At 40.3% G+C, this 72089-nt stretch overlaps 2 protein-coding genes across 2 annotated transcripts; both read left to right on the top strand.

Annotated features, from left to right (window-relative positions):
• The first annotated feature begins 35713 nt into the window (after nt 1-35713).
• Nucleotides 35714-47183, top strand: LOC104250706 (arylsulfatase D). The gene is made up of 10 exons (XM_059819997.1): nt 35714-35739; nt 36294-36443; nt 37441-37562; nt 39038-39160; nt 42294-42717; nt 43457-43593; nt 44844-44978; nt 45619-45781; nt 46076-46197; nt 46813-47183. Exons 1-10 carry the CDS (start codon nt 35714-35716, stop codon nt 47181-47183), a joined length of 1773 nt encoding a protein of 590 aa, XP_059675980.1.
• Nucleotides 47184-59608: 12425 nt separating this feature from the next.
• Nucleotides 59609-70034, top strand: LOC104256829 (arylsulfatase D). The gene is made up of 10 exons (XM_009811384.2): nt 59609-59630; nt 60591-60678; nt 61939-62060; nt 62974-63096; nt 64603-65026; nt 65948-66084; nt 66289-66423; nt 68265-68427; nt 69090-69211; nt 69667-70034. The coding sequence occupies exons 1-10, from the start codon at nt 59609-59611 to the stop codon at nt 70032-70034; spliced, it is 1704 nt and encodes a 567-aa protein (XP_009809686.2).
• The last annotated feature ends 2055 nt before the right edge of the window (nt 70035-72089 follow it).

Raw genomic sequence — 72089 nt, 5'->3', positions numbered from 1 at the left:
TTATAGGGTATGTTTTTTCATCAGGCCTTCTTCGTGTTTGTTGTAGAGTCGAGCAGTGATCCAAGAGCAATCTCATGCAGATAAAATTGTTTTATGAGGTAACAACACAGCATGATTGTTTTACTACCCCTCCACCTACAAATTAGGATATAGGATTAAATGACATTTTAAGATTGGGTAGGATGATAAGTGAAGAAGAATAGTGAGCTGTCTTGAGAAGAATTATAAATATATTGTCATACCTCCTGACACCCCTTGCTTAATCATAATAAATAATGATCTATTGAACCCCCTTCAAAAAAGGGTTATGATTTGGAAATAAAATGCACATTTGAAATATTTTAGCCTCAAAAGCGGGACTCTGAAAATGGTTTCATCAGACCTGCTATCTGTAATTCCAGGAGTATGTGGAAAAACACATCTCTGACATTGCTGAAGCTGGGCACATGGCAAGGTGTCTCTGATTTCACCAAAATAATGCCATGTGGCTCTCAGGCAGTGATGGCTGCGAACTCTCAGTTCTAGGCTGAAGCTGTCCTCCTAATTGTTTGCAGAAGACGCTGACATGTTAGACAAGTAAGAAGTGCTTGTGAATACACACTGGAATGTCGGCTTCAATGTGTTAACAACAGTTAACAACCTTCCATGCACAATGTAATCTTATGTCATTTATGTACTTTTGTGTAATGTATTCATGCAGTTTTGTTCAACTTCTTAATTTACTCACGAGTCTTTGCAAGAAGCAGCAAGAACCAACCATGGCTTCATGCACATTCTCTTAGGAAAATGAACTCCCTGGTTAGCAAGTGCAAGATTTTGGAGGAGTGTGGTCCCTCGCAGTCCAGGAAGTCTGTCTCTGAGCATTATAAGAACGAAAAAGAGAGATGAGGAAAAAGTCATTTTTAAGCTTAACGAACAAACTAATGATTTCACTTTTTAAAAGTAATTAGCTGCTGATTGAGGAGTTGTTTAATAATGTTCCAAGAGCAAAGAAATGTAAAGATACCCCAAGGGTGTCTTTGTCTTTGGGGTATCTTGCCCCTTCTTTGGCCCTTCTGTGTCCATAGAATGACCGGTAACAAAAGATTAATTCAGTGCAGAAAGAACAGAAGGGAAGACCCCAAGAATCTCTCCAGTTCCCCAAAATCATCCAATTGAGGGTAGCATCTCACATTGCTATATGCATAAAACAGCAGTGATTACTTTGGAACTTAACTGTGCATTCTTGTCGCTAAATTAGAATATGAAATCTTAGGGTTTGTATTCCCCTACTTAAAAAGGTGGAGATGCTCTTTAAGCAAAAGAAGAAGCCTCACTGCAGGTAAGCCCTGCACCACTGGTTCCCATCTAAGGTGCTACTAACCTCACCAGCCTGAGGCTGCTGACATGAAAAGTGGGACCTGAGCCAGCAACACAGCCAAGTGATGGCTGCAGAGCCTAAGGAGTGACAGGAGTGACCTGGGGACCAGGGAGGAAAAGGGGTTGCATGTGAGGCTGGGAGGGGGAGAAAGCCACAGCAGTGAGACCTAACATGGGAAGCACTGTATTTTAGCCTAAAGTACGTATTGATTTAGAGGCTAAAAAACAAAATAGTTAACAGCAGATGTGTACATCTTATAAAAGAACAGTGTACCATGTTGCATTTTTACTGACCTCTTGTTTCCTTTATTAGGAATACCCTCAGACAGAAAATCACAGCTGCCCTCCAAATTTAAAAGAGCAAACCACCAGACTAAGGATGACAAATTACTTTCACTGCAGGAGTACCAGGGTTTTTAAGCCCATGTCCCATTCTGTGGGGGATCTTTAATAATATTTAATTTACCTTGACTATTTTGCAAATGAAGCCAGCTACAGGATCTGATGGCTTCTGCTTGCCCTTCTACATGGAAGGCCAGCAACAGTCATTGTAACATTTCATTTTGCCCTGAGCTGGTTTTGTTTGTGGCACAAATGTGGAAAGTGACCTAGTATGACACTGCTCATCAAAACATTTTCACACTCTGCAGGCCACAAATCTATTGATGTTTCTGAGTTTTGTCAATGATTGCTGTGGAAGTAAAGAATGTCCATATAATTTTATCTGACATGTAAAATGCACTATGTTTTCCAAATCTGTCATCGCAGCACTGAAATCCATCCTTGACACTAATTTGTACAAATGGCAGGCCACTTGAGGAGGAAAATATTTTTTTCTGGAAAGCACTGCAGTTTGGTTTTATAGGAGACAAATCTTTGAAGGGTTTTTTGCCAGTCATTAAGCTATGGCTATCAGCTAAATCTGTTTCCCCTGTGAACAAAACTCTCACCACAGTGTAGGTTTTTCCTCCTGGAAGTGCTTTGTTTAAATACAAATGAATGCAAACAGTGATCACATTTCTTTAAAATGGAGGAGAAGCTCATGAAGATTGACGGGGAAGAGGGCTGGCTTTCAAGAATTTTGAAGTTTCAAACAACTTTTTTAGAAGCATAAAACTTGGCTTTTTTGTTTTTCTTTTAATAGAGTTTTGGGGTAAAAATGCAGTGCTCTATTCAGAGTATTCAGAAATAAACAAGCGGTTAAAGACAAAGCCAACCTGAAACCTGGATACCTTTTGTATTTTTTTAAATGTCAGCCCATGCCATGATTCATTTCCTTAGAAAGGGAATCGAGTGAAAATTAATGCTTTACATGTAGAATATAACAAAGAAAACACGGTAGCTTGAATAATTTTTGAGGCATCACATAATTCCAGGGATGCCAAGCATTCTCCACTCTCATTGATTTCAAAACCTCATGGCATCAGGCCCTGAGTATTTTAAAATGGGTCCTAAGCTACCCAGTAGTCTCATGTCCTTTCCTAATGAAAACCCAACTCACTTATAAACCAACTTAGTGCCAAGGTTATCAAAATCTGAAGGAGTTCCAAAATGGAAGGAAATGTGTTTTCTGTCATCCACACCAAGCTTTTGAGTGGCAGTTCTCACAGCCTTGACCATGAAAATAGTTGGAAAATCTTATTTCTGTAACTCCATTATCTTTAACTCAGACACCAGGCACACAAAGTGAGTTCATACAGTGAGCACCTCAGCACTGATTCTGACGTAAAGACTATTTTACTGTAACTATATAGTCATGCTGGACTGGAAAACAGGCCAGATAATAACTAAAATTTTGAATCTTTCTCCCTGACACAAGCACATACTTTAGGCTCCAGAATATCAAACCTTTGTTCCTAATATAGTTTAAAAGACAAGCTGTCCCACCTATATCTTTTCATTTTGTTCATAAACAGAAGTATTCCATAGCTGGGTTATATGTGCAATTATCTTTTAATTCTGTATTAAGATCATCCTTCATTAGCTGCAAACAGCGATGTTACTGATACTGCCATACACAAAAAGTAACATTTTTCCAAGAGCTGTGCCTGTTGTTAGGCTCTTCCTGTTTGACTGGGATAACACCAGGCACGGTCACCAGAAATCCTAGATCTCTCACTCCTTGCAAACTGCTCGAGTACTTCCTCAGTTTGTTGCAAAACCTTCTGCTTTTCATCTTGCTCTTACATCACAAAGTCAATAGGAAAAAGGTTTGAAGAGCAGGCAGCGTTGTTTCATCTTCAAAGACTCAGGAGGCTCTTTTTTTTGAGAACTCCAAAACCCCATTATGAGACACTGGACTCCTGCTGGCACGGCGGGTCTGCTTAGGTCAAACATGAAGGGACCGTGCTTGGCTGACAAAGCCAAGTAATAATAATGGTAAAATTATTTGTTTATATTCATATTACTTGTTTAATGTGTTTATTTGTGTACAGTTCTGCAAGTTGGATGGTAGTTATCTGTACTGAGGCTGAATCCCAACATCTCCTCTCTGTTTTCTAGCTTATAACTTCCCCAAAGAAGTTCTTTTTTGACCTAATTTTTTACACAAGTGTCAGTCCAAGGATACTTAGAAAGCAGAAGGATAATCACTTTTAAAATCCCCAAGCATTGCATTCTTCTTCTGTATACAAGAAATTGTTAAGGCATGTTATAAGAGGCTGCTGCCTTTGGCAGTGCTGGAGCCTGGGAACCCCTGTCCTGCCTGGGGATCCAGGGTCTCTGCCTAGGCTGACGAAGACAGCTGCTTCTTTCCCCTTTGCAGGTTCAACCAGTAGTGAAGCTGAGCATGTATCCCAGAGACACACACATGAACCCATAGACACCTTCAGAGTCACAAACACATCTCACAGATCCCCCGAATACCAGCACGGCTCCTCCGCCCCACTGGTGTCCCTGCCCGGACCCAAGGCCTCTTGCTTGCCAGTAGGTCCAGCATGGAGTTCACGCTGATTGACACACGTACACCCCACGCACACTCAGTTTGGGGGAGATATGGACACTCACCCCCCTAGAAGCCGGTACCAGGCACACAGGCTGTGACCGCGGCCCCACTCCAGCCACCGGCATGGAGCCCATCACTCACCTCATTCACCTGGTCCCCCTCTAGTTGGTTTTCGGGACACACACTGTTCCTGCCCCACAAGCTGAGTCCCCCACCCACTCTGGTTGGTGCCCCTGAGACCCCACAACATCCAGCTGCTGACACCACCAGCCTGGGGCACCTGCACCCCTGTCTGACTCCAGTGCCTGGCCCCAAATCCACTCACACCCTCCCAGCAGCCGGCACCTCATCCCTACAGCACTCACACCTGCATGCAACAGCAAGTAAGGAGGTGCAAGGAGAGCTACAACAGGATTTAAGGAGAAGACAGGCCAGGTTCAGGGGGGTGAGATGCAGGCCTGGGTCGGACAAGAGTGCTGACCTGCCATGGTCTGCACACAGCCAGACCCTCTTATACACAACCCTGTCCACCTCTTACCCCTTTGCTCCTCCCCATCCCTTACGCACTCCCTTGTCAGTTTTGCACAGCCCCACTGACACCCTACCCACCCAAATATCTGGGACACCCAGCTTTGCATCCTTAGCAGTGGCAAAGCCTGCAATTTCTGGATGGCCCATCAGTCAGTGTGACCAAAGAGGTTTGTTTCTTCCCACTGTGTGATGGTGTGCTCCCCCCCGCCCCCGACGTGACCTTTCCCATAACACTGCTCAAGCGATAACCGCCAGTGGTGGTCATGATGGATGCGTCTGGTCATGATGGATGCATTCGGCTCAAAGTGGATTCGGGGAAGATAGATAACACCACAACAGCCAAGCTCTTATTTATAGCAATGTGTCCACCTAACCACAGTGCTAGTCAATGTCCAACTCAAGCCAAACTTGGAAGAAACTAAAATCTGTGGTCGGTATGCATATATGACTATGAGTCAATCATCTTACCCCCATAAATAGTGAGTAGCCCAAGAGCCCTTTGATCTTTCCTGCACGGCAGTGGGCTGCACAACAGGATCTCACCTTGAGTAGGGATGCCTCTTAAGGTTACTCCTTGAGGTCAAGAAATCCCTTGCCGCAACAGATTCTCGGTGAGTGACTAATTGCACCCTGAAACTTTGAAACCTTAGCTAAGTGATAGAAAGGATTGATTGTGTGTATATAATCCTTTAGACGTAAACCATCGACCAAGTCTGGGACTAAGTCTGGATCCAGCCACACCTAGACTCCTCTCTGAGAAGGAGTTTAGAACACAAAGGGGTCCTGTCTGAACCTCATGACTGAACGGGAGGGTCTCCCTGACAGTTTTGTCTGCCCTGTCCTCTGTGCAGTAAATAATCAAGTGTACCTTGCCGTCGAACGTTGTTAAACCATTGCGGCATTTACCATTGAACTTTGTTAACTCACTGTTTTATATCAATAAAGTATATTGTCGCTTCTCTCTTAAAAGTGAAGTGCACTCTCTATCACCCTCCCATCCGCAACAGCCCAGCAGCTGGATAAGGCAGCTGAAGGTGTTTCTCCATTCCAACTGCAGCCCCAACAGTTTCTTCATTTGTCTACCTTAGAAGTTCCTTTATTTCTCTTGTAAGGAAAACCCCATAAAACTCTGCTAAATAAGATCCATGCCCTGGCATTCATAGGCAAACTGACCGGTAGCTCACAGGCACTGGAGCAGATGGTTGAAAGCTGGAGGTGCAGTAATCCACACTAAGCCTTTTCAGTCCTGAGACCTCACAACATAGCCGTGCTACCCCCCAAGTTCCTCTGCCTTTAAGAAATTTCTTTTGAAGGAAATTATAGTGATGAAAGCTCTAAAATTTGCTTTTATCAGCAAGCACTTAGAGGTGTATTTCAGCTAAAAGGTGCGAACTTTTTTCTTCTAATCTTCACCTCAAAAACATCAACTAGTTGCACATTCTTTTCCATAGTTATTTCAACAGTAGGAGCCACTTGTTTTGCAAAAGTTTAACACATACATTACAAAAATGTACTGTAGATCATTTCCAGACTATATATGTTTCTCAGTGCCACATATCCTTTTCATTCCAGATGAAGTATACATTCACATCTTTAAAAAGAATTAGTGAAGAGAAATGAAAATTAATATACTATGCCAATTACTGGTAAGAAAATGAAACTAATTGGACAGTCAAAAGCCACAATGTTGCAAAGTCCTTTAATACCAATTAGCTGTAGGAATAATCAGTATGCTGCTTCTAGGAAAAATCTATTTGCAAACAGCCATTGCAAATTAAACTAAGCTTTAGGACACATATTTAACATTGTATTACAAAAATTCCCTTTTTCTGGCAATAAGTGGGTAACAAATCCAGAATCTTTCATATTAATGAGTCTAATTTAGGTCAACTGACTAGTCACAAAAAAGGTAACTGGTCACAAACCTAAAATTAGTTTATTAAATCCTTCCAGTGCTCTGTTTCAACCTTGTTATTCATTTTCTGCTTTTAATTTATATACTGTTTTTTCTTTCTTCCTTTTTAATAAAGAAATTTCCAAGCAATTTGCTGGGCATGACCAAAGAACGAAATACAGTCCCTGATTCAAAAGCCTTACAATCAACAAAGGTTTATCTAATATTCATTCATCATATTGCATTCATTTTTCTCTGCTCTCCAGAAAAGAAACATAGCATCTCGACAGAGTAATTTGAAATGATCTAAAGGAGGTAGGAGGAAAGTGTCAGAAATAAATTATTTTCTTCATTATCAGATAATCATCTCTGTCTTGGATGTTAATCTTGTTCATGAAGAATTCCAGTGTGAAGGACAGAAGCTTGCATATAGTGTAACCTAATTTTAAAATAACACACACTGAACTCAAACTGGGTATAATCAAAGAACTTAAAAAAAAAAAAAAATCCTTCCTCTTCTACACACAGAATTAAACAAATATTTCAAAGATTTTCAAACCAGGAAAGGCTCTCTCTCTCCTTCTTTTCACCATTTTTCCTCCCTTCACTCTCATATTAGTCACCTGCCAAAAAAGGATTTATTCAGGATGTAGAATAGGTAAATTTAAAACCTTGTTCTTCCTAAAGGGATTTCTTGGAAATTGATGTCTCCATGTTCGACTTCACTTTTGTGAGTAAAAAAATTAACAATGTAGCATTGGACAATTCTGTGAAAGCAAACTGGTCAAATCAAACCTGTTTCACTGCATTTTTGCCTTTGGCTTCTAGTCCTGTGTGAAATACTGTAAACACTTCTTTTCTTGGGACATTCACACACTTCCATTATCAGTCCTACAATGCCAGAAGTGGAAAAATATTGTAATTTGGTTCTGAAAATAAGATTAATAAGATCTATAAAGAAGGAGGTTGTTAGTTTGTATGTACCACTCTTTTTTGTATTTGCAGGTAGAATAGACCTTGGGATCTCTAAATTTCCTTGGAGTAAGAAGGTCATTTACACTCACTGGAGATCTGGCCTTTGGATTTTGTTTTCCACAGGAGTGCAATAAATAGTATAGCACCATTGAGAAAAATAAAGATCAAACCTGTAGTCTTCCTAGCTTACTGGAAGTGATAATAATAAATCTTCAGTGTATTATATAATATTATAATATTATAATATTATAATATGTATTATAGTACTATAGTAACATAGTAAAATCCTATGGTCCCCTATATGAAGGTGGGAAACACGTTAATGGAACTGGAAGATAAAGAAGTGACTGGTTGACCGGAGAGTTCCACAACCAGTGACTGTACCTATGGTATTAGATATGGTATTAGACATGGTATTAGATAAATTAAGTTTTTTGTTTTGAAAGATACTGAGATGCTCAGCATGAACCACTTCCTATCAAGTAATAAAAGATACTGTATACCCCAGAGCTGCTGAAGAAGATGTTCAGTATGCCTTTTAAGCTGATTTACTGTTTCTGCTCTGGAAAATATTACTTGGAAAACCCAATCTCTAGACAGTTTGGAAACACAAGAATATTGGAAGGGAGGCAGAGGATCAGATCAGCCCTATGCGCTGAGTATGTGCTAGAGTTTAATCATGCTCTGATGTTTTGCCTCTGTTAACTGCAAGCAGCTGACTCTTCGGCAGCTCTTCTTTGGAAAGGCTTTTTAATGCTACAGCACCAGCAACAGAGTTGTTCATCATGACCAAAACAGCAATAGCAAAAATTTCACTAATGGTGACAAAGGAAACAAGCACGGATCCTCTGTGCTGGTTGAGGAAAAAGGAGGGGAAGTAAGTTTGCTGTCACCTCTGTATAATTCGGTCAGAAAGTGACTTATCTCTAGCTTTACCTCCTGCACCTCTGTTTTAAATTATAAAGTTTTTTAAAACTAATTTCAGTGTAATACTACATTGGCAGTGTCATAACACAGCTAGGATTTAGTCAGCTTTTCCATTGTAAGGATCTATTTTCAGATGTCTAAACTATAACTTAGTGGGGGGAAAAAACTTTCTGGGGCATAAAGGGATAAAACTCGACTTACAAAATCTTCGGTCCAGGAGAGCCTATTTTTTCCTAACTATTTCTTAAATGTAGAGACAGAAAAAATGAGTTTAAAAACTAGATATAGGGTCAATTTCTTATTGCACTGTCTCAACTGTGTTAACTCCTCCTGTCAAGCAAAAGCAATAGATTTTGGTATGATCAATAAGCATGGTTACTTGGCATATAAAGCATTTTTAATGTATTTTGGGCTCAGGTTTTTGAGGTAATGGAATTAGGGCTTCCCAGAGAGCTGGACTGGGATCTTATCCAACACATTCAGATTCATTAGCCATGATTTTGTGTCCCAAGGTAACTCTTTGGAAGAAAACAAATACATCTGGATTTCACATATAGTGTAATGGAAAGCTGCAAAAGGAAATGCTAAAGTAACAGTTTCATTGCTAATGCAATAGACCCAAAGCCTAACCAAAGTCAAATAGAGTCTAACGCAACTTGGGGAGTTTAGGTAAAAACCAGACTGTCCACAATATATTACAGTGAAGAGCTTATTCTTCTTCTTTGAAATAATGCTACAGGTTATGAGATAGTAAGAACCATATAGCCTTTTCCAGACAGAGAAGGTGTGTATCTTTTCTTTAAAAATAGCTTGAGATGCTGTCTTTTTTTTTTCCCCATAGAACCACAGAGGAATCAAATGGAGTGAAAAATGCTTATTTCTTATCCAGAATTTCTTTACTCTAAGTTGAAAGTCAAAGTCTACAACCAACAAAACAGTTAGTAGCATCTCTGTGTGAAAAGGCCATGAAGTTATGCAGCCACATATGAAATACAAGCTTTTCAAAGAATGATTCATAATTATCCAAATCTACAAAGTTTTTTGAGCAGACCTCGGAAGAAAAATAAATATGTCTATTTCTCTTTAGTGCCATTTTAGAAATGTGTGGCCTCTAAAGTCTGTCTCCAAAGGATGCAATTTGAAGTAATTTTCCTTTAAATTAGCAGTGGTAAAATAGTCTTTTAATTCTTAGGGGGAAAAAAATATCACTCTCTTTCACTGTATAGTATTTATTGGCATACAGCTATGGTAGTCAAAGTCTTCAGTTGCCTTGGAGCAGTGGTAACACATTCCATTTTTAATTTGGTGGATCTATAGCCAGTATAGAGTCCAGCAATAACAGCTGCTACACAGGTGTGATAGGCGAGGAGCCTGCCCAGAGTTAGCCATCTCACTGACACCTGTGTCTTACAGGAGCAGGACTGATTTGGGCCTGACAGAGGAGATGCCTTCCCAGGACCTAGCAAAACCAGCACCCAGGCTCCCCGGGGTTTGGCAGGAAATGTGCCATAGCCCCTAGGCATTTATACACATGTCAATGTGTGAGATCCACAAGGTCTGCCGCACACACTCTTGTGTTTTGGATCTTTTCACTCCAAATAGGCAATATAACCTAATTCCTCATCTTTGCCTGGCCACAGATCTATCGTACAAGTGCGTGGGTAAAGAACAATTCAGCATACTCAAGCAAACACAAGGTTAAACTCTCATTATAAAGTTGGAAATGGCTTAGAAAAAGAACATAAATTCTCCAAAAACCAGCTAGATTTATTTATGAAAATCTCATTTTTGGCTGTGTACCTTTCACTTCGGATATTTAAGAAATGCTTCAGCTGTTAGATCTGCAGAAACAGCTTATAGGGCAACATCCCCTTTCTGTTCAACAGACTTGAAACTTTTCAATTTCTAGATCAAAAGTTATCTTCCAGATGCAGAGACTTAGTGCCATCCCTTCACACTGCAACTTGCACAATCATTTTTCTGATCCATTGTCTCTCCTTTTCACTGTAACACAACATCTGCAACTATGACTGATACCGCCGCTGCATCAGTTTCTACATCAGCTGTTTATCAGTATCAGAGACCAGCCAAGGCTGTGATTGGATTGTTTGTAGTCTCATTTTACACAAGTACCAGTGAGCACAGGCATTCTTTATCCCATCTATTATTATATTTGCATTAATCTGCATTATATTAATATAGCAAAGCTATATTATAATATAGCTTAATATAGCAAGCTTCACTACCTGTATCCATGGTATTTAATAAAGTGAAATAAATTTCTGATGCTTCTTTGTAGTTTGTAGTCTATTTTTTACTGTACTGGTTTGTCTATTGTGTAAAAAAAGCCTCTTGTTTTTCGTTGCTTCTTCTTTTACACAGTCTTCAAAGTGAGTTCTTAATGCTGAAAAGTAAAACTTTTTAAATAGTTAATAAAAAAATAATAATTAAATAAATGAAGGAGTCAAGTCATGTATCACAGAATCACAGAATATTTGAGTTGGAAGGGACCTTTAATGATCATCTGGTCTGACCACTGTGCCCCCACCTCACCATGGGCAGGGACATCTTTCACTACATCAGGTGGGTCAAAGCCTTGTCCAACCTCACCTTCAACACTTCCAGTGATGAGGCATCCACAACTTCTCTGGGCAACCTGTTCCAGTTTCTCACCATCCTCATCATAAAAAATATCTTCCTTATATAGAATCTAAAACTACCCTCTTTCAGTTTAAAACTGTTGCCCCTTGTCCTGTCACTACAGGTCTTGGTAAAAAGTCTCTCTCCATCTTTCTTGAAGGCCCCCTTTATATAGTGAAAGGCTGCAGTAAGGTCTTGCCGGAGCCTTCTCCAGGATGAACAATCCAAACTCTCTTAGCCTTTCTTCACAGGAGAGGTGTTCCAGCCTTCTGATCATTTTCATGGCCATCCTCTGGACCTGCTCCAACAGCTCCATCTTTCTTGTGCTGGGGACCCCAGAGCTGGATGCAGTACTCCAGGTGGGGTCTCATGAGAGCGGAGCAGAGGGGGAGAATCACCTCCCTTGACCGGCTGGCCAACCTTCTTCTGATGCAGCCCGGGACGTGATTGGATCTCTGGGCTGCAAGCACACATTGCTAGCTCATGTCCAATTTTTCATCCACCAATATCCTCAAGTCCTTCTCCACAGGGCTGCTCTCAGTTCATTCATCCCCCAGCCTGTATTGATATTGGTGATTGCCCTGACCCAGGTGCAGGACCTTGCACTTGGCCTTGTTGAACCTCATGAGGTGCTCACAGGCCCACTCCTCAAGCCTGTCAGGGTCATGCTCCGTTATTTTATTGCTTCTTATCTGAGTTGCAGATACTTCACTGATCATCATGGGTACAGCATTCACTGGGCACTCTTAAAATAAAACAGAACGATGATTCCCCTCCCTCATCCTGTGCTCTAATTTCACTGGCATCAGATAGTGCTAAAGCACATAAAACAGCAGGGAAAGACAAACCACCATAAATGTATCAGTTCTCAAAATCACAGCATTTCTCTGTTGAGTATGATTTTTCCTCAGTCACAAGAGGTTACTAATTTGCTCCAGTACTGCGATGAACAACTGTAGCCTTCTTTAGGTAGCATGTAACATCCTTCAGCGATAGTCCATCTGCACGCAGAGGGGCTTCCTCTTGTTTGGGTTGAGGCCGACTCTTACTCTCCAGGCCCAGGCACAGGCTTTCAGAGCTCACTGTTTCCCTGCAGCAACTCTTCTACAACAGCAATACTATCTCCCAAACAAAGTAAAACCGACAGCAGGGAGAGAGAGCATTTTTTACAAGTGAAATCCTTTAGTCATTCTCTGTATGCTTCTGGAAGAGGTTCTTCTTCTTACTTTGTTTTGGAGAGACAAAGAAAAGAGGAAAAATGGTGCTAATGCTCTGTGCCTAAAAGCACATTAAGAATTGTTAAGCTGATTTTAAATCCATGGGAATGTGTGAGAATCTGCAATTAACTGTGCATTTTTAGAGGTATTGAAAACCTTTTTTTTCTGGCCAGTTACATACATTTGTAAAAACTAAAGGCAGAAAATGCAAATGCATTTTGTCATGTGCCCTTCAGCAAAGGAAGATCCACAAAGAGCTCCTTTAGGTACCTCTTGTGGCAGCTGTCAGTTGGTCTCATGGCAAAAGAGTTTCCTTCTCTTATTACATGCTGCAAAAACAGGACACTCTGCAGATAGATAAATCTTCTCCCTTAAGCTTTTCATTACTTATTCTTCCTTCAGTGGCATGTGCTCAGACATACACTAGAGAAACTAATGTAACTTTTTGCTTCTAGACAGTATTCACAACTGACTTAATTTTTTAGCTCTGATTTTTTAATAGCTCTGAACACAACTATAAAATGTATGATAGTCTTAATAATATATTAGCTAACTATGCACATGAGAATGGAAAGAACTTGCTAGGTCCTAGAGTCTGATTCTCTGTCTTTATGGGCAGATATGTCATATAATTTAAAAAAAAAAAAAAATCTAAATATATCTTTAAAGTACTTACAGGTTTCATTACTGTGGGAAGGTTGTTCCAGAAGATACCCTCCTAAAGCCAGCTTGTAAGCATTTGGTCCTGGGACACTATTGTCCTTAAATTAGAAATTCTTTTTCACTGTTTACCTACCCGAAATACAGAGAAAATTTATGAATGATGCCACTCTTTATTTCATTACCTTTTTTGTAAGTTCTAGAAATTAAACTGACCTAGTAAAGGATACACCTCCTATCACTTATAATTTTCAGACAATTTGTAGATGGGAAGAAAAATGGTCTCTTCTGGACAGAGGAAACACAAAGTGCTGGTCTATTGTACATAGCATTATAGCATACAGTGTTGAAGTCTAACAAACAAATAACCATAGAACAGTCCAGGTTCAGAGGGGATGCTCCTTTGCTCTCCATGGATGCTTCTCATGGAACCCCTCGCAGCTGGGCTCTGAGTGTATTGAAGCTGGTTCTTCTAAAATCCAGGAGCTTTGTCCTACTACTGGTCTTCAGTGTGCTCAGAAGGATCTTAAACCCCTCAATGTTGTAATCATTGTATCCAAGGCTAACATTGGTGGTTATGTTGCCAAGTAAGCCTTCCCAGTTTTTGAGTAGTAAATCAAACAATGTGTTATTCCTTGTCAGCACTTCCAGCATCTGTAGCAGGGAGCAGTCCTCAACACGTTCTAGGAACCTGATGGACTACTTGTGCAACACAATGTTATTTTCCCAACAGGTGTCTGGTTAGGGTAATTGAAGTCACCCATGAGGACCAGGTTCTGTCAGCCCAAGACTTCCTTGAACAGCCACTATAAGGTTTCATCAGCCTCGTCATCCTGATCCTGAACAAAAATATTTTCATTTAAAACTTCAACCACACTTTAATATGGACAAAAGTTACTCAGATATAAGCATTTTCAGTTCTGAATAAATACTAAAATTACCTATCTCCCACTTTCATTATGTTCAGATATCTTGCAGAGAAACAGAAAACAGTGGCTTGTAGAACTTATGTTTGTGTTTTTCTATACTTGCACAGAGATTCTGCATATGTCTAACTGCTATATGAAATAACTTACTGTAAACTTGAGATGTTTGATGTTTTGACTCTAGAGTTACTCATCATTTCATATATTGTTTTAAGAGCTTAAGCAAAACTCTGGTGTAGAAATAATTAATTACAGGAATCTAAATGAAAAAAAAAAAAACCTAGAGAAGTGCATAGAGACACTAACTGTAAGTTCAAATAATGAATGTTTATCTAGTTATTTAATAACATAGATGATTTTAATTCTCCTTAGGTGATCAATCTTGATTAGGTAATCTACCTTGATTATCATAAAATCTTTTTTGTACATCAACATTGTACAGATTAGGACTATGTGTTTCCTTTTAAGAAGCAAATTACAGATGGGTTAAAGCAGCTGTCATTCAAATATCCTTTTTCACTCCAAAGGATCCCAAAGCTATTTACAAATATTGTGTATGCAGGAAATATTTCATCATTGATGCATATCCTTCTGGGAATAAGGGAGGGTAGGAGCGTCGTAAAACAAGAGTTCACAGAATCACAGAATCACTAAGGTTGGAAAAGACCTGTAAGAGCATCAAGTCCAACCATCAACTAACACCAACATGCCCATTAAACCATATGTCCCACAATGCCTCGTCCACACATTCCTTGAACACCTCCAGTGATGGTGACTCCACCACTTCCCTGGGCAGCTTATTCCAGTGTTTCACCACTCTCTCAGTAAAGAAATTTTTCCTAATATCCAGCCTGAACCTCCCCTGGTGCAACTTATGGCCATTTCCTCTTGTCCTGTCACTAGTCACTTGGGAGAAGAGACCAACACCCACCTCTCTGCAACGCCCTTTCAGGTAATTGTAGAGAGCGATGAGGTCTCCCCTCAGCCTCCTCTTCTGCAGACTGAACAACCCCAGTTCCCTCAGCCACTCCTCATAAGACTTGTGCTCCAGACCCCTCACCAGCTTCATCGCCCTTCTCTGGACACGCTCCAGCACCTCAATATCCTTGTAGTGAAGCAAAACAAGACAGCTGAGGTTAGAGGAGGAACTGGGGGAGAATGAAAGGAGTGCTGGCAAAATTACCAGGACTAACATGAATCCCCTTCCGAAAGGGGATTGTAGCGTGCACTTGCAGTGTGCAAGTGAAATGCTGAAGCATACTACCCTCACTTTTCTGCACTTTGATTTCACTGCTCAGTGAAACACCAGCCCAAATTCTGGCTTAGGGACTGTGGAAAAACTTAAACTGATTTGACTCCTACAACCACTGTACATATATATCTCAGTGCACCGTCATTTACAGTTATCAGTTAAGATTCAAAAAGTGAATAACACGCAGCTTGTGAATAAAGCATTAAATTCACATGAAAGACACTTTAAGAATACTAAGAAACATAGACAATATTACGCATACTGGTCACCAAAAGCTCTTGGCCTACTACTGTCGATTAGATATTTCTATATTTCACTGCTGTTACATATTTGTCTGCAAGAGTCCAACAACATATTTACAGTGTCATATTTAGATGTTGCATACACACACATATATATGTCTCCTCCCCTGACCTTCGTTCAAAGTTGTTCGGTCCACGGTCGCACCACAAAGTACTACATAGCCTGGGCTCTCCTGAGCTTTAGGAAAACAGCAGCGTCTCAACCCTGTCCAAACTTCATCGCCATGTTAGCAAAGATATTCCTGCCTGGGTGAGGGGGTGACCGTTTCCTTAGTCCATCATCGTATTACCAGCTGCAGCACCCAAAATTCAGAAAGTACATGTTCTGGATGTGTTTGCATTAACCAGGTTGGTTCACACCTTCCAGCCTTGTTCTCTGAGCAGTTCAGCACCCTGAGCTGCCCACAACTCAACCTGCTTTCTGAATTGCTGAAAGAAAAGGCTTTATACACCTGAGGTCTCACGCACTCTATTTTCTGTTTGTTTCTGCCTTTTACAGTCACCATCTGGCTCCACACTCTGCATGCATGCAGAGATGGGGACGCATGCATGCAGAGATGGGGATGCATGCAAGACTACAGCCCTTTCCTATTATTTCTTTACCTTTCAGTGAGCTGAAGGACAGTATTTAATGTCTGTTTAAAGTCTGTGATTTGAAAAGATTATCCAGAACTACAGCTCATCTTACCACCACTGTCAGGGCTCTGTGGGGGTCAGGAGCTCCCTGGGGCTGGGGGGCCTCCCCATGGTGGGTCAGGGCAGGGCCTGGCAGCCAGGGCCCATCCCACCCCCAGCCAGGAGCAGGGCAGCTGGGGGCACCTGGGCAGCCCCAGCCCCGGGCATCGGGCACCTCCCTGGGGATGGGGACAGGCCAAGGCCAGGCTGGGACATGGGCCTGCAGGTGGGCCCAGCTCAGTGGGGCCCATGGCTGGGCAGGGCAGGGCAGGGCTGTGGGGAGCTGGAGACCGGCCCTGCTGCAGCGTCGCTGGGGCAGGGGCTGACATGGGGTCCTGGGCCCCAGGCAGGGTGGGGGGAGCCCCAGGGGACTGACGTGGGGTCCTGGGCCATGGGCAGGGTGGGGGGAGCCCTGAGGGCCCGGGCAGGGACAGTCAGGGCTGTGGGGGCACTCGGGGACATGAAAACCACAACACAACCTTTGTTCAGAGGAAAAAAACCCTCTAATCTACTAAGAGGACAATCTTTGCAAACCAGGCTTTCACTGGTAGTTTGGGGAATCCTGATCTGCTGGACTGGCATGCCCATGCCTAAGAGCATACCTACCCACCTGGTGCAGATAAGCCCGAACGCACCCTGCCCATCTCATGCTCTGAGGCTGCTGAACTTGAGCCAGTTTTGACCTGAAGGCTGCGCAGTTCGGGACAGTTTTGTAACCATCCAAACTACTCACGTTGAAGGAGCACGGCCCCGCCAGAGCCCAGCGCCATGCCAAGGAAGCTGCCTGCCTCCGAGGTGGGTGTGCAGCAGCCTGGAGCGCAAGCGGGACAAGCTGGAGTTTGTCAAGCCCCACCTAAGCACACCTGCCATAAGTTATGGCCTGAAGTTGGAGAGCTCAGCATTAGCTGGTTTTTAGATACTTCTGAACTAATATATTTAAGATACAAGCATATTGTACTGAGGCTCATTGTTTCAATTAGCGTTACAAAGAGCAATTCTGTAACTGACAGAAGAATTGACAGCATAAGACTACAATCCTTAACAAGTCTTTTTTCCACATAGCCACTAAGTGAACACATCAGAAGTTGTAAGTATGTTGTAGCTCTGAAATCATAATGTTTGGCATTGACTTAGAAATGCCTCCTGCACATTAAAGGATATAGGGTTTTGCTACTTGCAAGCAGTACATTCCCCTGTATTATAGTCATAAATGGATCAAGTCATGCTTTTGCTTTTAATGGCTACATCTACTCTTTTGAAGCAATTCCTCCTGTACTTTCATGTACGTTGTGCATCGGTTTGTATGGTAGAGTTAGCGGAGCTGGCGTGCGCAAACTGGATTCCTTTCAGGTGAAATTAAACTGAAAGATGAACTGCAGGACCACACCTAATGTACTCCAGCAGCTCCAGCATTCAGTCTCTGGGACCAGTCTGAAGTTAGTCTGCAGTGAAAAAAATCCCTCAAGCGTGTTGTGAGGTTGTAGCACCAACTGCCTCACACTGAAGATCCAGCAAGTGGTGTGTGCATTTCTTCCTGATCCTTGCTAATGTAGGCAGAGCCTAGATGACCTTATCGTTGGCGTTTGACCAAATTTCACCCTTTTCTTTAATGATGCAAAGATACTTTTCACACAGAAGCATGTAACATGATACATTTAGAATTCATATTTCCACACAGGATATTGCAGGTTGTATGTAATTTTTCCTCTTGTAAAATGGCCTTACACCATGCTATATTCTACTGCCTTGCCATCTCATATGACTGTTTTCAAGAACACAATTCACATTCTCGTATTTCCCACTTTAGGTTCCTTTCTGCATTTATCTTTTATCTCTTTCAGTATTCCTCATAGTAGTTCTAGAATTACAAACAAGAAACTACCAAATGACTGGTATATTACTTTCATCAATAAGGAAGCATGTAAAATCTGGTAGATAACTTCCTGAAAAAGGTGGGATGAATGTTCTGTAAGTCCTTTGGCACCACACAATAGCTGAGTTGAGAGTTTAGGATGACATAATACATTTTTCCATGTAAATGCAAGGAAGAAAAAAACACAAAGGAATCTAGGTTTCATCCATGTTGTCACAAAGTCTGGTAAAAGCATTAGCGAAGGGCAGTGATTAATTCAGCACTCATGTAAATGAAATGTGCTGTCAAAGTAATTTTTAGTCTTAGTCCAAGTATAACTTCATCATCAGCTGTTGGTAACATGTCAGTCACTTCCAAATTTTGGTTATTTCTCATCCATATGCTCACTAACATATTAACTACTCTACATTATCACAATAATACGTCTTTTAATACAAATGCATCAGTGTTTTCATAACACCACCAGAACATTTTCTAGTGGCAATGTACTTCTCTTCAGATATGATCTCATGACTAAATTATTTCTGACTTGCTGCCATATACACCCCTAGGTCATATATGTATTTTTCTTAATGGGTGAACATAAATTCTACTGTATAGAGAAAAGTAAAATATGTGTAATAGGGAGGAAAACACATGCCTTGATGGGATTGAGGCAGGAAAAAGAAATGTTGTTCAATTACTGCCCTCTCTCCCCTGCCTCTCATTTGTCTTTGTTCTTTTTTCATATAATTATATGTGGCAGAAAAGCAAAGTACAGCATTTCTAAATAACGCATATTGCACCAGCATATAGGAGGAACAAAACAAGGGACATAATTTTCATGATACTTAAGAGCTCAACAAAAGAGAACTAGTGTCATAGAACATGGAATGGGAGCCATCCTAGATCATGTTATTTGTCTCCATTAGCTTGGCTGAAACACCAGTGCCCGCTTCCCTCCACCTTGTGCCCGTTGCCTGTCCAGAAAAGGGCGACGAAGCTGGTGAGGGGTCTGGAGCACAAGTCTTATGAGGAGCGGCTGAGGGAACTGGGGTTGTTCAGTCTGGAGAAGAGGAGGCTGAGGGGAGACCTCATCGCTCTCTACAACTACCTGAAAGGAGGTTGCAGAGAGGTGGGTGTTGGTCTCTTCTCCCAAGTGACGAGTGACAGGACAAGAGGAAATGGCCTCAGGTTGTGCCAGGGGAGGTTCAGGCTGGATAATAGGAAAAATGTCTTTACTGAGAGAGTGGTGAGACACTGGAACAAGCTGCCCAGGGAAGTGGTGGAGTCACCATCACTGGAGGTGTTCAAGGAACATGTGGATGAGGCATTGTGGGACATGGTTTAACGGGCATGTTGGTGTTAGTTGATGGTTGGACTTGATGATCTTACAGGTCTTTTCCAACCTTAATGATTCTGTGATTCTGTGATTCAAGAATCCTTGCAGAATGCACCTATTTGCCTGTCAGGCTGAAAAGACATTTTGAAAACGTCGAATTCAGAGAGTAAATGTTTCCAAACTGAAGGATAGCTCTCTGTGTGTTGGTTCCAGCAAGAATACTGCTAATGCAGCATAAGCACTTAAATGGCAAGAACAATCTTGCAGTTTAATGCATCCCTCTTACTCTGCTACTAAGAACTCCTCTGGAGCTCAAAATTTTCCTTGGGAAAAAAAAAAAAAAAACAAATAACAAAACAACACAGGGATCGGAGAGCTACAGCTCAATAGTGTTAATAAATAGCAAAGCACCTGGCAAACCATTGGCCAGAATAGCGGAACCTGGTCTGTGAGGAGTGCATTATTATTATTTTTTCACCAAAAATTTCAAGCCTTATTTCAAGACAATGTTTAAATCAATCAAACCATTTACGTGATTTCCCAGCTAACTAGATTGTTGGCTGAGATTTCTGTGTAAATTTTACTTCATAGCATCATTGCTGTGATAGAAATTGCTGCTTCTAAAAGGGGAAGAACCAGCATATGCAAGTGTTGCAGCTATAAACAGCATGGCAGAGGAACTGAAGGCTTGTTTTGAAACTACATAAAGATCGTTTTGCCACGTTAACACCAACTGGAGGTGCAAAAGCTCCTGACCTCTGACAACTGAACTGTTTATTCAGTCAGGTGCCTAAAAAGAATCAGACATTAAAATCTTCAAGCATTTAAATTTGAGGATTGTTTGAGGTCCTTAATAATAACCTCCCAGATACTTGCAGTCATGTGAAACGGCTCAGCCATGTCAGACGGACCGTAATGGCTCACTGGCATCAGTCTGCATTTCTGTTTGTGCACTCAGATTTGCCTAAAGAATATACTGCATGAAACTTGCAGAAAGAAACTCTGGTTAGAGGATTCAGAGTCTGGAGGAAATCCAAGGAATTATTTTATCCACAGAAAGTTCGATTCCTAAGTAAAGTCGCAAAATCTGGGCAAATATGGATTAGTATAAGAACTGGATTAACATAAGAAATATAGAGTCCCTTTGTACGATGTCTTTACACCAGCACAATACATAAAGCTGTAACTGTGCTTGCGTTTTATATCTGCAGAGAGTTGAAAGGCAGAAAGGTTATGTCATTTTCTCTATTTACACATACAAGTCTATTGAAAATAAATAGAGGATTTAGGCTTATAACCCCTGAAAAAAATTGCATTCCACAAAAAGTTCCTATTAAAAAAGTCCCAGGCCCTCAGAATTTAGGTATTCAGCAGTGCTGACTGCATCTTGTAAAACCTAAGGCAGAAGTGCTCTCTGTAAAGTTAGTGCATCCTGTTCTTGAGCAGCCCCTTAAAGCTATGGCCAAAATAATTTTAAAAAGATAACTAATGTAACAGATTTACAGTTCACACAAAGCCACACATGCACAATTATAGAGCCACCTGAAAGAAAAGCTTCACTATGATTTTTCTACACTGGATTATTAAAAGTCATATATCAGTATAGAAGAGAGAGCAAGAAAGAAATGAGAAATTTGTTTGAAATCAAAACTGCAGATAGTTGTACTAATCTGCAGAATCAATCACAGGGAAGGGGTAGATTTTATGAATGGAGATCAAAATATATACTGGTTTAATAGTGAACATTTTGTATTGGTATGAGAAATATGGCATAATTGTTTTCTCATATGCTCACAACAAGCTACAATTGACTTGATAGAAAAAAGTACAGTAAGTTGGAAGAACAAAATGAAAACTATTTCAGAAGAGCAGCAGTAGCTTTCAATTGCTCCCTTACTAGACAACACCTTACTTGTTATTTAGGCATTATTATAAGCCTGCCAAGGACAAAAGGTCCAAGAAGGTAATTCCTTCTGTAAGGCCAGATTGGCTTTTCTCCTCTTAGGAACCAGTGAGTTTTATTTTATAATGAGAAGGAAACCTGTAAAACTGCTTAAAAGCACTGGTTCCTGGTGTGTGCTTCAGTCTTGACTGTCTTGTCTACACAGAACTGCTAGAACATGTTGGGTAACAGCCTTTTCAGAGCCTCATAGAGCTGTATGTCAACAGGGACCATTACATCATCTAATCTGACCTGCAAGATATCAAAAGACCTTACATTTCATCCACTTATTTCTGCATTAAGCCCAATAATTTACTTGGCTAAAACTTTTCTTCCAGAAAGGCATCCAAGCTTGAGCTGAACATATTAAGAGAGAAGTCTATGCCTTCTTCAGTAGTTTGTTGCAATCTGAGATCAAAAATGGTGGCTATTTCCTGTTTTCAGGTGTCTGTCCAGATTCTGCTGCTGGCCACTGGTATTTGTTAAGTCTTTCACCATTAATATATTAGTGACTCTAGTATTCATTATCCCTCTACCGCTAGAGAAACCTACATATTTGTGAGGAATCACCTCTTGGTATGTTCTTTAATCAAGCCTTTTTAAGCCTTCTACTGTAAATTGTGTTCTGTGATCCTAAAATTATTTTACTGTACCTCTTCCACTGTTTCAAAAGTCCTTTTGAGAAAATAGGTACCAGAAGAAAGGCATTCTAGCACTCCGCTACTCCTTCTTTGTGTAAGAACACATAATTCTCCCTCCATACTATCATTCTGGCAATTCTTGGCAAGTTAAAAGGACACTATCACTACCCCTTTTTCACAGCCACTCTTTCCAGAATATGCTCCCTACTTGATATAGCTTGCCTTTTGCAGTCTAGCATGTGAATGCCCTGACTTTGTTGAAAGGACCCAGCTTATCAAGCAATCCAAACTCCAGTGTAGAACTGTCTTGTTTTGATGATAACTTAGGCTTCTTCAGTCCTTGGAGCAAATGTGTTCAGCAGTAATTTTTTGCTCCAAGTTACACGGACGATGTCGATTGCGCTAGGTCTAAGGCATATATTTATAAACACAAGCCTTAGAAAAACATTTCCTCACCGACTGCCTTATTCATAATATGCCAGTTAGTCTATTCTTAACCCACTTAATATATGCTTCGCTGGTATTGTGGAGTATTTACTTTTTAAATTAGAATTCATTCTATGTTATATAAAGGCTTTCAAAGCCATAGGTAGATTGCAATTCTGCAACTACCACCACCTCCCAAACAAGCAATCACAAAGGAAAACATCAGGTTTGTTTGACAGGTAATGTTAGCATAGGTAGCCTAGGCTTGCTCAGGTCAATCTTCCTGAGTGTCTTAAACATCACCACCACATCACCACTCTCCTACTTTTTTGAAACTGCCCTGGTGTTATCAGTATTTATTTTAAAAGCATGGCATTAGACCAAAGATTTCCTTTGCCACCTATTCAAGTATGCAGTCAATGCAGCATTCAGATCAAGACATGGAAGGTATGATGTCTCTGCATCATTATCTCACCCAGTTTGGGTAATAACTAAGCTGCCTGCTTTGTAAAAAGGTCATAGATGAGCCATGCTTGAGAGCTGTTAGCCCTCTAGCATCTCCCACAGTTTCTGTGCATGCTCAGAAAAGAGCACTTCCCCCACTACCACCACGCCACAACTCACATGGGTCAGTTCACCAGCTGCAGTGCAGAGAATTAGAGAATGAGTCTTCTAGAGGCCTAAGCCCACAAGAAGGACGAAGCCAAGAACATACCACTAATAAGGAAACAGTAACTGAAGCAAAGACTAATAAGTACTCTCTGAGCTGGATGCCAATCGCTTAAATGGTGCCTGCAGTGAACACACACCCTCAACAAGCCCAGCATAGAGCAAATCCTCAGCTTTCCCTGCATCCATCTCCTTATTCACAGGCTCAGACTGCAAGGAAGCCAAAAAGATTCTTGCCTCCCTTCCCAAATAGCCTCTGTGTCACACTCCTTTGCTTCATTTCCAGCAGCATTAACACACCCGGCACAGAGCAACTGCTTTCCTCTGGCTCTGCTTCAGGAACAGTGCTGGTGTCAGTGCAGCTGACTGGACCCAGTGGGGGGGAATAATCTTTTCCCCACAGCTGCGGTAGGTTAAAGTCACCCTTTCTTCTCCAGAGCACCTAGAGCCAGGGCTGTGAGTGCTAGGGCTATAGGTGGTACTGCAGCTATAGGGGATTCTAGGTCTGTAGGTGGTGCTCTGGCTATAGGTGGTGCTCCACACACAGAGGTTTGGGCTGTTAGACTTCCCCCTCCCACTCTTATCAGACAGCCTGTGCCAAGGAAGATGTTTAGATTGAATGTTAGGAAAAATTTCTTCACCGAAAGGAAGAGGCTGCCCAGGGAAGTGGTGGGGTCACCATTCCTGAAGGTATTTCAAAGACCTGTAGATGTGGTGCCTAAGGACATGGTTTAGTGTTGGACTTTGCAGTGTTGGGTTAATGGTTGGACTCGATGATCTTAAAGGTCTTTTCCAACCTAAATGATTCTATGATTCTATGATAAGAATTGAGGAATAAACAGGCTTCAGGCCATTCATTCACACTGGGCCTGTGTCTGTTCCCATTTTGTTTTTCTTTGCCTCAGCCTGAGCTGAAGCGAAGCTGTTGATGTGTATGGCAGCAGGCAATGAAAGGTGACTGTTCCAAGGAGGAATTCTTTACAGCAGATGTTTTTTAAATAAAGTGGGTTTTTTTCATGTAATGCTTTTAGCAAACTCTAAGGAAGTCAAAATCTGTTCTGAATATATAAAAATTCAGCTTTGTGAAAAGATCTATTTATCTTCTGCTTCTCTTTTACTTTACATATAATTTGGGGTATTTTTTTTTAATCTTTTAATTACAGGTGTGCTTCTAAAACAGGATTCACCGGCTTCTAATGTTTCTTAACTAAGAAATCAGATAGCAATTAATGACTTGTTGGAAGAGGAAAATGTTATTTTCTGAGCAGGATTTTTACTCTACAGAAGAAAACAAATTAATGAGAGAAAACAGAAAAGAAAAAACCTCTCCGGTTATAGTATCTTATTGAGAACTAATAAATTTCTCTTGACAGCATAATCATGGTTATCTGTTCTTCATTTTTAGAGTAGGTTCTCATATCTGAGATAGGTTGAGCTCCCCTGGAGTCCCTAAAACCCCTGCAGAGCACTATCAGAGAATCCTACTACAAATTCTGTCAAAGACAAGCACAGTGCTGCAAAACCCCAGTGATGATGACAAGTGTCCTAGTACCAGATGGCTGCGAGTGGTGTCACTGAGAAATGTAAAACAAAGCCTGTAAAACATCTAAAGTCTTTCTTTTGCAAGCAGTATGGCATTTCAAACTGCTTTAGGAAAGTGAATTAATCTAGCCAGAAAGTCAGGTGGGGACTTTAATTCTGCAAAATATATAATAACTCAAATTATAATACGCCCAGTACATCAGAACTAGTACCCTTCAGATAGACGAATAAACAGAAACGTATACAGGCTGAAATTAGAAGACATTCATAGAGAGCAAACCCTGAGTCCAGGGATGCCACCTAATGCCCTGTACACCTTTTACATCTCTAAGGAGTTAAGGAATCCATTAGAAAACATCTGAGATGTCTGCAACAAAATTTTTTGACCTGTGGTTGTTTTCAGTAGAGGACAAATTTTATTGGGTTATGTTAGAAAGATCTTCTGAGTGGCAAAGGATATATATAACCATCCTCCATTTTGTGCACTTTGTTTCTGCTGTATACATTTAAAAGAAGTTGTCTCAGAATTGAATTCTCCAGTTTGTAACTTATAGATGCTTTAATTACAGTGCATAAACCTTCAGATAAGTTTAACCAATGTGACTGCTCCACATACCATATTTTAATTATATCACCAGATGGTTAGAAACCAGCCTAATGGTATTTTAAACACCTACCTATTGCCAGATGCTGCATTCCTGCATAGAGATAAATTCTCTCATAGGATTTTAAAACACATCACAAAAATGTCTATCACGATCACAGAGTTTTGGATTGCAAAGCAGAGATACAGAGGGCAAGTACTCATCAAAAATCCCACCAGCCTTATGAAAGTAGGCTTATTAAAGTACTTGTGTACTTTAATAAGTAGTTTAGGCTACCTAATGCATAGCTAGGCTTCAGCTTTCCAGCCTTAGAGAACACCTGGGCTCAGTGTTCCAAACTTAACACTCAGGTTGAAGTGAACCCTGCTATTCAAATACATTGGCAGAGGACTGTTTGCAAGCAATCAAGGTAATTATCTCGTTTTGATTCACCTTTTGCCTGGGCGCTGTATTCTGTTAACTTTACTCGTCTGAACAGTCGTGTTGAAAAGAACGACAGACGAGCCTCTGGATCCTAAAAGCCATGAAGCAGAGTTATTTTCCTTGTAGATCAGGGCATTTTTACTTGCTCGCCAATTCTGTATTTCTCTACCCTCTAGTGGTGAAAACACACTCTCAAATAACAACTTCAGTAAGTTTTAAAAACACCACCAAGATTTTAGCTAGAAGATATTTAAGCATTTGGAAGTTCTTAATGAATGAGAAAATGACTTTTTATGTTGAAATAGGATACCAAAGCACTTAAGGCACCACAATGTAATAGGATTCCACAAGTACCGAAGTGTCCACGTTAACAAATCCAGCCTGGAATGAAGGCTGCAGTGAGTGAGAGTGTGCATTAGTAATAGAAAATGGGGCATGACTCAAATAACTGCTTGTTACTTATTTCATAGAGTATTTTAACTAAGAATCTCGGGTTGAAAGCAAAATGCATATGCAATGTGTTGTTAGCAGAGGCAGAAAAAGTTAAGGTTTACGCACGGCATGTGGCTTCTAACCAGATCATTTGAGCATATGTTATAGTTCAACCCAATAAATGGAAAAATGCAAACTTGATTTTTATATTAAAAAGCTTGTTTTCCTGAAGATTACATACAAAGCTTTTGTCCTTTCATCAGACTGAAGAACATTTACTGTAATGTATGGGGTATATTCCAGTTGGACTTAGTATATATTTTGCATAATTTAAATCCCGACCTGACTTTCTGGCTAAATTAAGCCAACAAGCTGGGTTAACTGAAATAACTGCCATGCACATGCTGTATACCCAAAATGTGTTAAAATACTTAAAATGTATGGGAGCACACAAATAATTTTATCTTAAACACTTCTCCCTTATTTCACCTTCTTCAGTTGTTGCCCTTTTAGATAATTTCTGCCTTAGAGTTTATAGTATGTTGCAGTAAATAAAATAAAGTTTAGCTGACTGTTAATATCAGAGCCTCAATAATGAATAAGACTGCCTTACTGGTCTGAGCATATGGAAGCTGTCAATACACTTTGGATCACTGTTGTGACATTAATGAATGCCTGAAACTTGCATGTAAGGTAATACCAAACACTTCATATAATCTTCTCTTCAGTACAGGAAATTGTTTGGCTATGGTAATTAGCATTTCTTTAGATACATTTTCCATACCTATTAACAAACTAGTTAGCTCTGTAGCATAACAAATATTCTCCTAATTACTGCATCTGGACCTGTTTTCGTAGCTAATGTTCTGCTTTTAATTTTCTTGCATGCATAGATAGATAGATACACATGTATACACATATGTATCATAATGAAATATATATGAAAAATAATTCACTCTCATACACGCATAAGAAACATAAATCAATTTAGAGTTGCTAAGATGTAATTTCCCTAATGCAGAGTCTGTAAAGGACAGAAGTGAATAGTTGTGGCATTCAAAATCCCATCTCTGCTTTTAACAATGAGGGCAGCCTTCTGCAGTGAAGTGAGTATTTAGGATTAGTAAAGACTCTGAAGCGAGGGGGCTTGGGTCAGGGTGAGCTGTGGGGCTGCGGTAGGGCAGGAGGGGAAAGGGTTTGCAGGGGAAAGAAATCTGGGAATGAAGAGCCTGGAGCCTCTTTGGGTCCTTGGTAAACCTGGATGTAGATGTAGCCCGTTTTGCTGATGATCAAAAGCTAGGAGAGCCCCTAGAGGCAAACATTGACTTTGGCAGCATAGCAGAAATAAAGTACCTGGTATTGCTGAGCACTTACGGTTGGAGACCAGTAATGTTATAAAACTACAGGGGAAACTCTTGGTTTGTTGAATATTTTGAAACTGGCCAGTGCCTGTAAAATAATATGGGAAGGAAGGAAGTTTGCAGTTTGTGGGAAATCTGATCCCCTTCATTGGTAAACCCAAGCTGGTAAATTCCAGGATAAAACTAAAAATAAAGATACTTTTAAATGAGTGCTACAGTTAGTAAATATGTGGCATGTAAAATACAAGGAAATTTTACTTGCAAAATAATTCTACAGAAAATAAAATGTACACATGGGGGAAAAGGAATCAAATCTGTAACTTCATAAACTGATAGGTAACTGGCATAGAGAGAGTGAAATACAGTACCCAACATTTTTACAAGGCTTCAGATGCTATAGTATTGGGATTCCAGATCACAGCATGCAAGGTACAAGCAAAAATTCCAAGGGTATTTTGATATATTTGTCCTCTCACCTCCCCCCAAGCCTACAGATGTTGAAGTGAGATATTAGAAGAAGATACAGCACATTCATGAGTGAAAAGCATGAGACCACATCCATTGTCGGAGCACTTAAATGGCACGGTGGAATATGGTATCAGCCCATCAGTCCTGCTGAAGTTGCATTTTGTACCAAAAAAAAGTCACTTCTAGCATTTTAGTTTGTTCTAGCTGTTTCTTTCCCACAATACACTGGCAAAAATGTATTTCACACCCTTGACCGACATAGCTATGCCAGCAGAAGTCTGTAGTACATACAACCTTGGCTTAAGAATGTCATTGATATAAAAACATTTCAGGCCTCCTAATCCATGTTTTTGTTCTATGTAGACCACCACAGCAAAGCTGTTTCTTTGTGGCTTCGTTAGGAATGTTCCCACCATTGATTCCTGGAGCAAAGTTGAATTCCCTGAGAGTGCAGGCAATATCCCTGTAATGAACCTGCACGTCTCCTTTCTGCAGTGCTGAAGCCATTCGGGTAGTCAACTGTTGTAATTGCAATGGACAATTTATGTGACTTGTGATTTTAAATAGGCAGGATGATCTACTCTGAAGTTGATCCTCAGTTCTGAAAGACAAATGCTCTTCTGCAAGCTTGTAATACAAAAATACTTTTTAAAAGGACTTTGATTTAACAAGAACTATTTTTAATGCTCTGTATTTACAGGTCCGTATGCTCCTTTTTTCTCTCCATTGTTTTTTCAGTGGTGACGATTATAATTAGTAGGCTTGAAATCAAAATGTGTCATGGCTTTTGAAATGCTAAAGTCAGAAACTGCAGCTTGTGGCAGTTGCCAGGAAAATGCTGAAGATAGATAGTTTTAAGCTGACTTGTGAACTGTAGTAACAAGGAACAACATGCCTATAAACCCAGAATGGTAATCATCACCAAAATGTACTCCAGGGTTTCTTTTTTACTTTGCCATTGGGTCTGTTTGCAGGCAAACATGAGTGTTGTTCTGTCCCCTGCAAGTCATATGCAATCTGTATGTAACACTTGCTCTATGGTATGGCTCCCAGCTTTTTAAGGAGTCTCAAGAGCTTTTACCTTTCAAGATTCCGTACCTCTGTGGATGCTGAACTATAGATTTCCTCTACCATGGGTTTAAATGATTACTTTCCAGTAGACAGAAAAATTGACCTGAATATGAAAGACTCAAAGTTGTTAGGCTGTTTATTTTACTAGATTTTTATATAATGTCCGATTATTAATACCCATTAATTGCTAATTAATAAGCAATAGAAAGTAAAGCCTCCTATACTTCATCTTGAAAATCTTTGATAAATTATATTAGCACAAAGGCATTCCTGACTTCATACTACTCAAGTTTATAAAAACACTGAAAATATGTGACACCCTGTGAGTGCCTTATCCAGTCTTTATTTAGTGACACTGGTGGCTTGTGGTTTTTCACTATGTTATCTATAAATTATCACGCTAGTAAAAATATTTTGCAAAATTCTCATAGTAATTTTTCTAGATAGTCTCTGCCTATGTGAATGTATTTAGTCTCAGCATCAGAAAACAGTCTGAAACGAAATCCTGTAGATTTTCAACCGCCCCCTGTAGTTGGAATAGCACCCCACTGAAACTATAGCTCTTGGTATCTGCAAGAACAGCTGCAGTGATGGAAAATTCATGAAGCAGCAGAACATGGGATCAGGTAATACCTTCAGATCCTCATGCACTATTGTGCTTTATCCCAGCCTCTTACAGATTTAAGCAGCTTTGAAGGGCTGGGTTTTTAAGAACATGCTAGATATGTGCCTTGCTTCTACCATCTATCAAAATAAAAATCTGTTCTGTATATTTTATAGCTTGTCAGAAAAAATCCATGGGTTTTTTCAGTTCTCTCCACTCTGTATTGATATTATTACTTGTGAAACTTTCTTATTTTGTATTGGTTTTTAACATTTTCAGTGTAAATTTTAGTTCAGCAGCCTCAGCTGCCTAAAAGCTGTTCTAAACCTGTTTTGCTCTTCTTTCCCATGAGAAAAAATCAGAAATATTTGAAATAAGCTCTATAAATTATGGTATGTACATATGTATTCACACACATTAAGCTATCACTACCTTCACTGCAGTAGAAGGAAGAGAGGACAAGAGACCACCTGCCTGTTATTAAGCATTTAACTTACATGAGACTGTTCCTAAAAAGCAGTATCCATGCAGACTGCTAGGGATGCATACATGGCCTCCATTGTCCGGAGAGATCAACAGCAGGAGTGTTGATATGGTGCTTAGAGGAGGCGGGTGCCCCTCTAGAGCAGCATACAGAGAAGTGGCCACCTCTGTGGGACAACACAACGGCTGTGCACTCCTGAGTGGGAAGAAGCCAACAAAAAAAGAAGCTGTAAACCTATGACAAAAAACATGCATGACCAAGGGCAGCAGAAGGGCCTCGGGAGTCTGAATTAAGCACCCTCTTGCACAGGCAAGCACAAGAAAGAGAAGACTGTCTCTTTTCCATCAAAGATCATCTACAGCAGTTGTTCCTGAGCTGGACAGAGTGCTCATGGCCCTTTTTACTTTTAACTACCTTATAACAAACTATAAGCTACTCTGAAGAGAGCTAACATCCATCTCTTTTGTAAAAGGTGGTATTCCTGAAAGGGGTGTGGTTCCTGGAGCCATGGTTCCTCTTGTAAGTGCTCTTTATACACCTTATTCATGGCTTTTAATTAAAAAAAAAAAAAATCCACCAAAACTCATGGGAGCAAGATCCAGAAAAAAAGGTTTCCGTTTTTTAGCCAAGTTCCCATCCCACTCTGCTGAAGAGTTAGATCATGCCTAAGTTAGATCATGCCTAAGTTAGATCTTGCCTAGAAGCTACATGCAGGTTCCTGGCCCCTACTGGCCAAAGTACGCTGCTATGCTTAGACAGCACAGCAAATTGTTTTCCAAAAATGGAAACACACACTGATTTTTAGTTTTTCTTGAGAGGTTAGATGGTGTGTAAGTAATCTGAATCGTTCTCTGAGACTTGTGAGCAGCAGCCTTCTAAGCCGAGCCTTAGGCAGGAATTGGGGCACCCAAATTCCTGCTTTACCCCAGGCCAGGAGTGCATTTTTGAAGTCACTCTCCCACTCGCTCCCACTTACTGCACTTTGGCTAAGCATTGCAAAGCGGTCCTGGAGTGCACGAACCAAGTTCCTTCCCCGTGTCACAAACCCGGATTACATGCTCCAGGACAACCGGTAAGGCTCTGCAACTGATCCTGGGATTTCAGGCCTTGAAGACCTCTTGTAAATCAGAGTTCACAGAAATAACACCATTTTACATCATTGTACAATGACTTTTAGAAAGGTAGAGTGTGAATCAAATGTGCTCTGAAACATAACAAGATTTCAAAAATAAATTAGTCGCTAGAGGGAGCCGCTTAATCACCATATCCTAGTGTTAAACTGCTACTAACTTGGGCCTTCAGCTCTTAGATGTTGAAGTACTTTAATAGGGTCAGGGAGTGCTACTTCCTCCAGTACTCAGCTTAACGAAAACGAGGGTAAAAGACAAAAGAATGCAAGGCATCTGCAAAATTCCACATTCCGAACAAATACAGACTTTCTAAAGATTTCCCCACAGAAAAACAGGTAGAGCCAGTCAGTGCAGTGGCTGGGAACAGAATTAGCTTTGCCTAGACCTTTTAAAAATGCCATCTTTACATGGCATTAGTGAGAGGGCATTCACCTTTCCCTCCTTCAAAGATCAAACACCAAACCACCAGAACACCAAACACCAAACAAACACCAAGCACAAGTTGTCACTGTGAGAGGAAAGTCTTTAGACCACAAGCACTACCCTCCCTCCTTTATCTTCATTACACCATAGCTGTGCCCAAGCGGTAATTCCCAGCAGCCTGATTTCAACGAGTGCTACTTACAGCAGTGATCAGGTCTAGCTCTCTCTGTGTTAGAAGGCAGCTACGTACAAAACAACGAAGACTTGTTCCTGCAGTGTAACTGCAGACATGCATTCAATTTTCTGCTATACTCTAAATTTAGTAAATAACATAGCAGTTATAGTTTGTGGTTCTCCGTTACAAATACTGTAGAATTTGCAAGAACTCCTGGAAAAACACAAGGAGAATAGGAGAGCTGTGGAGGACACCCCAGCTGCAAGAGGGGCTCTCCCAGTCAGCAGGGCCAGGCTGGGATTGATTGCAACCTGGACAGAAAAAAACAGCATGTCAAAAGGTGTTTTCTTTTTAGAAAATATACAGTGGCAGAGGGCATCGGACAAGAAATCCTATATACGCTAATGAATCCTGAAGTGCTAAAGGCACAGTGAAGGGGAATGGGAAGTGGAAAGGTACAGACTGAGATGCTATAACATGGGTGGAGATAATGAAGCAGGCACTGAGATTAGGAAAACCGGACACGTCACTTCTCCTGTGTGTGTTGGCTGTAACCAATCCAGCATGGAAATGTTGGGGTGGGAGAGAGCAGGGGAGGGATCACCTATAGTGCTGTAACTAGCCTCAGAGGTGCTCCACTAGCAAAGCAACCTGAGCACTGCAACTGGTGATGAACCACTAACTCATAACGTCTCCCTTCTCTTTTAAGATACGAAAACGCAACAAATTCTGACAGTAAAGCAAGATTGCTCTTTGATAGTATCTCATGGTCTCCCAAGACTCTTGGTACAACAGGGCTCAAACAAGGAAAATCAAGAAAGAGAGCATTAGCCAGTATGTAACCTTAATTTGTCCCTCTGAGTGATGACTAGGAAACAGGCGGCACTCAGAAGTGAAGCCGAATGACTCATTTTCTGCAAAAGCAAATTCAGGTCTCTTCCTGGCATTTCCTTCCCACACCCTAAAACTGTTTCTCACTGTGTGTGCAGAGGTGACTTTGTCATTGCTGCAGGCACTCAGGGCTGCCATAAAGTGAAGATATTCACTCAATTTCTATTTCTACAGACAAAGAACTGCTGCTTCAGAAGTACAGCAATTTTCTGTTTTTCTTGGTGGAAACGAGGAGAGGTTTATGGGGAACTGTTATTTATAGTGCCTTTCACTGGAGTGTCTCAGACTTGAAGGAGGTCCTTCCCTTCCCTTGAGAAACCGCTGCTTGGGCGGAAAGCATTTTAGCTACATTTCTGGTGTTCCCCAGCCCGACCCTCACGCTTATATGAATGTCATCGTTGTGCAAACGGCAGTGGAATGTGCAGCTTAAGGGACTGTGGGGTAAGTTAGACCATCCAGCCGCTTGCAAGTTCCGGTATAACACAGCTTTCCTGTGACGAAGTGTGCATGAGCAGCTAGGGCAGATTTAAGGTCTGCCTTCAGAAACAGATGTTAGATGCTGCGCTGTAACAGCAGTCATGCTGAAAAATTTCGAATGGTTTTAAGTCGACTGAAAATAAGCTCATGCTCCAGTGTATCAGCTGCCTGCTTTGACTGTAACTTGACCAGGTATCGTATTCCTTCCTTTCTATGTTGGGAAATGAACAGGAAAATTTTAATGGGCATTCAGAAAGATTATTTTTGCTTCTGTAGATAAAAATACCTCAAGGAATTTTTTAAAGGCATTTCCCTTTACAACAACATTATTCTCATACATGCCTGTGTACAAAGTGAGAGCAGTCAGCTGCAGGCAACTTGTTATCGTGAGTCTGGGTTTTTTTGTATCTATATCAAGTCTACAAAATAGGAATTTTTAGAAGACATTTTACCAGACTGAGCAGTACTAAATTGAGTGGAATTACCTGCAAGACCTCTGACTGAGTGTTGCCAAAGTGATGCCACAAATGGGTACTGTTTTTGTGAAATGTGTATCTGAGTGTGCCTAAAATTACGAATATTTTCTTTTATGCAAACTGGATTGAATTTGGGTTGTAGTGTCTTGTGAGTATTTTGATAGAAAAGTAAAGAGAGATGACAAAGTTCCATCAATAAAAGAAAACAGTTAGTAAAATATGAAATATATGCAAGCTATACCCCCCTGGATTATTAAAAGGAATGAATAAAGGGATAAAATCTAAACTACTTTGGGGGGGGGGGTGTTAAGTAATGGGAGAGAGAGGAGTTTTGCTTTAAGCTGAATTCAATTCAGATAGCAAAGTGGACTGTTTGCTTGCAGCATGGCTTAAATGCCACTTTGGCAAAAATGGTCACAAAGAGGTCCCCAAACAGGCATCTTTCAAACTGCTGGTGGCTGAATCAGGCGGGTGCTTGCTGCTGCCCCAGCTGCCGGGGGCTGAGAAATGAGCTGCCCCGTAGTGTGGGGAGCTGGGGCCCCCTCTGACTTCTCAGAAAGGGGAGGAACAGGGCAAGCTGCTTTCATTGTCCCTCTTGTTCCCACCCCAGCTGCCAAGGTTTCTCTGACCGGACTCCCATCGTGTTTCATTAAGGAAATGGCTTGATGGGGATAATATCAGTCAGTGCAGTAACTGTTTTTATAAATATACAGTATTACCTGCTATTTTACAGGCAGCTTCTGAGGAAACTCAGCCTTGAGCTCCAGCCTGTGCTTTAAATCAGTTTATCTCTACTGTGAAGCACAGGCAGTTAGTGACAACCAATTACACAATTAAATTTGAGTATTTCCAACTCCCATTTATTTCAACTGTTTTGGAGGCACATAATATGTATATGTAAAAGATAGCTGAGGTGTCCTCTGTTGTCTTTCCTACACCTACTTAGGATGCAGTAAATGCACAAATCCAAATGCAGGAAACTAAGTCTGAGTGTCTGTAGATAGTGATGTTGCGTCAGCATTGGTGCTTGTAAATAAGTGTTTAAAGCTGTTTGGATGCCAATTTTCTAAGCGTAGAAATTCAAATTTTCTCATTGAGGCTTGTAGTGTTGATGAATAAAATGTAAGAACTATGGATATTAACTAAAGCTGCTAAATACTATCATTTCTGGAAGACAAAATGTGAAAACAACATAATTTATAAAATTGTGATGCTTGGGATAGTTCAACCAGACATGGGATAAATTCGAAAGGAGTCTACTTTAAAGCCTTTGAACCAAGGTCATCTGGCCTTTACTTCAAAGTCCTGAAACAGTTTGTCTTGTCCTGGCAGCGAAAGAGAAAGCCCCAGAGTAACCTTTGCAGAAAGCTGTGCAGAGAGGGGGGAAAATAGCATCACACCCTGAAATCTGACACATACAAAGAAGAAAAAAGCTCGGCTCAGAGTCAAACAACAGGAGGTCACAAATTCAGTGTCTTCTAAGGAAAAGTCATTGTTGGAAGAGGATGACTAGAATTTCTACAACTAAAGATCTCTCTTACAAGCCTGAAAGTAAACTTGGCACATTATGTGAGGAAGCAGCAGGCTGCTACTGTCTCTGTGATTACAGAAAAATAAATTATATTGAGGACTGGATTTTAAAAAGCTCTTCTCTTCCTTTCTGAACAGTAAGTATTTTTCATACAGCTGAGTAGTGTAACAAAAGAGAATTATTTGGCTATTTTAAGATAAACTTTTCTACACAAAAATTCCTCCAAGAAGTGAAGAAGTGCTAGCAATAAAAATAACATTAATGCCTTTACTCTTCTTCATTTAGGGTCTGATCTGAAGTGCACTGAAGTAATAAAATAGAGACAATGTTGATAGGTTTTGATTAAGGTTTTTATCTATTTTTATTGTAGTGACTACTAGGAAGATGCAAACATGACAAGGCTGTCTCTCTTGGTTTTGCAGGATCTGAACACTCCAAATGCAGAAATGATTTGGCAACTAACATCTTATTGGTAAGAAAAAAGTTCATTAATTATTGTTATATCATACTTAGAAATAAAGTGAGTGAAGTTTAATAATGACATAATACTGTATTATAAAAGAGTAGGGTTGTTTATCTATAAATTATACTCACAATGTGATTCTGTTTGTTTGTTTGTTTTTCTTGTTCTTAACTTTTTCACGACACAAAGGTCCCAGTCTGGGCAAGAAGGATGTCAGAAGAAGTTGATTACATTCTCAGCTTTCCAGACCAATTTCTAAAAAACATCCCAAGCCACTAAAGCAAAATAACTTACATGTCATCTGTCACATGTAAATTCCCAAGTGAGACTGCTCATAGGAAGTTTGGAAACAATCAGAAAAGGAGGTTTTAAAGTTATGGTCCTGACACTTTCCTTTTCATGACATCTGTTTGGGTCAATGATCAAAATTTAACACACCCTCTATATCTGGGCAGAGAGTGGTCTGGGCTGCAGCCAAGCTCACACGGGAGGGTCTTCGGCCATGTGCAGTGGGAGTGATGAATGGCCAGGTCATCGGCTTCTTTCCTTCTTCTGTGTTTCAGGACATCCCTGGTTGCACCCCTGATTTTTGGCCTGCTTCTGCAGCCACCGCTGACACAGCTTTCTATTGTCACACAGCCAAACATTGTCCTGTTGATGGCTGATGACCTTGGCATAGGAGATGTAGGTTGCTATGGGAATGTTACTATCAGGTAAGGAAACTGAGCAAACCAGTGAACAGAGCTGGAGTGTTATTTAACATAAGACTGCAATCCTCTCCCCATCATCAGCTATTCGAGCTGTCTTCAAGTTCATTTCCTGGAGAAATGTGAGGATTTCCCATGGGTGTCATTAACGGTAAATGTAAAGCACTACCAGGACTATCTCACAGCCTAGAGGGCATTCCCAGGGCCAGCTCTGCTATCCTGAGCTGCTTTACTGTGGAAATATGTCAGCCGTTCTTGTGTATTCCTTAATTGCCTGACATTGAGAAACACTAAGCTCTTACACATACCTGAAGATAGAAATGTTCTTTCAACATATCAGGCCTCATTATCTCATTTAACTCAATTTTGCCATTCTTTCCCAGTCTCACATCAAAATACAGTATAAATCACTGCAACAAGCTATGTTACTAGGAAATACTTCTCTTTCAGACCCAAGGACACAGAGTTTCCCTTCTCTTTGAAAATCGTGCCACATTATTGCCTGCTGCTTTCCTGCCAGCTTATCACTTCTTTGAACAAAACCAAATTTGGTACAATCACTCCACTCATTGAGCAAAGTTCTCAGAATCTAACCCTGATTGGCACCAGCCGGCAAGTTTCTGAGAGGTAGCTAATGATCATAGGTAGCTGATGGGGCTCTGCATGCCTGAGCCTCCCCTTCAGCATAGCATCATTCCCAAGGCATGAGTTTTCTTCTTCAGGAGCAGCGGGGTACATTTCTGCAAGGCCCTTCACAGGACTTGGGAAATAAGAAAGAATCATTGGCTTGAAATTTATCTGGAGAGCTATTGTTAATGAAGAAAGAAAAAAAAATATTTCCCCATCACTTGAGAAAATTAAAATAAAAAAAAAAAATAAAATGTTTCTTGGCCATCTTCAGATAGAAGAAACTTCCCAAAATAAAGATAGGTAAATTACTCCTCATCCCCATTCCCTTGAAGACCCTCTGAATGATACCTGACAGTGTTGGTTGCATTTTTAGGACCCCAAACATTGATGGCCTGGCAAAGGAAGGAGTGAAACTGACCCAACACATCGCTGCAGCTCCACTTTGCACCCCCAGCAGAGCAGCTTTCCTCACTGGCAGATATCCTCTCCGATCAGGTTTGCCTTGCAAAGCCAAGAAGCCTTTAAACATTGCTTTATTGCTGAAGGGAACAATGTCATACAATGGGCACAAAAGAAATGAGGATGTGCAAATAGAAGGGGTGCCACAGACATGTCATCCCTCACTGAGGCACACAAAGACACATCAGTTAGCTCTAGTACCTTTGAGGTGGCATCTATATTTATGGGGTACAATGAACTGACCTGGGGGAAGCAGAGCAGAGAAGAACCAGCTCTACAGAGCAGCTTGCTCCCCCCATGCTCGCAACTTCGGTTGCCTTTCAGTGCTTTATTGCACAGATTGCAGCCCGAATGGAGTCAGTACAAATTGTTACATTCAAAAAAGTCATTACACAGAACATGAATAATAATAACATATTTCTAAAGCACCAGTTACATTAATTTCTGTCATGGGTGATTCCTCATCAGATATCAGAAACAGCTCAGCCCTGCAGGGAGCAGAGAAGATCTATGCAGATGTGTGTCCATTCCCTCCAGTTGAGGTGCAGAATGAGTCGTTTACAGGAAAGCTTTGTTACCTATGTGTCAGATTCATCCATCCTACAAAATAACAGTTTGACAGCTATATTATTTTTCCCGGTTCTGTTTTTGAAGAAAAACCCTATCCTGTCAAACTGCATCCCTGAGATGAAGAGGTATGAAAAACAAATAGCTCTACATGTTTCTAACAGTGATTCTCTAATGCTTGTTCTATTGCAAATGATCTTCAGTGCCTTCATTCCCGAGGCATTTTGAAGTTGACATGCTGTCCTACTTTCACCATGACAGCTCCCATGGAGATAGATAGCTTGAAAACGCACATGAGCTTGTACAGACTCTCTCCCACTATAACAACAGGGCCAGAGATGTTCAACGCTTGTACTTCACATAACGTTGTATGATAAGGTTATGCCAGTATATAATGCTAAATAACAGGGCATAAGCCTGCAGGTGATGAGAAGATTGTGGTGCTACATAGCTGCTCCATGGGTTTCAGAAGTCAGGTACCAGCCATGCCACTGTGCAGGGAAATCTTGAGTTCCCAGGCAGCCTTATGCAAGCTGGAGTTTGAGGCTGACAGAAGGCTGAAGTCTCCCTACCCTCCTCCCTGCCCTCACAATCACGTAAAGTAAGTACACATCATACAGCCTGGATGCCACTGTGACATATAAAAGCTCCTATACAACTGTGCCATTCCAAATAAAATAAAATAAAATAAAATAAAATAAAATAAAATAAAATAAAATAAAATGTCTCATTATGAGATACAAAGACAAATAGGTATACAATGGAGAGACTTAATTCTTTCTTATTCTTGTCCACTGTTGTAGATTCATTTCCCCAAAAAAAACAGTATCAGGATAAACATTTAACACTATAATACCAATGAAACCAGGAAACAAAGAAATGTGTTTGATAAAAGTACTCTATCAGTTATACTTACTAAGATTGTTTATTATTGTATTTTGTAGGGATGGATGCTATAAACAATTACCGTGTTATTTTTTGGAATGCTGGCTCAGGAGGACTTCCTCCGAATGAAACCACTTTTGCCAAAATACTGCAGCAGCAAGGCTACAGCACGGGACTGATAGGTATGGAAACACTCCAGAAGATGGCCTAGAATGTGTTTCACCTGCACATCTCACTCAAACCATTTATTTTACTTAACAACTGCTCATACCTCATTTGTAATATTTTTATTTCCTGATTTAAGAATATCTTGTAAGAAGAAATCTTGACCAAAAAGAATCTCTCTTAAAAGAACAAGCATCTGATAAAGACAATAATCTTTACTGTTGACCTGCTTTCAAGCACAGCTGTGCTTGTTAAAATATATAATGGAAAATAAGTTTATATTTCTTGACTACTATTCTACCAGGCATATGACAATTATTCCAATGCTATTTCATCAAAAACAAAACCATGAGTTCCACTTAAATATGCATGCCAATGCTTTACACAGCTCAGAGAAGATTCATAACAAAAGGGAACAGCTGCTACTTAAAACAATAGAACCAGTTCATAATACCACAGGATCTGGCTTTCAAAAACAAAAACAAAGAAATTATTTTTTCTTTAATTACAGTGTGCCACTATAGTTCACCAAGATTTCAGTATAGCCCACAAAATATTGCCTCCTTTGGCATTAATAAGAATTCCATTTTACTTAATATTTTCCAGTACTTTTGTTTTCAATACAGTTGTAACTTTTGGTCATGATCCAGCTGCAGATAGTTATTTATCCTGGGTATGTCACAGAGTTCCACAGACTGATAAAACACAAATGTACCTGAGCTGAACTTTCAGCTATTTACCCTACTTCATCTGAGCATCTAAATGTCAATATCAAAAATCTATGTCTGACACATAAAAATATTGGCTGCACAAATAAACTGAATTTATTAATAAAAGTGTCTGCAGGAATGGATTTGTATTCATTCAGCAGAATAAATCTAAACCATAAAGGACAATATTAAACAAAGCTCTCCAAGCATTTTAAGTTCTATGTTATTGAATCTTCTTCTGTTAGTTTTATAGCAATATTATTTTAGTTCTTTTCATCACCTCATCAAAAAGACCACATCTATTAGCCATGTGCTTCAGCTTGGCTTCAGCATGTAATCACTAACAAAACAGATTTGTCTCCACTTTGCCAAAGGAATTGCCCTGCAGTGAGATTTTGCTGCATCCCTCCTAGAGGCTAGCTAGCAAGACAGGCTGGCTTTTACCTATGGCCATCTCAGCTAAAATCATACCATAGACACCAAGAGCATCACTTAGTTTAACTGGATTGACAGATCCTGATTAATTGCACAGTAGGGAATGATGGAAAGCACTGGTGATAAGTGACACAAAAAAACCCCGTAAGAACAACTTTACATTCAAGTCATGAAGCAAGAAATCTTACACATCTGCCCACAGCACTACAGCTGAATGAGCACTAAATAGTCTCACCCAAATGGTTTGTGATTGTTTTGCTCTGAGCACAACCAGTTTAATTGCAGAGTTAAATCCTATTAATAACCTGCAGCTGGATGTGATAATGAGACTTTTTGTTGGGAAACACTTTGTAGTGAGAAAGCCAATGTTGTATAACATATGCCCTCAAAGATTAATTTATCTTAATTATACACTTAGTTTATCTTCTGGAGATTTGAGTCTTTTGTAGCATATCAGAAGCCTTTATCAATCTCAGCTGGAGATTTAGGTGTTGGAGTGCATCTGAAGTCCAAGGATACTTTAGCTGCACCTGTATTTATGACCAATACATCTATGTATTTATTACAAACTTGTTTCATTATATAGCTGGCTCTAAATATGTTAAGAGGTAAACTGAGTAGAGATTTTAGCTGAAAGCAGTTCATCCACCTAGAACAGAACTTTCACCCTTTCTTTATATTTATATCCAAAAAAGTAGCAATTTTTTTTCCTCTGAAGTAGTTTTTTCTGCTCCTATTGTAATACACAGCAATTCTATTGAAACCTACTCAGGGTTGGCTGCTAGTATATGTATTGGTAAGATAGTGAACCATTTGTTTAGGATAATATCCTTCTGCAAGTGCATAGTTCTTTACTCCACGATAAGAATTAGTTACTAATTACTTTTCAAGTAAAATTCTAAAAGTACATTTTGATCTATGGATCTGGTATCCAAGGCCTGCATTACATCAGAGATCATAAAATGCAATTAAACTGCATCTCTCTGATGAGAGGTAGATTCTGGTCACTTGTTTTAGATATTCCCAAGCCTCAGTGTTTGAGCAAAGTGAGCCAACTTGTTATGACTCTGTGTAAGTGCCTGACCAGACTGTTTGAATAAACTGGAGGGGAAAAAAGAGCATGGTTTTGATGTGCCATTCATCATAATAGTGGACATATGTTCATAATAAAGAACAAATTGTATTGCAAAAGGTCAGGAGATGTTCCTTTTGATACATGAAGACTTTGTTACTTGAAAGAAAGAGGCTTTGACTTTTTAAAAATTGATGAAATACTAATAAATGGAAAAAATACTTATACAACAAGGCCTTTTATTCTCACCCAGTATACAGAAATATTACTATCAGCAAAGTTACTTACATATGTACAGCTTCATAAGAAATCCTGATCTCCTGAGGTCAAGTTCTTCTAGATCTTGGTGGTTTGTCTGGCAAACACACTGTTGAGATGCAAGTTACTTGACTACGCTATCCATAGCCTCCCTTATCAGTCTGGCACCAATACGTCACTGAGTGTTGCCACAGTCCTGACATCAGGCCGTTCAAAGCTTTCCAGAAACAAGTCTCCATAGCATCTTGAAGGAAAAGAAACAACAGAATAATGTTATTTTGCCCTGTGCTTACAAAAAGACTTCTTCCTTATTTTGTACCTGCCAGGTCTGCAGGAAGGCCATATATTTTTGCTTGGTTCTGAAAAAACTGAATATTTTTCAATTTCCAGTTCCCTTTATAGTCCAGTTTTTTTACATTTGATCAAAGCTACAGGGCACGAATATGTGTGCAGAACACCAATAACTCTGTCGGAAGTTTATAATTTGTAGAAGATTACTTTCATCATTTGTAAGATATATCCCATTATATCAGTACATACTTTGTATACATGCGTAGGATGAAGAAGTTCTCACAAGAAAGAAGAAAACCAACCATTTTTTGGGAAATGTTTTGTACAAGGAAAAGCCCATTTTTAAATATTATCTCTTCACATTTTAATAATCTGTATTTTCAGGGAAGTGGCATCAAGGTGTTAACTGTGAATCCCGCAACGACCATTGTCATCACCCTTTAAACCACGGGTTTGACTATTTTTATGGGATGCCTTTTACGCTAATAAGTGACTGCCAACCAACAGAAACACCAGAGATGGACAGAGTCTTTAGAAGGAAACTCTGGCTTTACACTCAGATGATTGGCCTCATTACACTTACCGCTGCCCTAGGAAGACTGACTGGCTTGATTTCAGTCAGCTGGAAAACGCTGACCTGCCTTACAGGGTTTAGTCTCCTGTTCTTCGTATCCTGGTTCTCAAGTTACGGGTTTGTACGACACTGGAACTGCATTATGATGAGAAACCATGAAGTTACGGAACAGCCAATGGTGACAGACAGGACTACAACCCTTATCTTGAGAGAGTCCATTTCATTTATTGAAAGGTAAAGTGTGTTTCCTTTGATCACATTTCTTTTGGTTCTTGCATGTCTTGCAACTTTTAAACAGCTTTTTCGCATGTGAAGTCTTTGTAAATTTAATAATATTATGTAGGATTGTAAGTACTATTATGCCTATTGATTATCAATACTATTAATAATGATATCATATTATTAAACCAAAAATTAGCTGCTGCTTAAGGATGTCTGTTATTCCTAGCTTCATTAAAGCTCATAACATTTCCAAATTTCAATGGGTTGGATTAAATATTTCTAGGCTATTTTGAGAAAATACATATTTCTACCAATGAGATCAATATTGCAGCTTTAAGGGAGAGCAGCTGATGGCAGAAATATGTGTGTGTGCTGGGGAAGGAGAAGCAGAGCTGTGAGGAGAGCCTTATCTACGGACTGAGACGTGGGCAACTGCTGGCAGGAGATGAACTTGCTGCCTTCCTTTCAGTAGCACTGTGGTGGTTTGCAATAGCAGAAAGCGGAGCTTCAATCTGCAACTTTTCTATGTATGATTCAGGAAATAAAGAGGGTCATTTTATAATAAGCCAAACATTCTTTTATCAGATAGATCCTAATCACTGGGTTTTAATACCTTACAAATTAAGATGTTTCTGAAGTGACTGTTGAAATACGTATATATGCAAATCATACCATTTTACATTACGACTGACCTCTGTATGCGTTGAGAACCTTCCTCCCTAACAACAAAGTGTTGATTTCTGTTTTTTAGAAATAAGCACAAGCCATTCCTCCTCTTTCTTTCATTTTTACACTCCCACACCCCTCTCCTCACCACAGAGAAGTTTCTTGGGAGGAGCTGTCATGGTTTATATGGAGACAATGTAGAGGAGATGGACTGGATGGTGGGTAAGTCGCCATAGGAAATAACAGTGTCTCCAACCATCCAATACCTAGGTCTGAATATGTAATAAAAATGCAGTTGTTATTAAAAGAACAAAGAAGATAATTAAAAACAAGAAGGAAAAAAGTCCTAAGCTTTTCATGAACATCTGCCAATTTTGTATGAGCACTGTTGGCTTATAGTGTTGCCTTTTTACTTTCTGCAGTCTTGGACCAAATGAGTCTTTCTGTTCACTCTGGTTTTTTGGTCCAGTGTTTACCAGTTTTAACCATATCCTCTTGGCTCCTGTTAAGGAGCTCTCCTGCTCTTTTTACTAAATAAGTGTGATTTATTTAGTTTTCTGTGATTATTAAAGATCAGGTAATTTCAACCTCTTACAGTCATGTCTTATCTATTTCTAAGTAGGACACATCAGAAGGTGATAAAACTGATAAGCAACTTAATTTCACGTGTAAACCAGCAGGCTATTTCTTTGTGACTGCTGCATTCAACAGAGCACTGCATATTTTTCAGCACCATTCATAAATCCAGAAATGTTCATAAATGTTAATTGGTATGCCCCCAGAAATTAGATTCATGTTATTTTTCAGCCTGTTTTTTGGAGGGGAAGAAGAATTATTTATTACCCAGTCATGGCGGAGGAAAAGTAACCACATTTCCAAAAGGGATAAAAATCAGGTACACATACAGAAAGAATTAGTATTCAAACCTACCTGTCAAACACTCACACACCACAAATATAATTAAGAACATCAGAAACAGCTCAAGAATCACTTTTAAATAAAAAAGAACTATATCATTAATGCATATTAAATCCAGGCAGTATTTTAATGCAAATACTAACTGTAAGGTAAGGGTACATGACATTTTTTCCTTATTTCTCATGATGGCTACCTCTGATGCAGAATCTAACTTTTTGGGGCCTTGGATCATGCTTTCTTTCCATATTTTTACAGCACAGAGCACTTCTGTCCTTTACAATACAGGCTTCTGGTCTGTGACTGTGGTTCTTGCACTCCTTTGTTATAATACTAATAATAAAGGGGTTACAGCACATCACAAATTTTCTGTGCTTCTACAGACAGTGAAATCACAACTACAAATTTCAATCCTAAAAAACTCTTCTTTTAAACAATAAGCAGCCCTACATACATAAAAAATTACATTGATGAATGTTTACAAGTTAGAGGCTAAAATTTATGTAGTGTAAGCAATATTTTTGCTTTCTAATACACACATATTCCTGTGTTTACAGGACAGGTTCTAGAAGCTATTGACAAGGAAGGCTTGAAAAATACTACAGTAGTTTACTTTGCCTCTGATCATGGTGGATGGCTGGAAAGACAAGAAGGCAAAAGGCAGCTGGGTGGCTGGAATGGAATATACAGAGGTAAGAGCTGTCAGGGACAGTGACAACCCAGCAACAACTAGTAAAGTACTCAGGACATCCCTAAAGCTTAGATAAGACTGTATGCCCAAGGAGTAACAGTGTTTTATCATTGAGAAGCAAATTTGTCTCATTCTAATTGGGCATTTAAAAATGTAGACAATTCTAGCCTGTGCAGATGTTCTTTATAAGCATGAATTCTCAAACTGTCATTTCCTCATGAGGCAACTGATCACAAGCTAATTTTTATTAAGATTGTGTAACTTCTCACCAAATATAAGTTGCATCTTACATCTGAACACTTGCCTTAACTACAACAGGTGTGTTACAGGATTGTAGAAGAGAGAGAACTAGGCCAGAAAATCACTTTATGCCTGAAAATTTTATCCACACTGAGTTCTGATGGGGCAATGTGTTTGTAAAATAATAGAAGGGAATAACTGTGTAAGGTCACTCGAAGGGTCTGATATAGTGAACACACTTTCACTGATGCTGAGAAGGAGCTTAGTGGTAAACTCAAAAACGTAAGGAAGGCTCATAAAGGTAAGATTAGCTCATGATAATAAAATAACATTTGCCTAAAATTTCTCTTTATCTTAAATGAAGCTTTTTTTAAATGAAATCTATTTTTTTTTAATGAAAGGTGGAAAAGCTATGGGAGGCTGGGAAGGAGGAATCCGTGTCCCAGGAATATTTAGATGGCCAGGAGTGTTACCTGCAGGCACGGTTATTGATGAACCTACAAGCCTTATGGACATTTACCCTACAGTAGTTCATCTAGCTGGAGGGGTACTACCCCAGGACAGGTACAAACACAGGTGTCTTTATTCCTCCTTCTCTCCCAAAACAATGGAAAATCTAGTTTGGAAACACATTCTAAGAGTCTGACATTTTCTTTTTCACTCCTGCTCCTTTTCTAGACACATAAATGTTACCACAGCTCAGTCACCTTTTCTCTACTTTTGAGATTCAGCATCTACCTGCAGTCTTCTACAAGCATTTTCCTTATTCAGAGTTGACAGTCCCAGCAAGAGGTGTGCAGAAGGAACGCAGTCCTGTACAGCTTACCCCAGTCTGATGATCTCTGGTTTTTTTGCTAGGGTAATTGATGGCAGGGATCTGATGCCTTTACTGCAAGGAACAGTTGAGCACTCAGAGCACGAGTTCCTGTTTCATTACTGTGGCATTCACTTACATGCTGTGCGGTGGCATCAGAAGGACAGTGAGTACAGAATTTCTTTCCCAAGAATTAGGTACCATCTACAGGAGGGCACATTTGTCTAACACATTTTTTTCTGGGATTGCAGCTTTCCAAGTAGTTCTAGGTGTAAGGTGGTAAAGAACTTACTAGCATTGCCTGTATTGTAAGGCACAAAGACTTTGTTTGTAGCTTCAAGGCACATGGCATGCCAGCCAGGCTACTGGAGCTCAGGATGGGTCTCACCCACCTCTCTATCTGAATCCAAGGTCTGGGGAGTCCATGCCCTCCTTCTCTCATGGAGAAGTCTTCACCTCAGCCCTTTGTGTGTCCTTCTGCTGCCTTAACAAGGAAGCCATGGAAACCCCAAATCCTTTTATCATGTCTTCATAAGAAAGAAAGTGAGTGATAATTTATACTTGCTGAAAATTTTGGAGAAATTTCAAAATGTCAGAAATCATTTTACATTATTGGTTTAATTCTGTGGCACTTAATTTTAAATGAAATTACAATACTATATCAACTAACAAGTGTAGAGCTGAAGTGCAACCAGAAACAAACTCAAAAAAAAACATTCACTCTTCTAGTGCCTTGTAACAACCACCAGTGTCAGTGAAAGCCTTCTTTCTTTCCTGCCAGGTGGAGCAATCTGGAAGGCTCATTATGTGACCCCTGTCTTCCGTCCACTTGGAGCCGGTGCTTGTTATGATAGAGGATTTTGCCCATGTTTTGGGGAAGGTGTGACCCATCATGACCCTCCATTGCTGTTTGACCTCTCGCGAGACCCTTCTGAAGCCAAACCTCTGTCGGCTGACACCGAGCCCCTCTTTGACACTGTAATAAGGAAGATTGGAAGAGCCACAGAAGAGCATCGCAGGACACTGACTCCGGTCCCAGAGCAGCTCTCCTTGTACAATGTGGTGTGGAAGCCGTGGCTGCAGCCGTGCTGTGGGACATTCCCATTCTGTTGGTGTGATAAGGAAGGTGATAATAAACTTGCCGACCTATAAAGGAAAGAACCAAAATTACTTCCTCAAAAGTGTTTTTAGATCAAGAGTGTTTTCTTTGACGGTGTCAACTGGTGGGTTGTTTGTTTGTTTTAATGGAGCCTTTATATGAGAATTGTTCCAGTGAAGAGCACAGTATTTGGTAATGGTGTCTTTAGGCTGGACCCTCTCAGGGAGTGAGCAAGACAGAATGATCTGAAGAGCATGTTTTAACTTGCATCTGTTGACAACTGCATGAATAGTTCAAATGCACTGAAGCAGGGCAACATTAGAGCTGTACAAGTAATGATATAACATATTTTGTTGTCTATGAATGCATACTTAGAAGCTTTGCTTTTTTTTTTGTTCTGAATGTCTAAGTAATTCATGGACTGAGGTCTCCCTTTAATTTTTTTATCCTTACTAGTGATGCATAAGATGCCACTATAAAAAATTTTTGCAGACTACTGCCTTCAAAATAATTCCAAAACAATTTTGCCCCCAGTTCCTCACAGAATCTCCTTTAAAAGTAGCTACCTTCCTTCCCTGTAGGTAGTCCCTCTGGCAGCAGTGATGATGGCAGCTGGTTTGCCTGGGTCTTGTGGATCAGGAGAAATTGCCCAGGTGAGGCATAAAGCTTGGAAATGTGACAAGCTGGGTAAGAGCTGTCTGCGCTTTCTGAGAAGGATGGGACCCCTCTGATGAGAGTCAGCCTCTTTTGGTGGAGAACACAAAGGGGAAAGGATTTTGCCTTTCCAAAGCTCCCATTGCACCCAGCTCCCTAAGCAGCACTGGCAAGGGCACAGTGGCATTGATGGTCACAGAAGTACCACACTGATAAACGGTTCAGTCATTTGGGCACAGGATTGCACGAGTTACCTTGCTGCCCATATCTCTGTCATAACTAGTTCCTGCTAACAAGTAGTACATTCAGAAAAGACTCTTTGAAAGATGCTCAATCCTAATTATGAAAACAAACAAACTCTAATTTACTATTAAAAAAAGAAATGCAGAATTAAAGTATTTTTTGCTTCACAAGTTAAATTTTCATCCCACCAAACAGCTAGATTTACTTGGATTTATCTCTTTGCTGATGTAAATTCAGTTCTTTCCTTCTTTGTGTTAAAATAGTTGTTCCTATTAACGTGGCCTTACAGGTAATGCTTTTCATTGTAGGGTACAACAAATATTTGTTCACATAGACAAGTTTACCCTGGTATATCTGAATATGTAGGCTTCTGAGAACATAATTTGCCCATTCGAATTATTTCACCTTTTTTACTATTTTTCTAACTATCATGCTAGGACCCATTTCAATTGTTCATCCTCTTTGATAAATATTCAGTTTAATTTGGTTTTATTTTCCCCCTAGTTTCCTGCAATTCAGCCACTAGGAAATCTGCAGGTAAACAAAGCCCTACGGCTTAAAAGCAAACTTTTATTTTATGCTGTGACCTCATGTGTTTCACAGACTATTATAATTCACCCAGATGCTCCATCAGTGCTATGGATGAGAAAGGCACTCAGACTTACTGTGAAAACTTCAAGAGATGAAGTCAATCTATAACTTCACATGTACTGGATTGTTGCTTAATTTCCTCCATTGTTAAGACTGTGTGCTTTATTTCTCATTTGAATGTACTCTATTTCACTGGTTCTTTCTTGGCTAGATTTAAAGGTCTTTTCATATTCAAAATGCAGTGTTTTCTTTACGTGAAATTACTGTAATCAGCCTGGCATTTTTTCAATTTTCTCAGTCACTTTCCAAGATCTCACTTCCATTCTCAAGCCAGTTTAGTATCTGGGATTTTACACCCTCTCAATTTTTCAACACCTTTAAGACTATGTGGGTATAATACCTGTTCAATATGATAGAACCAGTTTTTCTTGAACAGAAATACTTCATAGCACTGTAGGATATCCACTTGGAGATAAAGAGTTCAGGAAGACATCTGAGCTAGAATTTGTAGGAGCCTCGCATCTATCGAGACAGAAATTTTTTCCCCATTGTGACAAATGTGCATTCCACTTCTCGCATCTGAGAGACCATGTGTCCCCAATCTGGTCCGTGCTGCCTCTTCTTTCCTCATTTATTTCCCTCTGAAACTTTTCGTGAAACTGGGGCCAGGCCTTGCATCTGACTAGTTTTCAAGGAATCATCAAGAAGTCACTGAAGCTCTTGCTCTTGTTCTAGCTCTAGGAAAATCCCTGCTTCCCTTGTGATGGCTTCCTGCTCTCTCTCTGCAGGAGACCAACGGTGAGTCATGAAGGGAGAGAGGATTAATTGCTGTCTTGCTGGCACAGTCAGTCACAGCAGCTGAAGGCCAGATAGCCTACCTGTTGAAGACAGTGGTAGTCTCTGCTGATGTGCAGCCTTCAAAAATACAAAACAAACAAGAAGAGTGCAATGTGAATAAACGTGGATATTATTTCCTGTAACAGATTACTCCCATTCAGAAACATGAAATCACTGAGCTCTACAGGTAACTGAACAAATTCACGCAGACTTGCGCTCGTTCCCTTCAGGCAGAATTACAGGCAGGACGGCTGGCTTACAGGACCATTTTTTTACCTGTGTATCAAATTTTGTTCATCCCATAGATTAGCCATCAGTTTGACAACTGTATTATTTTCTGAAGTTCCTTCTTTCAAGAAAAGCTGTCCTGTCAAACTGAAACCCTCAGAAAGCTCCGAAAAACAGGTAACTATATACGCCTCTATCAGAAGCTCTCCCGTGCCTGGTACTGCAATGGTTTCAATGTGTACATTCTTGAAGGAGTGAAGCAGATACTTCCCTCCAAATCCCATGCTGAGAGCTTCCACTGACATCAACTGAAGATGCCAGTGAGATCCAGGCAGCTGGCCACTGTTTTCTACAACCAGACCTTTTGTGTGTTCTTTAAAATACCTGGTTTACTAATATCTCACTGCTGTTGAATGAAAGACTCATCTCATCTGGTATTCTTGCATAAATACACGTACATAACTTGTTTTGAAAAGATACCTTCAGGTTAGATATACAGAGTTAAATCTATGTAACTGTATCAAATTACACCATCTGTAGATTTAGCACTTCAGGAAGAGAAATACCACTGGAAGATTCTTAAGAAGTTATAGGATCATACAAAAGCAGGATTTGGAAACTTCATAACTGTCATTACTAATTGGTTTGTTCACATTTCTTTTTTTCCACCTGATTGATGCACTACTATTTCAGTGCAAATCATTTGCTAAGACTGATTTTTACTGCTTAGTCACAAAACAGTTTTCATCTAGTTGCATTCATACTGGTCATAGGCTAAGATGACATAGATAGTGTTCAAGACTGGATTTCAAGAGCATTTACAAAATGCCTAAAATCTGAATTTCAATACTGAAAACGTTTTCAAAAACAGTAGCAAGCAACATTTGAGCATGCAAATTGAGCTGTTGAAAATCTAATGATCTCTCTTCATTTAAAAATTAGTCATAAAATATTTGTCTGTTTTACTGAAAAGGAAATCTTTGAAGCTTTGAATTATTACCTTTTTTTAAAGTTGTATTTAATCTTTTTTGCTTTAGAGTAATAGGAATATTTTTAAGCTGGTTTTGAACTCTCCTGAACACACATTGGTCAAGTGCTTCAGCTTGACTTCAGCATGTAATCACCAACAAGATCACAGAGTTTTCAGTACTTCAAGTTAAGTGTTCTTCTGTGGAGACCACAATGCAACATTTTGAGAATCTGGCTGGCCCCACAGATTAACAGTTTTGTCCCTGAATATACAAGTTGGTATCTGTGATGTCTACGCTTGAGCACCATCTCAAGCAAGACTGGCGGTTTCTGTCAAATACCATCCCAGGGGCAAAGCAAAATATCAGCAATCAACAGCAGTACCTGGAAATGTCAAAATCAGGATTATAAGAAAAAAACCTCACACAGCATCTGTCTGTACCATGACACTGAAATGGATGCAATGTTGCCTCATAATTTCTATTAAGTGTCACATCATAAGATAGTATTTTTTAACTAAGCATTTTTATCCTCTCTAAAAATAGTAATTAAAAAATCTATCCCTAAGTAAATTACTAGTAATATATAAAGAGCAAACACTTACTGTCCTGCGTTTCAGGATTCAACTTCAGTTAGCATTGTTTTCTCATTGGTGCTTCAGTGTTTTTCTCTTGTACACTTCAGTATCCCTTACAGGAATGTTCTGAGGTTTTTTTTTCTTAGAAAGGATTTTACTAGCCTCAGCAGAAGACTGGGATACTTCCAAAACTCAGACACATGAGCTAGTTACAGAGTTGACTTTCTGCCATTAGGCAGTTAATTTATTTCTTATTAGCCATTGCTAAAATTAATAAACTATTTATAAACCAGTTACTTATGTTCATTCACTCCACTAAACCTCATCATCTCTTTCTGGACAATAGGGGTAAAACGAGAATGGTATTTTAACCTTCCGTTACTACTTTTCTACTTCTTAAAGCTGGCAGAATTTAAAAAAGGCTAGAGATATTCTGTTGTGCCTTGTAAACGTGGGCACTTCAAGATCAAGATACTGGTTTATACCTCTTTCTTGTATGTGATCTATGTTATAGGGAGATGTGGAGGTCCTCCAACTTCTGTAGAACCTTACCAAGGAAAGGAACAACAATGCTAAGGGCTAGCAGTTTCTAAGCAAGGAAACTTGATTTAAAATATTGTTTCTTAACATTTAGAAACATTCATATTTTCAGGAAGCCACCATCAAGCTGCTTACTGTGAATCCACAGTGACCAATGTCATCACCCTTTAAATGATGGGTTTGGTTATTTTTATGGAATGCCTTTTAGATTAGTAAATAGCTGTCAGATAACTTAGCCTCCAGGACTGATGAGAGCCTTCAGTGTGAAGCTCTGGCTCAGATAATTGGCCTCATTATGCTCACTTTTGCCTGCCAAGACTTACTGCCTTGATTTCAATCAGCTGGAAAACCGTCATCTGCCTTGCTGGGTTTGATCTCTTGTTCTTTGCCACCTACGTCTCATTATTGATTTGGAAAACACAGGAACAGCTATACGATGAGAGCCCATGAAATTACAGCACAACCAGTGGTTATGGAAAGGAGTTCATTTCCTATCTTGAGGGAGGCAGAATCACCTGCTGAAAGTTAAAGTAGATTGCCCTGCAAATATACCTTTGTTTCTGGGGCATCTTCCTTCTCTGTTTGAATGTCTGAGAAATGAATGATCCATAAGGTAATTGTCTTAAGCCAAGATTTCAAAAGTCAGACTGACTCTGTATTAATGATAACATTATGTCTTCATTCCAAAAGCTAAGGTTGCCCTGAATTTTCCATGATCATCAGCTCTTTTCAGGCACTGAAATTTTTTTAAAACTTTCACATTTTGGAAAAAAATTGTCCAGACTACATTTAAATAAATAATTATTTTTGCTGAGGAGACCAAAACTTTTTAAAGTTTTAAAGAAGAGGCTTTCTGGCTACATAGAGTGAGATTTCCACAGGTGTGAGAGTCGGGAGTGGTGTGATCAGATCTGCACTGGAGTAAAAGGGCCAAAACCAGATTCCTACTTTCTTCACCATGTCTTTGCAGAGTGGATTAATTCCTTCAGTCTTGGTTTGTAACCCAGAAAATTTCTGCTGCTTCCTGAGTTGTACTATTTCCACCTAGTTCTTTCCAAGTCCCCCAGAAAAATTTCTTTCTCTTTAGTATTTCTGAAGCTTTATTTTAACATCTGCTCCTTGATGCATGCAACCATCCTTCTCTCCTCAGGGGTGTCCTTGTTCTAATTTGACCTGAAGGCTCCTTCCTTGCACTCTCATTTCTTTGTCCCACTGCATGAGCTTCTCCCAGCTTCAATTACTTCTACCAATTACTTCTCTGGGCAGAAGTTCTTGGTTCTTGAGGAAAATGTTGCAGTTGCTACTGCTATGTCCAGATAAACATTTACGTCCCTACTGTTCTCCTTCAGACTCATGCACTGCACCCACTGATGATGCTATGAATCTCATTGTATCCATACGCCGTATTTATCAAGGTCTAGTTAATAAGTTCTGATTGTTTTCTCCACCTTGCCATGGTATTTTGTATTAATATTTATTTTGGTCTCTGAGCAATAATACATCTACACCAAGAACCTCTATCCTTTTTCTGTCTGTCTTTGAATAAAACCCTTACTCAGTGGATTACAGCATGACACATTTGTACCCTCTTTTTAAACCATCAGCAGCACACGTAGCCAGTAAAAAGAGGGGTCCGGTGCCCCCGTGGGCCTGCAAAGTTGCATGGCAAGCTGGACTGTGCAACCACATGAGTATCGGCACTGGCACAGGAGAGAACTCACAGACAGAGGAACTGTAATAACATAACGAGGAATTAGCCAGGCTGCCAGAGCTGGCATGCATACACCACCATGACACTATGATGACTGATTTTCTTTCTTCTCAAGGGAGCTAGTTGGCTCACCCTCTGCGTTAGCCACGGCTATCCTGCTTCCATCCATAGCGTGGCTCTCCACACGGCATGATGTAGCCTGCAGTCTCACTGCCCGTGATTTACGATCTTCCACTCAGCTACCGCTAAAGCTCTTCCTCTTGGCTTTGGCTGTTATAGGAGCTGTATTTCCAGCTTCTACTTAAAAACAGTTCATCCTTATGCAGCACTTGCTACCGGGAGCAGGCAGGGAAGCCCTCCCCTGCGGCAGGCGGGATGAAATGCCTTTGACCAGATTTTAAAGGAGACCGACACCCACCAGTTACTCTGATACGAACATACAGGCCCTGCTTTTGACAACCCCTCGTTAGAAGCAAAGATCAGAAAGTCTGGGATGAAGAGGAGAGCGAGAGCAAAGCTTCCCCCAGTGAGTGAGCGAGTAGGGAGTAAGGAGAAGATGAGCTTTTTTATTAAAAAAAAAAAAATAATAATTGAAAAAAAAAAAAGTCGCTCCCTCCCTCACACAACACAAAGCTGACACGTCTTTCGAGCAGGGGTGAACTTGCCGTTGCTCGCCGCCGAGCCCCGGTACCCGCTCGCCGCGGGGCCGCGCTGCCGGCGGGGCTCGGGGCGGGAGCCGGGGCCGCCGCTTTCCCGGGCGGCATCCAGCCCCTCTCCCGCCAGGCGCTGGGGGAAGCCGTGCCGAAAGAGCGGACTTCGCCCCGCAGAGCCGTGCTTTCCTCGGGCGGCGTCCCGCCTCTGCTCCCGCCCGCCTCTGCCGACCCCCGGCTGAGGGGGCAGCCCGGCCTCTGCGCTGCAGCGGAGCCGGTCCACCAGATGATAAGCGGCCAAAACAACGTGTGAGCGGGGTTAGAGTGTGTGGGAGGGGGGAGGAGAGGGGTTACAATAGTTAACAGTCTGCGTTCTCCTTCTCTCTTCGGTGTCTCAAACCAAACTCCGGTTTTTGGAGGGTTAGGTGGTGAGTGGCAGGTGTTCTGCTTCTATTATTGTTATTGCTGAGTTACTGCGGCTTTACAACAGCGTGCACAGAGCATAGCTTGCCTGTGCAGATTGCTTCTGTGTGATCCTCGCTGTTTCTCTAGCAGCCGTGCTCCTAGCTGCCGCTCTTTTTATCTCGTTTGTCTGCCCTGTTTCTGTCTCCAGTTTTCCACCTTTCTGCGTTGCTCTTATCCCGGCTGTAAGGAAACCTACGTGTTCCTAGCTGAGTAGTTTGAAGCCAGAAGGCACCGTGAGATCATTTACACCAGGGCGTGCTAATCATGATGTGAAAATGCATGAGCTAATTTAAAGCCTCGGGCCAGACCATGCCTTTCCGCTGTTGCTCTGAAGGCAGGGTGCTGCTGTGCAGCAGCAAGGCCAGAACAGGGTATCCATAATAAACTAAAAAATTTGGGTTGCTTGCCACAAGAGTTTTGGTTACTAACAGTATACAACACTAAGTGGTAACACAATGCTATAACCATGGTAACAGACAACAGCTATTGATATTATCCCGCTCAGTAAGAACTATATCCCCCCAGTGAGCACTGTTGCAGTTGATTCACTGAGAGCGCAGAATGGACAGGAAAAAAGATAAACCACCGAGCATCTCCTGATTTTTGGCTTCTGCCTTTCTTGCAAGGACGTCCCTTGTTTTATGGTTGATGAACAGCACCTGTTTCTGGTGCACCAGCTGCAAGCACTGAGCAAGTGACTATGTTCACACCAATGGGAGCTTTTTCTTCCTTGTTTCACTCAGTCCACACTTGTTGCTTTTCCCTTCCTGAACATCTGGATACCTAGAAGCTTATGGGAGAGGGGGAGGAAAGGGACAACAATGTGGAACAGTATGTTGCATATGGTATGTTGTATGTGTTTCTTCCAGAGCCATAATGCAACCTGAAATTAGTATTTTTAATTACATCCTAATATACTGTTGAATGGGATTCATCTGTTGTGTAGTATATTTTTATAGAAGGCAGAAAGCAAGTGTTTATTTTTGGCTAACAGCTAAGAAGCAACATACCTCCACACGTTATTTGAAAACATTTGTCCTAATGCTTATAATTCACTTTTGTTATATTTAAATAAGTAGTAAAGAGTTTGGGTTTGTTTTGGTTTTGCTTCAGTGTGCAAATAACTTCTTGCAGTGTCTGAAGTTAAATAAAGAAAACAAAAAGACAGCAAATTCTTTTGCTGTGTTCAATTACTGACTTTCAGCTTAACTGACAAGAGCTTATTCCAAATTTTTCTGTTGGAGCTGTACCTCTTCTAACGTTTTCAAGAATAAGAAGTTCCTTTCAACTCTGGTGGATTCCCAGAGCAAGTGGTGGTGTTGCCAGTCTTCTGGGGATGAGGGTGAAACATGAGATATGCCTGGCTTCAATAAGTATTTTGGCCCTGGGCAGGTATTTTTGAAGCGAAAGTTTGTCTTTTTTCTTCTCTGTGAGACTTCAAGAAGGATAGACTCTAATCTGGGAATATATTCAACAAGTGAGATATTCAGAGGATGGGGGAACAGCCTGGAGCCAAGCTGCAGTGGGGGAAGAGGAGGTTAATTTTCTAGTTGTTTCAGACTTGCAGCTTGCTTTGTGTAAAGCAAAGCTGAAAAAAACCCAGAGTCTGCACAAGGCAGCTGGCTAGTAGAAGCTATATAATGCTACTTGGAGTTGCTACGAAGCCATTTGAGTTAGGTCCACGTAATTCAGCCACTTAATAAACCAAGCAAAAGATTCTTTTGCTAAATCACCTCAAGTGACTGTTGAGGCAGCTGCAGGCTTTGTGGCATTCCTGGCAGGTTGAGTGAATTGTGTTGTAAGTTGATTAAGCCTTTGTTAATGGCTGACAAATTTGGAGAAAGAAGTGGTAGGGCAGTCATGTGTAGTATCAGCTGCAGAAGACAGTAAGTTTTGGATAAGGTTTACAGGCAATTAAAATGGTTTAACTAAGGGGAATATGTCCACACAAAGTTGTGCTGGCCAGTTCCTGCTGTTCATGGCTCTGCAGGATTCGGCCTCATTTTGCAGAAATGTTTAGACTGAATTATTATAGAGTCCTACGACTTTTTATGTGGAGGTACTAGACTGAATAACTGATGCTGTGGACCTCTGTTTGTAAATGAAGTAACAATGTTTTTAGTTAATAATGACATTTGAGAGCTCATCAGTTGAAATTAAGTAGTAATAGCAGTGATAAATTGCAAGACTGTATTTGCTATCAGCTTGAAAATAATCTGCTTGATTAGACTTTGGGGAATCCACAGTTGCCTCCAGTGATTCTTTGTTTAGGGAAGCTTTTGTTGAGAATACCTTAATGCCATCACATACGTTCAGAGTCCCCTTTGTCCATGCAAAGACTAATCAATTTATAGAACTAGTATTTTAAGACTACTTTGGGATTATATGAACAAGAAGACTTTATATAGTGGGGAGGCTTATTAGTGTGAGAACTAGTAGCAACCTGGAAATTAAAAGGGAATGTTTTGATGAGAAGCAGCTTCTTCAAATTGATGGTCATTTCCTAAGGGTTATTTGAACTCTTTAAGTAAAAGTCTTAAAGGATCTCAGTTAAAGCCAATTTTAGGTAGCTTAAAAAAAGATGTTTCATGAAGTAGCAGCTGGGGAAGAGACTATGGTGTTTCTATCAGATTGCTGCTCTGATCATGTTTACTGTGAACTGTTAAATTTCAGCTGACTGCCCGTTATGGGGAGTCCCATAACTTGTGTTTCTTTACAATACTTTTCTTTCTTCCACTTAAGGCACACAATCATGATTATATTGCACTCTGCATGGAAACATGATTGACTAATAAATTGCCTTGCTTGCAGAAAATGCATGTTCTATTTGTCTGACTTCACCTTCCAAATATTGTCTCTGTCTCAGCAAAATTGATGAGTTTTTTTAAGACCTGTGTTTTCTCCCCATTAATTTATGCACCAATTAATTTTTTACTGTCTTGTTCTTGACTGAGCTCTAGTTCTCCCAAAAGAAAACATCTTTTCCCACTCTTGAATCACTTATATGTGGTTTTCTGCCCTCTCAGGTTCTTAAACTTCACTTTGAAAATAGTCCGCTTTTGGTCTGTACACAGTTTGATCCCATCAGTACTCCTGTCTTTGAGGCAAAATCATCTCACTAGTCCCTCTTCTGTAAAAAGATATAAGGATTGATTGAGTTCTTTTTCTTTTTTTTTCCTTCAACACCACACTGGTGACTGTGCTCAATTTGTTGCTTACTATAAGCTTAACTTATTTTCAGGATCGCTGCCTACCAGAAGATGATTGCACCACTACCTTGCACAAGCATTGCTGCCATTCTATTCAGGTGAACAGATTTCTGGCTCCTCCCTGCATGTATTTGTTACTACTTGGCAGAATTAAAATTGCATTGTTTGATTGACCCACCTTTTTTTCCCCAAGCAACCCTTGAATCACTTTTCCCGATGCTTTGTTTGCTTTAGGTCTTTGTTGTTCTCTTCCTTACTCTTATGTAGGAAATTCAACTCCATCAAAAAATGTATCATTGTTCTCTCCCTCCCTTTTATTTTTGTTTAATTCCTCCCTGATTGTGCGTCCCATGCTGTTCTAAAGTTGTGTCTCCCTTTGTACAAGCCCTTGGAGAAGTAGTCTAAGGTGCCAGGCTCTTACACAGATACAACTTCCCTATGAAATCTTGTAGGAGGAGCAGATTTCTTGAACAGAAGGATGCTATAATCTCATAATGCTGTAATTCTCTAGGTATGCACTAAGCACAGCAGTATCACCTTAGAAAATGTTTCTAAGGCAAGCACAGGCACCAAATTTTATAGTTCAGTAAGTTTGTTTTTTTAACATCTGATTGCCTGTGCCAATGGTTTCTAACCTGTCCTCAGAAGTTCATTGTCAATAAAGCTATGGGAGCTCAACTATGGTGTAAATCCATATTAAGTCTTGTAAATAAAAATTACATAAATAGTGGCCTGTATTTTCCTAATGTTTTGCACTTACCTGATTCATTAAGCAGATGTTGTAAAATCACTTAGTAATACTAGCTGCCAAATGATTTTTAGGACCATCTTAATGACGTACTTACTTAACATCTTCGTGTTTTTAAACAATGAGATCTGTCTCTCAAGTGAAAGTCTCGGGCTATGCCTTTAGCATTATCGTTTTCAGAAAGTTTTCTAGGTAATTTTGAAAAGGTTTATATATACACATATGTATCTATATGCATGCTTTAGGTTCTACTTTCTTCCAACCCTATTCCTTTTAAGATTTATCGGTGTTTAGTAACTAAACATTCTTGTACTCTTCCTCCACATATTGCTGAAAGATGATCATTTTGAGCTCTAAGCATGGTTATTTTGTAATGTACACTAATGCTACATAACAACTTAGGATACAGACTTGGAACTATAAGCAGTAGGTTACATGAGATGGAATTTGCCCTTGGCCCCATTTTAATCCACAAGCAGGATTACCACAGGGATCAGCAAATATCCAGCACTTAACACTGTAAGAAAACCAAATGCTAGGATGGGGCTGCAGACATCAGTAGAAGCAGTTTTCATCATTTGTTTTTTGTTTGTGTTTTTTTTCTTTTTTTAATGTAACAGAAAGAGGTGGGGAGCACCACCCTTGTCCACAACTTGGAAAGAAGAATGCCCAAGTGACTGAAGTGGGCTGTTGGGAGATGCTTATTGCCAGGGTCCTTTAGAGACCTTCCCCCTGCAGTTCTAACTGAATGTATTAGTGCTCTGAAAGGATTCGTTATACCAGTATAATGCCCTGTAACTCTTAGGAGATACAACATTGGCCAGTAGAAAATTCTCCTTTCCTTAAAATGAGTAATCCAAATATAGAGATGAAAATTGTCCATAGTGCTTCTAAAGCAAAGTTTCACCACAACTCTGTAAATCACTCTTGTAACTTAGTAGTAGAATGTACAAAAAAACCCAGCTGGAACTTTGCTCTTGGATGATTAAATCCCCATAGCCACTGGTTACTTATTTACAACTGGGAGTTTGCAGTCATGTTTACAGTAAGTCTTGTATGTTGTGTTTGCCCGTTAGCAGTGATGGTTACTTGTTCATTCAAAACCATGTTTTCACATAGAACTTCACGCCAAAACTGCAAATCCTGGAATGATTTGCAGGAGCTTTCTCAGTCTGTGGTAGAGAGTTGCTGATGCCCCATGCCCTGCAAAATTAGTACATATTGCAGTGATAACTCTGTCCAAGTGAAAAATCAATGGAGCATTAGGTTTTAAGACTATTGATCAGCAATACTTTCTTGGAAGAACACATAGCTTCAAATGTTCTAGGCATATTTATATAAAAAATATGGTATGTATGTGTAAAAATGTAAATTCTAGTTTCTGCAGGTATTAAATATAGTTGATGGTGCTATGGGGCCTGGTTGGCATCTCAGAATGGTGGTAGAGCAGATGGCTTCAAGTTCAAGTGTTCTTGAGTTGGTGGGGAGAGTTTGCTTAGGTTTTTCCACTTCCTTCCAAGTATAATTAAAACTGCTTTATTCACTGGACACCAGATATTCAGAAAATGCCAGAGTGATTTTGAAACATAACCTGAATTTTCATAGAATTTATGAAACTTAAAAACACTAATTTTTCTCAGCTCTTTGAAGTTTTTGATACATTTTGAAATCTATGCAACTGATTCAAGATGAAAATTCCTGGGACAAATTAGTAAGATGACAGCCTTCACTTACATCCTTGCTTCTTAGACTGCAGAAAGGCTACTGCAGCCTCTCTGACTAGAGTGATCTAGGCAGAAATGGAAGAAATGAAACCAGTAAAACTCTGTCCTCCTCCTTCCTACTGAAAGTGAGGCTGGGAAATGAAGTTTCCCACTATTTTGTGTTTCATGCTTCGGATCTGCTGCCAGATGGCTCCCATCACTCTCCAACCCTTGCAAGTCATGTATGTAAAAAGTTATTTTGTTGTGTTTCAGGAGGTACCTCCTAATGGCACTGACTTCATGTTTATTCTGGAATACGTTTGCCTTGAGTGCAGCTATGGACTCTAAACCCAATATACTTCTGTTTCTGGCTGATGATCTTGGCATCGGAGATTTAGGTTGTTATGGGAACAATACCATAAGGTAAAAGATCTCTTGGTACAATATATTTAACACTATAGAACACCTATCCTGGGCAATTAAGCCTAATTATAAAATAAGAAATGTTCTTAATCTCCTAATCCAAGGCTCTAGTAATTGTGTATTTAAGTACTTGTATATATGCACATAGGATTGGAGCCTAAGTAAACAGTGTGCAGTGAAAGAGGGAAAAAAAAACCAACGTATTTTAATTTTGGTTTTTAAGTTCTTTCTGGGAATTTCTCCCACTCCTTCCTCCATGTGCTAAGTCTCCAGCCACTTGTTTTAGTATTACAGTTACTGTTTTCTCTCCTTCCCATGCATTAATGTCTTTGTTCCTTTTTATGCATAGTTAGGCCTTTATCTACCCAGGACTTTTCCAGAATCCCTCATACACTTGCTTGCCGTCTTCTCCAAAACACTCTGATCCAGCCTCATGTGAACTGACCCACATAATTTATTATGTGGTTATGTGCCTTCAAAACTAGTGATTACGTTCCTTCAAAACTTAAAAGGGCAAAGCAGAACTGAACGGGCATTGGGAGTACATCTTACAAGCCTTAACTCATGTCCTCCAAGTGGAGCACAGACATCTTGGCATGCTCTGGGTGCATCTCCTTCACGGGATGTTGGTGGAGTTGGGCAGAGAAATGGGAATGTGCTTGTGGAACTCCGTTGTCCTCCTCTCCTGGTGTTGAAGACGGGGGGGAGGCCTCTTTCACTCTTCGTGGTGTTGTAGTCCATTCTTCTGGGAGAGCTAGGCTCCCAGACATATGTAACTATGTAAAGATATCACTGTATTATGAAATAAATAGCACACGTTTAAAATGTGGAACAGAAAGTCTTGGTTCCAAGAGCTCCAGACACCCTGGGAGATTCTCTGGCTCAATGAACTCTGAAATTTAGGGTCCAAATGTGCTGGCAAAAGTGATCTGTTGGAAGTATCAGAATAGAAAAATACCAGCCTTTCTTAGGTAGGTCTTTCCATTTCGGTTTTAGTTTCAAACTAAACAGTACCAACAATGCCTAGGTTTCTTTTCAGTGTTGCCAAATGCACTTTATGGCTGTATCCCGAGAATGGATTCTCCAGTGGCTGCAACTCCCTTCACCAGCTGTATCAAACTTGTTACTGTATCAGTCCTGGAGTATGTAAAGAAGAGATATTTCTTAAGGCACTGTTCAAAAGCTCTAGTTCTTCTTGGCAATTTATTAAAATAAGTTTCAGATTACCTTGCTTCTATTAAACTTGAAACTGTTTTTTAGGACCCCGAACATTGACCGCCTGGCAAGAGAAGGAGTGAAACTGACCCAGCACATTGCTGCAGCTCCGCTGTGCACTCCGAGCAGAGCAGCTTTCCTCACTGGCAGATACCCCATTAGATCAGGTTTGGTCCCATTTTGAAGTACAAATTTCTGTGTATGGTGCTGAGGTACTGCAATAGCCGATAAGTATTGGAACAGGAGAATTCGGGTGTTTCCTCAACCTGAGATAGAAGATACACTGCTAGAGGGTCAAACTTTCTGTAGTAACTTCTGAATGGGAACCACTGCCTCACCAGCTGGCAGATCTTTAGCCTGACTTTATAGGGTGCGGGAGCTCTGTATGATGAAAATAGACAGGTATGAAGAAACAGCAACAGCAGTCATTTCCTTACTGCAACACAGCCTAGGGCAAACTGATGGAATTCCTCTTGATGGTGATGGTTAGAGATACGGGCTTGAAACGGGGCTCCCAAGAGAAATGGGCAAGTTCATTAGCCGACAAAGTGCAGAAAGTCACAAAACTTCAGTGAAAAATGGAGTGTTGCATCCATTCCCCACCTCCCTAAGGTGCCTTATGGAGGACTTCATAGATGTCCAACTCTCACTAGGTGCTATATAGGACAATCAGATGCCTACTACTTTGAGAGCTAAGTGCAAAATCAGTGTGTGTTGGGTGAACTGTATCTCACCTAACATGATACAACATCCCTCTGAGGCAGGGAAATGCAACGGTTATCTCTCATTTTAGAGGAAGAGCAGAGAGACTAAATTATCACAGTTACTCAGTGTCACCAGTGATTTATTTCAGTTTGATGGTAAAACTGGTGCCAAGCAGTATTTGTTTTGAAATATAACTTTTGACTACCTGACTACACTGATGTGACTGACTGCCTACAAGATATGCTCAGTTTTATGTCTTGTGAGGAACTCTGCTGGCTTCAGGTTGAGCTCCTGACGCGGAGGTTGGCAGGAGCAGCCCAGCCTCCGCCGGCAGAGAGCCAAAGGCTCGCAGCAACAACCGCAGCTGTTTGTCAGGGATGGCGTCCAGCAACGGGTACCGAGCACTGCAGTGGAACGCCGGGTCAGGAGGGCTCCCTGCTAATGAAACTACTTTTGCCAGGCTGCTACAGCAACAAGGCTATACCACTGGACTGATAGGTAAGGGGAAGTGTTTTAGCATGACCTTGAAGAATGAACTAGTTATATGAAGGGAATTTAGGGATTGTATTTGCCCCAAATGGTCAGTTACTCACAGATACGGATCCTTTCCAAAAGGTTGAGAGGGAAAAACCCTCTTACTTGCAAGACTAAAAATACTGCACTCTAAAGAGTTTTAAGAAAATGCTAATGCCTGTACAGGGCACCCAAAACAGGAATATTTAAAAACTCTCATGATTAAAATGGGTGAGCACTTATTTTACTTGGCCTAAGATTTTTCAAAGGTTGGTCTGCTGTGAGAGTTTTGTTAATGTAGAGATTTTTCCAAACAAAACAATGTCTTTAAGTATTTCATCTGCCTTTATGAGACAAGAGGCAGAGAAACAAAAAAGAATGGGGAAAGAAAGGAACGAAGTTTGTACCCACAGAGGAGAAGATGAAGCACATCTGTCTCACAGATGAGATTGTGAGGTCCCAAAGAGGCATGATACGGTGGCTGTTTCCTCAGATGTAGCTAAAATGCAAAGGTGTCAGAGAAACACTGCCCAGAGCACCTTCCTGTCTGTGACTTTGGTCAGACCTCAACAGTTTCAAGATTCATCATTCTTTTGCCAAATATCTCTAAAATCAACTGGCAAAGTCTGTCTTTTCCCTTCCATTCGCTTTTATTACTGTCTAGGGACAGGCAATTGCACAAGGGATCCCTTCACATGAATGGGTAGGTAGGGTAAGCACTGTCTCCCTTAAAGCCAGGGGGTTTGGGGCCAGCTGTGCCATATTCATTGTGATCTTCAAGTGCTGGAAATAGATGTGGCTGCATTGAATCATGAGCTAATGAAGTGTAGTCTTCCTGGCTGAGTCTGTAATTACTTGGTAATCTCATAACACAGCAAACCTCAGAGTCCTTTGATCCAGCACATTTTCTAAGCAGACAACAGCTTCTGTCTGCTAGCTTGATTTTGGGCAGGGGTAGAGTGAAAGGTTGGTTTACAGGCTTTTCTCCTTTTCATATGGAGTAGGGATGTGCCTGAGAAATCATCTTCCTGAGTCTGGTGATCAAGATATCTGTTAACAATGGCCTAAAATTTACTGGATCTTCCAGTAAATTTGTAACGTTATATTAAAATGAAGTTGCAAGTAAACAATTGAAAGTTAGGAAGGGAATGTATTAAAGCAGCCAGTGAGTTAAGAGTACCTTAATTCCCAGTCCTCATTGAAAGGTAATGAAATCCCATCCTTATATGACCCTTCGCTGAGTAGCTGAGCATCTTGCAAATTTCTCTGTTTATCCCATGCCCATTTGGGGATTGCCCATTATGGTATGAGATTCACCTGATCAGGCACTGGTTTTACCCAGCATCCTTGTGCACGAGGGGAATGTGTCGATACTCTGTTGAAAAACAGAGTGACTCGCCTAATTCCCAAACAGATGCTGACGATGCTACCTTGGGCTCCTTTTGAGGCTACCTTAATGTTCTAATTTATTTAATGCTTTAAAACCTTCAGGAAAGTGGCATCAAGGCGTAAACTGTGAATCCTTCAGTGATCATTGTCATCATCCTCTAAATCATGGGTTTGACTACTTTTATGGTATGCCTTTCACACTTCTAAACAACTGTCAAGAAAACAAACCTCCAGAGCTGGATGTAGCCCTTCAAGCTAAGCTTTGGCTTTATAGTCAGATAATCACTCTTGCTGTGCTCACTCTCACTGCTGGAAAACTGACTGGTTTGATTTCCATCCCCTGGAAGATAATTGCCTGTTTTACTCTGGCGGGCAGCCTTTTCTTCATTTCTTGGTACTCCAGTTACGGCTTTGTGCAGTATTGGAACTGTATCCTGATGAGGAACCATGATGTCACTGAGCAGCCGATGAGGTTAGAGAAGACTGCTTCCCTCATGCTGAAGGAGGCAGTGTCATTTATCAAAAGGTAAATGATTGTGTGTAGTTTTCTTTAAAAGGGGCCAGGATGTTCTGGGCACTTGGAATAGAGTATTTTTCTCCAGTAACTACAGCTGCATCATAAGAATTGCTTTGAACCTCATATCCAAGTTCTCTATTGAGAAACCCAATGCACTTAAATTTTAATTGCAACTGTCTCGCATTGGAAGCTACAGTAAATGAGATGGATTTTAACTAAATGATACATGACCATCTCACTATGCCCTGTAATCTGTAATTACTATATTTGCTCTAAGATTAACCAGCTAATTTTTACACTTCACTCTACAAGCCTCATTTATGCTCTTTTTCATAAACCCTACAAAACACCTAGATAAAATGTGTGATGCACGAAATCATTTCATGTGAAAAATCTCAGAACACTTTAAATCTATTTTTATGAATTGAGAAGGAAGCCGGGCAAGATCATTCATTTTCTAGATTCAAGTTCTGCCTGCACAGCCTTCTATAATATTTCCGTGCATCAAGTGTCTTTCTGTAAAACAGGGGAAGTAACTATTCTATTCTTAAAGTTTGTGAAAACAAATATACTGAAAATTGTAGGTGGCCATCTTAGAAATGCCACATGAATATTCAAAGTAAATATGAGACTGTATCCAGCTGCATTTAATTAAAAAGGCATCAGAGTTAGGCATCTGATTCATTTAAGCACTGTGCAAATGCTATGCCTGTTTACACATTGGAATTTGAAAATAATCTGGCTGAAAAGGATCTTTCTTGCCCACATTTCATGCAAAAAAGAAAGCTGTCAACTTTGATCAATGGGAGTGCACTAGATGTGGGTACGGTCTAGACCCAATGTATGTGTCTTTGCATGGATGAATATGAAATCTTTCAAAATACTCCAAACACACAAAAAAATTATTTTTATTTTTTGTTTGTTTTTAAGAAACAGGCATGGACCATTCCTCCTCTTTGTTTCCTTTTTACATGTTCACACCCCGCTCTTTACCACGGCAAAATTTCTTGGGAAGAGCCATCATGGTTTATATGGAGACAATGTAGAAGAAATGGACTGGATGGTGGGTAAGTATTCTTCATGAAGGATTTGTTTCAGACACACACACCTGTGTATTTTAAAGCAGGAAAACTAATAAGGCCAAAATACCTACAGCTATTAAATACTTCTTATATGGCATTGCAAAAGATCATTATTGAAACATTATAAATGTGGCTTGATCTTTCTAATTGGTTAATAGGAATCTTGTTGTCTCTATTCTTAAATTTAAGGCAAAATTCTGGATTCACTTGACAAAGAAGGTTTGAAAAATCATACATTCACATACTTTGCCTCTGATCATGGAGGACACTTGGAGGCTCAGGATGGATCTGCTCAGCTAGGTGGCTGGAATGGTATTTATAAAGGTAGGAAAAACGCTATGACTTTACATGAACGTTAGAATCAGAAACATATTGAACTTGCCTAGCTGAAGCTGTCAAGGCTGGAATGAGTTGCATTTTCAGCTTGAAATGTAGGTGACATACAGAGGTGCTTTAATCTTAAAGTCACCTTTTCTTTCAGTAAAGTGCAAGCATTGTTGCATATCTCCTTGACAAAGGTATTGCCTATCATGATACTTGTAAATTATTTGGTGTTCTCAAGTAGAAGGCGCTGAAAAAATGTGATAGTTCCCTATATTGAACTCTCACTCTCTCTCTTTCTGGCTTTTTTCCCTCTCTCCGCAGTAGGACTGTTTGCTGATTTACTTGCTTCTTTTTCTCATTATGTTCCAGAAATCATTGCTGCCCAGCTAATCAATACAGAATAGAGTAAGGGCACATTTTGTAATGCCTTGCGGCAACAATTTATTCCCTGTATGCTTTTATATTCCACCCAAAATCAGTGATTGGCATAAAATCCAAATGGCCTTGGTGGTCTTTTACCTCCTGCTCATCCCTTTCTGCTGTGAATTATTATCCAACTTACTGAGCAGTCCAGTGGCTTCTTTCAAGCCAAAAGAATATGCATTCATCACATTTTCTTCCACTTAGCCAACAGCCCTGTGTCATCAGACCACCTCATCCTGTGACGTGTCATGAACATGCGACAATATGTGTCAGGGCTTAGGCTCTGTTATCAACAATGAACCATCCACCTCTTGCTCAAACTTTTGATGTTTTTATTTTCCTAAAACAGGTTTCTTCAGTTTCAAAACCTTGTGGAGCTGCTCCACAGGGCACAGAAGAGAAAGATGTGGAATTTTGCTCCCATGAGGTGGATGCTCTGCTGCTGAGCAATGGAGGTTGCTGGCCCTTATGAAAGGGAAGGGCTTTCAATTAGTCTATTCATCCTCCCTCTCACTCCCTGCTTTTGCTTGAGAAAGTGCTTCTCTTTGTGGATGATAAGACTGATTCATAAGCCTGGTGGGATCTAACAAAGAGAATGTTTTTTCCATATTGACTATATAAATTAAAACAGGTTTATGCTCTGGGAGTTGGGTAAATACTGTCTTCATACACCCAGCATTAGGATGTTTTATTAGGTTAGTTTCTGTTAGTAGCAAGGTGTTTTCCTGCCATTCGAAGTAAAGCGTATGTGGTACGATTTCACAGGTTCAGAATTTTTGCTTCTGAGTTAAAAGATGTTGCATTAAGCATTGGGAGAGTCACATCCAAATCTCAATTTCAAAAAAGGAAGAGATGCAAAAGGCATATGGACATATAAGTGTTAAGGACACATATTTTGAAGGGAATCTATGGCTGTAAAGAGAAGAAAAAAATTTTTAGCTGTTTATTAAAATAGGATACTAATTAGTAAGTCCTGTGTAGGTTTAAAGAGAACATCAAGTATTTCTTCAGTCTTGGGAGTTTCTCCAATTCCCAATTCCTCCTCTTTTCTTTTGCCAGGAAGCTCTTCAAAAACACAGGTTGAATGCAAGCAACCTGTGAATGGAGGATAACAGAAGGTTGAAGCTGTTTTATTGTTGCTGAATATAGGTTTTTCAAGGATAGATTTATTATTCCTACCCTCATCTGTGGTCAAAGTTAAAATAGATTGCTTCCCCCTATCTTTCTAGGTCTGGATGAGTTACATGTCACATTTTGAGGCCTTCTAAAGTATGTGAGGTCCAATTCAAATGAAGAGTCAAATCTGTTGGATAAGCAGTGTATTACTGCATCTTTTTCTGTACATTCAAATGCAACAAGTCAATGAAGAGGTTTGCATTTGCCTCTGAACTTCCATATGTTGATTCATTTCACTGCAGGTGGAAAAGGCATGGGAGGCTGGGAAGGAGGGATTCGTGTGCCGGGAGTATTTAGGTGGCCAGGAGTGTTGCCTGCAGGGACAGTTATTGATGAACCTACGAGTCTTATGGATATTTATCCCACCGTTGTTCATCTGGCTGGAGGAATATTGCCACAGGACAGGTAGGGAGATGTTTTCAACAGAAGAGATTGATAAGAGAGCTAACTACTAAAAATTTGCTATGTTTATAAACCTTGGAGATCCCACAAATATTTCTTAGCCTCGAGCCTGGTCTGAGATTGTAAACTAGTGAGCAAACTCTCCCAGATGTGCTCACAGGTGTGCTCATGGCCAGAGGAGTTGTTCCTGCCAAAGACCAGGTGCTAGTTTCAAACCCAGGTTCATCCTCATTCAGGGAAGGATTGGTAGCTGAGGTTGTTTTGTTACTAACTGACATGACTTATGGATGCTTACAAATACCTCCTAAAGTCATTAAACCCACCCTTGCTCAACAGACTTCTTTAAGGTCCTTTGAAAATTGCTAAATGTAAACAATTGAGATTGGTATTGATTTCCTGAATAAATTACTTTTTTCCACTAGACCAAGCTCTAAATATTGTTTGTGTATTGCTAAATGGAATAAGATGACCTAGCTATTAAAAAAAAAAAAAGATCTAGGGCTTTAAATATTGGCTTGGCAGTCTGCTGGCTGCTCTAAATCTATGACCAAATTATTCTGTATGCTGTCTCAAGCACTGGTGCAGCCAATGCAAAGGCAGTGGTAAGTATGCAGTTCACTGTCAAGTTTGCCCCCGCCTGAATACGCTTCTCCCCACTACATTAGGGTGATTGATGGACGAAACTTGGTGCCTTTACTGCAAGGAAGAGCTCAAAAGTCAGAGCATGAGTTCCTGTTTCACTATTGTGGGTCCTACTTGCATGCAGTGCGGTGGCACCAAAAGGACAGTAAGTATTAATATTTGTTCCATGGTAACTGCAAAACATGAGTTTTCTACTTTTGATAGCCATCTTGCTAACTGACAAATTTATTGCATGATGGGTGTTTATCAGTACTGATCTCTGAGAGTCTTGAAATTGTTGTGCATGACATACCAGTGACTCTGGCTAGCTGGACATGTCTTACAGCAAAGATGTATTTGTAAGTAACAAACCTATAAGAAGTGGGGTGGGAATACAGGCTGTCTACTACTACACTGGAAACTTAGTGTGGTTTTCTTTGTACTTCTAGTGTTTTCCCTCTTCAAAGTCAGTACTCCACACAGAGAATCTGATTTGTGGTGTTGGGGGTGTCAGGGTGTGTGAGGTCTCCTTAGTAAATAGCTGTACTCCTATTGCTTGAAGGCAGTTTCCATTTCCCTCTGTTGTCTTGTAGTTGTGCCATAAGTTTTCTTTTGTGCCAGGTGGAGCAATCTGGAAGGCTCATTATGTGACCCCTGTCTTTCATCCACCTGGTGGTGGGGCTTGTTATGGAAAAGGAGTTTGCCCATGTTTTGGGGAAGGTGTGACCCATCACGACCCTCCATTGCTGTTTGATCTCTCGCGAGACCCTTCTGAAGCCAAACCTCTGTCGGCTGACACCGAGCCCCTCTTTGACACTGTAATAAGGAAGATTGGAAGAGCCACAGAAGAGCATCGCAGGACACTGACTCCGGTCCCAGAGCAGCTCTCCTTGTACAATGTGGTGTGGAAGCCGTGGCTGCAGCCGTGCTGTGGGACATTCCCATTCTGTTGGTGTGATAAGGAAGGTGATAGCGCACAAAGTTTGTGAGATGGGTGTCTACTAGCATGTCCTGTGGCACTGAGTCCTCTGCTGACAAAGCTTTTGGAAAGTAATTGTGTCCTTTCTCTCTCTGGGAAGCAAAGTGGATTAAAATAAAGAAAAGGAATGAGGGAAAAATCTCTGATCAGTATTCTTCACCACTAGTCAAAGGTCTAAGGGAAGCCTGTCTGGTGTGGTAAAGGGCTCGAATGGAGACCGGTTTTGCAGGTTTGTGTGTAAGAAACGGCTGTAGAGGTATATGCCTAAACTCTGCCTATTTTATGCCTGCTCAAGGAAGACAATTGGCGGACTCTGAAGATAGCCTAGTGTATGGTGCTGAGCAGACAGCAGTAAGAAATACTAGACTTACGCAGAACTCTAGAAGTTCACGGTTGTGCCCCTATAGTCCACAAATCATGGTCTACTCTATCTAAACATAGTGGTTAGTATCATTACTGCTTCCTGTACTTCTCTGTTATGTCTGTAGTAATCTTGTTGAGATGTTGAGCAACACCTGAGAAATGGTGAATCTCATTTACTGAGGGATTGTCCTCAAGTTGTAAATAGCTTTTTGAACAGATCTGCAGCTTTATCTGGGTAATGATAACATGTATCAAACAGTAGGAAGTACAAAATGTTAAAGTCCAGTATAACTCTGCAACAGTTACAAAAGAGAGAGAAGCATTTTGCTCTTCCAAAAGAGGTCCTGGTGCATGCTAATTCGGCAAACAGCAATTTTACTGAATATAAGATGCCAGTAAAAAATGTTTTGGATTAATAACTTGTGCTGTTTCAATGTCAGTTCCAGAAAAACAAGGTTCATTTGGGAGTCATGTTGGAATGAACGATCAAAAATATTTGGTAGCAGTTTACATAGGTTTACGAACTACAACTTGTAAAAAAGGAGTCTTGCCAATGCTAGATAAAAAAATAGAAAATCAGTAGACCCTAGCCAGACTTTCTAAGGAGACGTGACTTTGCAGTGAAATTGCAGAGATTTTAGGGCTTTGAATTGTATTAACAACTGGGTTTTTTGCAGGAGTGGATGAAGTCAGAGTTTATTCTAAGCATGCTGCTAGAACTCTAAAGATCTTGGGAGCTGAAGTGAATAAATGGAAACAGATTATTTTAGTTTGTTTTTTGTTGTTGTTGTCCCATCCCCCCCCAAGGAATACCCCTGCAAATGTTTTACTTGCTTAGTCAGTTTAGTTGATTAACAGTTTTCTTTTTATCTCTTAGTCTTTTTTGTAAGTGTGACATACAAACAATTTTACAAATGTCTGTTTGTGTCATTTCAATATTTATGTTTTTCTACTATAAGTTCACTCTGAAAACTTGTCAAAGATAGAAGGGACTATATGAATGCCAGTGTTTGCTTTTAGTACTCAGACATGTGCAAAAAGCCAGATAGAAAGTGGCAGCATAAAGCACACAATGACTCAAAAATTGAGTTTTTGCTGGCAGAGAATTTGCCTGTATGCAGCAGTGAATAAACAGCAGCTTCCTGTGCTCAGGCACTGTGAAAAACTGGTTAGCTGAAGAGGAGGAAATACTGCAGGGCTCAAAATGCAGAGATAAAAATCATCTCCTTTCTGCTTCATTGTTACAAAGTTCTTTTTCTTAAAATAAAAAAAAAAAGTCTTGCTTTAAAGCTTAGTTCTGTTGAAGACAATAAGTAATCACAGCTGTTACCTCTGTACTGGGTCACTAATGTAGTGGTGAGGAACAGTATGCAAGGTCTGTGCTAGCAGAATGCCTCCTCTGCTTCCAGATAGAGTTTTGTTATCAGGGAAAAATTTAAAGGTGGGAGGTTTTGGGGGGGGCTTGGTTTTGTTAAGGCATGCCAGAAGCAGCATGGGCACATCTTCAGTAGTGATCACATGGTAAGAAAGATGTAAACAGTCTAGAAAAGCTGAAGGAAAAGTTTAGTCGTAATTCGGATCAAAGACAGGTGGAAATTAATACTTATGTTATTGGCAACTTTCAAAGATCCACCTTTCCCAAAGCGTGATGTAATTTTTGAGAAATATAATTTTTTTCAAGAAAAGTCTTTGCACCAGAAGC

The sequence above is a fragment of the Gavia stellata genome, chromosome 1 (genome assembly GCF_030936135.1).
Source record: "Gavia stellata isolate bGavSte3 chromosome 1, bGavSte3.hap2, whole genome shotgun sequence".
Lineage (NCBI taxonomy): Eukaryota > Metazoa > Chordata > Aves > Gaviiformes > Gaviidae > Gavia > Gavia stellata.
The sequence above is the reverse complement of the archived record's forward strand: the minus strand, read 5'-3'. Positions and strand labels throughout refer to the sequence as shown.

Coding starts and splice junctions, on each gene's coding strand:
- LOC104250706 (XM_059819997.1), top strand. CDS start 35,714: ATGATTTGGCAACTAACATCTTATTG. Junction 37,563..39,037: donor CAGATATCCTCTCCGATCAG/GTTTGCCTTGCA, acceptor TGTATTTTGTAG/GGATGGATGCTATAAACAAT. Junction 45,782..46,075: donor GGGGTACTACCCCAGGACAG/GTACAAACACAG, acceptor TTTTTTTGCTAG/GGTAATTGATGGCAGGGATC.
- LOC104256829 (XM_009811384.2), top strand. CDS start 59,609: ATGTTGTGTTTGCCCGTTAGCA. Junction 59,631..60,590: donor GTTGTGTTTGCCCGTTAGCA/GTGATGGTTACT, acceptor CCTTGAGTGCAG/CTATGGACTCTAAACCCAAT. Junction 66,085..66,288: donor AGAAATGGACTGGATGGTGG/GTAAGTATTCTT, acceptor CTTAAATTTAAG/GCAAAATTCTGGATTCACTT.